The sequence below is a fragment of the Equus quagga genome, chromosome 5 (genome assembly GCF_021613505.1).
Source record: "Equus quagga isolate Etosha38 chromosome 5, UCLA_HA_Equagga_1.0, whole genome shotgun sequence".
Classification (NCBI taxonomy): domain Eukaryota; kingdom Metazoa; phylum Chordata; class Mammalia; order Perissodactyla; family Equidae; genus Equus; species Equus quagga.
The window spans coordinates 19,756,520-19,825,691 of NC_060271.1; the positions used below are offsets into that span (position 1 = coordinate 19,756,520).

General features: G+C 50.2%; 4 protein-coding genes across 6 annotated transcripts in view; 3 read left to right on the top strand and 1 right to left on the bottom strand.

Moving 5' to 3' along the window:
- Positions 1–8,480: 8,480 nt before the first annotated feature.
- UTP11 (UTP11 small subunit processome component) lies at positions 8,481–17,880 on the bottom strand. The gene is made up of 8 exons (XM_046659978.1): positions 17,729–17,880; positions 14,459–14,520; positions 13,159–13,261; positions 12,659–12,772; positions 12,069–12,162; positions 11,838–11,968; positions 9,447–9,557; positions 8,481–8,736 (listed from the first exon to the last, which is right to left on the bottom strand). Exons 1-8 carry the CDS (start codon positions 17,789–17,791, stop codon positions 8,653–8,655), a joined length of 762 nt encoding a protein of 253 aa, XP_046515934.1. The 5' UTR covers positions 17,792–17,880; the 3' UTR covers positions 8,481–8,652.
- Positions 17,881–19,824: 1,944 nt separating this feature from the next.
- Positions 19,825–30,433, top strand: FHL3 (four and a half LIM domains 3). Of its 3 annotated transcripts, none has more exons than XM_046663308.1 (6): positions 19,825–19,844; positions 27,637–27,810; positions 27,898–28,072; positions 29,042–29,211; positions 29,334–29,520; positions 29,645–30,433. In XM_046663308.1, exons 2-6 carry the CDS (start codon positions 27,655–27,657, stop codon positions 29,797–29,799), a joined length of 843 nt encoding a protein of 280 aa, XP_046519264.1. In that variant the 5' UTR covers positions 19,825–19,844; positions 27,637–27,654; the 3' UTR covers positions 29,800–30,433. The 3 variants fall into 3 exon arrangements, with proteins under 3 accessions (XP_046519264.1, XP_046519262.1, XP_046519263.1); XM_046663306.1 differs by lacking the exon at positions 19,825–19,844 and adding an exon at positions 21,959–22,251; XM_046663307.1 differs by lacking the exon at positions 19,825–19,844 and adding an exon at positions 22,879–23,056.
- A 3,644-nt stretch (positions 30,434–34,077) lies between these two features.
- On the top strand, positions 34,078–54,989 carry SF3A3 (splicing factor 3a subunit 3). Its single transcript, XM_046662841.1, has 17 exons — positions 34,078–34,271; positions 34,545–34,592; positions 35,890–35,942; positions 36,048–36,153; positions 38,383–38,455; positions 38,809–38,900; positions 40,051–40,133; positions 41,278–41,416; positions 41,903–41,971; positions 42,403–42,470; positions 42,629–42,736; positions 43,800–43,869; positions 45,722–45,886; positions 45,973–46,083; positions 47,515–47,605; positions 53,457–53,512; positions 54,680–54,989. The coding sequence occupies exons 1-17, from the start codon at positions 34,176–34,178 to the stop codon at positions 54,755–54,757; spliced, it is 1,506 nt and encodes a 501-aa protein (XP_046518797.1). The 5' UTR covers positions 34,078–34,175; the 3' UTR covers positions 54,758–54,989.
- Positions 54,990–63,579: 8,590 nt separating this feature from the next.
- The window catches only part of INPP5B (inositol polyphosphate-5-phosphatase B), a 48,714-nt gene continuing 43,121 nt past the window's right edge, over positions 63,580–69,172 (top strand). Inside the window, 6 exon segments of the mRNA XM_046662343.1 lie at positions 63,580–63,628; positions 64,334–64,416; positions 64,794–64,888; positions 65,791–65,888; positions 66,035–66,064; positions 67,535–67,645. Of these exon segments, the coding sequence (XP_046518299.1) occupies positions 64,360–64,416; positions 64,794–64,888; positions 65,791–65,888; positions 66,035–66,064; positions 67,535–67,645 (391 nt within the window). The 5' untranslated portion in view covers positions 63,580–63,628; positions 64,334–64,359.

The window sequence follows — 69,172 nt, forward strand, 5'->3', positions numbered from 1 at the left end:
CTCCTCCCAGGCTCTGCCCCTCCACCCCATGCCTGCCAGCCTCTGTCCTCTCTGCTTCAGTGCTAAGGACCATTCCCACACTTTATCCCCCAGCATACTATGGGATTAATAGGACTAAATTGGGGGGGGAGAGGGGACACACAAAGAAGGGAATGGAGGGAGGGAGGGAGGAGCGTCCAGAAATACTCCTTGGCCAAACCGTTCAAAGCTGTGTATTTGAGAGAGGCCCGGAGAATAAGTGAGGGGCATGCTGTCCCCTTCACACCCACAGCCCTCCCTATGCCAGCATCTGAGACCCCACTCCCATCTAATGCCAGGTCTGGGAATTTAACTTCCCTCCACATACGCCCAGGGCCACCAAGGGGGTGGTGGGGTGGACTAGCCCTAGAGAAAAAAATTGGATGGGCCTCCCAACGAAGGAGGACCCTTTAAAAAATCTTCCCGTAATATCTGCAATGTTCTGTGACAGAGTCAGGCCACAGGTTCCCTTTTAAACAGCTGTGTCAAGTCATTTGTACTGGCATGCCCCATCTCAGAGGCCCTGGCCCACAACCCCCTTTGGGAAACTTTAGGGAAAGATTCTCTTGAGATAAGCCCCTTTGCTCCATCCACCGTAGCATCTTGGTGAGGAAGAGGAGGCAGGCCAGATAACCACCTTCAAGAACCACAGGTGTGCCCAAGAGTGTACCCCATCTCTCTGTATCTTGGCTTGCCCTCTGTGTACACTTGTCTGTGTGTAACTTTCATTGCGTGTGTGTGTGTGTGTGTGTGTGCACGTACATGCCTTGCCTCTTCACTGAATGGTAGGTTTTAGTTAATTCAATTGATTACAATAATTAACACAACCCTCAAAAAAGTCCTTTTTCCCTTTGAAAGTGACACTTTGGCCCTGTACCAGAGAGGGGCGGGGTGGCTCCAGTCTGAGCTGGAAGAAGCTGACATAGAAGTCACCCCTCGCACGAGAGGAGGGCATAGGTCATAGGACAAGGCAGAGTAGGAGGCATTGACCTCTACAAGCACACACGTGTCCACCCATGCCCGTGAAACACACACATGTAGACATACATGCACGTACATTTTGGCCTTAGCCTGGTGTTGTCCCCACAATGGAAGAAACTGGCTTCATCCTTGATTGGAAAGAACCCATAAAGGGGGCTTCTTCTCTCACTGTCCCTCCTCTGAGAGCCTCCTTGCTCACACTCACACAGACATACACTCTCACACACAATATACACACACTCACACATGGTGGAGCGAAGAGAAAGGGAAGAGAAAGGCTAAAAGAAGGTAGGTGAAGACAGAGGGTGTGTGCCCAGAGGATGGTTCCTGGGGGGGCTGGGGGGGTGGCAGGGTGCCCAGGGCATTGAGTGGGCAGGAGAGCTTCATGGTTTCCTCTCTTCCCTAGCCAGCAACCAAAGGTCAGCCCAGGCGGCTCAGCCACGTGCAGTCCATCCACCCCCATCAGGTCATGTGAGACCAAGACCAAAGCTTCATCAACACGCCATTGTCCTACAGAACGCAGCCTTGGGTTGAACGGGACAAGCCCCCTCCAGCCCAAGACTAGTCAGTGCCCACCCAGAACCTGTGGTCCCCTCCTGAGAGGACCCTCTGAGGGGGTCTCTCAGCCCCTGCCTTGAGGACAAACTAGGTGATGCTCAGCCCGATCCTATCCCTCTTTGGGACTTCCCATTTCCTTCTGAGAAATGGGAAGGAGCCAACTTTCCACTGACACCAAGAGTACTTGAGTGGGAACGGCGAAGAGGGAGAGGAAGGGCCCTCTTTCTCGTGTTCCCTCTCAGGGGTACATACACCATCCCATGCCACCCCCCTGCGTTCCCATTCCCCGAATGCTCTGGAGGGGAAAGAGAGTGAAGCAGAGAGGGCCAAAGAGTTGCCCTGAAGGTCATCTTGCACGTCAGCACTGGGATGGGACCCAGAGCCCCTTGCACCCTGGCTTTCAGCCTGGACCACAACACAGGCTCCATTGACTCCTGGGCACCCTCTTTTCCAAGATGCACGCAAAACTGTGGGCTCGTGGTTCCTGCCCACGGGCCCCTGAGCCCACAAGGCTCCACTGGGCCTAGCCCCACAGGACCCACCCAGGGAAAGAGGCCAGACAAAGCTGGCTGGCTGGACTGCTGTGGGTGGACGCAGCTCCCAAGTGGCTGGCAGAAGGGAGGAAGAAGGAAGAGACGGCCACTCTTGCACCTACACAAGAATCTCCTGGATCTGGGCTAGAGGTCCTCATGGCCAACCTCTAGACCTCTGTCCTACCCAGCCTGGGATGGAGCCAAAGACCCTGGGGACTCGAATAGGACAGATTCTCTGCCAGTGCCACCTCTACCCACACCTACTCCCTACGTACTCCTTGCAAAAACAAGGACCCCCACCACCGCCACTGGGACTAAACCTGGGGCAAGGCCATGTGGCCCACCCTCTGTCTCCTACAAGGGAAGTCAGGTCGGGGAAGATGCTTATGTCTGGGGGAGGGGGACAGGAGGCAAGCCGGGATTCCAGCAAGGGGAGGGCTGCCCCAGCAGGATGACAGAGAGATGATTAAACCCACAGAGAAGATTGATAAGGGAACTAAACAGCTGCAGCTCTGCAAGGTGGGCTGGGGACAAATCTCATCTTGTCCTGGCGGCACTCAGAGCACTGGGGGGCTGGGCCAGCCCAGCTGAGCTCATGACCTACACAAGCTCTGAGCAGGGACAGGGACGGGGGTCCCGGGGAGGGCTGCTCCCACCTTCTCCCCCGCAGGCCTCTGACCGTGGCTTCCAGAGCCTCCCTTCCTGCCAGCCCAGAGCTCCCTCCCTGCTCGACACCCCTCTGCACCTGGGCAGTGTGCTCCTTCTCACCGGTGCCCCCTTCACCCACAGCATCTCTGCCACAGCTCTCACTCTCGTTATTATTAGACGTGATTTACAGCGGAAACGCTGAGTCAGACAAACCAAGACTCCCCAGACAGAGGCAGTGGGAGAGGAGAGGAGAGTCCAGGGGAGGTGGCCTGGGACTTCATCTCTCCTGTTTCTCCTGGCTGCTCCAGGCCCAGGATCCTCACCTGGGTCTCTTGGGCTTTCAGATCCCTTTTCTGACCCCCGCTCAGCCTCTCAGCGAATCCTGTCTGCCTCGGATCTTCCTTGGCAAGTTTAAGAGAACAGCCCAGGGATCCGGAAGTCTTGAGAGCGAAGCGGTTCTGCTGAACCATTTCCTCAGACCGGGGCTCATGGTTCAGCAGGCAGCCCCTGATTCCCAGCAATAGAGAGAGGCAGGAAAAGTGCATTGCTGGGGTCCCAGCCCCTACGCTGCAGGCAGAAAACACGAGCATTGTGCGTTCGTGTGGGCGTCCAAAGGCACAAGGACTCGTGGGGAGCACACCGTCCTGCTTCCACCTTTCGCAGAAGAGCCGGGTGGGCAGGTCCGTCCCTGCTCCCTGGGTCTCTGACTCTCTGGCAGGGAGGAACTGGGCATTGTTGCCAAAAATAAACGCTCCCTCTCCCGCTCCCTGGCTCCCGGCTCCCGCTCATTAGGATGCGTGGCGTTTGGCTGCGGTCCCACACCTTGCAGCTCATTATAAATATGCAGTCGCTGCTGGCGCTACCCCAATCATCTCTGCAATCAGAGCTTTTAATTAGGTTAATTAAATTGTATCAAATCTCGCAGGGACGCAGTTCACTGATGCTGATGAGGCAGCCAAAACAGACCCCAGCTCCTCCGCTAATGAAGGCCGCTGCCTGCCTGCGCAGTGAGGGAGCCCGAGCGCATAATAAACTGGCGCATCCTCTGGGAGGAGCTGCTGCCCAAGTCACAGCTCCGGGGACCTGGCAGGGGGTCTGCATCAAGCCCACCAGGCTCCAGCTGCAGCAGAGACTCCCACCCCAGGGACCATCCCTTCACTGGAGAACTAACTGGGCAGCTTCGCGAGCCACGGCAGGTGAGCAGTGTCAGGGCCCTGAGCAAGTGCCCCCCTACATGGCAAACTTAGGTGTACCCCGAAGATCCACTGACTCCATCTGGGGGTCCTTCTTTACTTCTCCCACAGAATGGCCCAACAAGGCCAGGACTCCATCTCCACACACACAGACACACACACTCACACTCACAGCCCTGTTACTGCCCCTCTGGATTGTCTTATTAGCCAGGGAGGCCAGGCTGAGACTAGAAAGCTCACCCAGCTACTGCTGGCCTAGTCTCCATCTGCCACGGAGGCCATCTGCCCCTGTCGGGGGGTGGCTTATAATGCTACCAGCCAGGAGCAGGAGCGAGTGGCACCCCCAGTCCCCAAGTGCCAGATGGACAGTGCATCTTCCCACCTACCACTCCACCTTTAAAGAGCCCTCTCTGCGGGAGGGACGTTTGCCCCCAACCTCCTGGGATCAAATTAGCTAGAGATGCGAGATGGGGGCTTCCTTCCCTGGCCCCTGCCCATCCGGAGCTGACTGTCCCAGTACCCTGGCCATCCACTGCTGGCCACTGGAGACCACAGGCTCCAGAGCTCGAGGGCCCTGCCAAGTCCTCCCCTGCCTTGAAGCAGGAAGGCAAGCGCTGCCACCTCCAAAGGGGCTGCCCCAACACTACTCGACTGGCTCCAACCCCGCCCCTTCACCCCTCCGTCCCTGGGCTCTGCTGCCGAGCAGCTGAGGAGAGAGGATGGGGAAATTTTCAGTGCTCTCGGGACAAGTTGTTTCTGCTGTAGAAGCTGGTTTTTTGGTTTGGAAAGGTTTTTTTTTTCCACCCAGTAATGTGAAAACATGAAACCTGAAACCAACTCCCCACATGTGTCACCTCAGAGAGAAGCCTTTGGGGTAACTTGGAGAAAGCTGTAAATGAGTCATTCTGATTCGGGGCGGCAGGGGGGTGCAGCCCAGCTGCCTCCAGGACACCACAATTTCATTAACACTTATGATCTGAGCAAGGATGTCAGGTGACAGACAACAGGAGGAAAGGGCTTCCATCCCCCCCTCAACCCAAAACACAGCAGTCCCCAGATAAACTCCTGCCTAGAAATAGCTAGGTCCTTGTCTCTGTTCTGGACCAGCCTCCACTACCACCCCATGAAGCCGAGGGCTCAGGACTGCACCACTGCCCAGCACCAAGCAATCTGCTTCCCTCACGTGAGAGAGGAGACAGCCGTTGCCATTACGAGGGCCATCAAGTGAAGCAGACAAGACTGGACAGGGAGAACCAGGTATAAACTTTGGTTAGGAGAGAGAGAGATGAGGCAGCACTTTCTCACGTGATGATGACAGATCCAGGAATAAGGAACAAGGAGACTCCGTACAGGCAGTCTGAAGAAGCAGGAGAGATGTTTTTCCTCCGACCAGAGCAGTTTAGGAAAGGAGAACAAGCAGAAGCACGACCTGGGCATCCACTTGAGCCTCCTACCTCTAAGAGGTAGACTTGGGGCAGGCACCCCTGCGCCTGCTGGTAGTTGTGTAGCTTCTCTCTGACCCTTCCCTGGACTTCCTGCTGAGACAGACCCATGCAGCTTGGGGGGAGCCCTGCCAGCAGGGAGGCCCCGTGACCTGGCTGGCGAGAGAGTGCACCCTCTTGACCCTAGCAGGCAGCTGCACAAGCCCAAGAAACCCGAAGTCGGTATTTCAGGTCTGCCCCCAATTCCTCCACGCACCTGGGGCTCTGCGCCATGACTCCCACCCAAGCTTTGGCCCGCCCTTCCCCAACACCCTGTGCATGAGGCTCTGTGAACTGCCGTGCCGGGAGACCTGGAGGCAGGAAGGCCAGCACCATACACCCACTTGCCTCACTCCTTCAAGTCCCAACAGGCCCTGCCCTCACCGGCCTCCACAGGTAGGCAGAGCGAGTCTGCGTCTGCTGGCTGCCTTCCCTGGAGGGTGCGCAGCTCTAATTGCTCACTGTCCCACAGCCAGCAGCACGGGGAGAGACAGCAGGCTGTAAACACTCACAACTGCATGTGGGGAGCCTCGGCCATCTCCACCTTCTGCACATCCTGTGACTCCAAGACATGCTTCCTCCGTGGTTCTCACTAGAAACGTGAGGGGAAAGCCCTTTCGTGCAGTCCTTGTCTTGGGGCCACACTAATCTCAAGCTGGGGGAGTGGGGATGAGGAAAATCTTTTTTCACAAGAGCTGTCCCCTATGCTTTAAATCCAATGAACAAATACCTACTAAGTGCCTACGGAGTACAGGATGCTGAGGACAGGATGCTTTCGGCAGAAGCAAAGCGTGCTAAGTGGGTGGACACCAGCACAGCACCCTGAGAACTAAGCCCAGCGAAGGGGCAGCAGCTCCACCTACTGGGCCCTTTCCCACCCTGTTGCTGGGAGTCAGTTCCCTTTCGAGTCAAAAGATCTTATTCAAGAATAAAGCTAGGGCTTGACACTCTCCCGCTTTGGTCAGAAGGGCCCCAAGATGTGGCAAAGAACTCAGACTGAGCCAGGCTGGTCAGTTCTCTGCGGGGGAGACTGGGGGGTCCACGTCATCCACGTAGGCGCTGCTTTAGAGTCCTGGTCTGTACAAGAGGCCTGAACCACACGGGCTCTGACTCAGGGAAACGCTCCACCTCCGTAGGCTGCCCACATTCCCCTCGGCACCGCCAAAGCAGACTGCCCCCGAGAGCCCAAAACACCTGCTGGGACTGGAAGCGGGGTCCTGAGGAAGCAGGTCTGTTCCCCTCCCAAGCGGAGCCAGGAGCCTGAGGCCCCACTGAGCACCACAGCTTCAAAGCCCTGGCCTGTTTTCCGGATCCATGAGGCCTGTCTTGGGTTAATCACAAGGGGCAGCCAATCTCTTCCCTTAGAATCCTTAAGCCTCAGAGACAATCCTAAGTTTAACAGCAACTCAAGACACCTAGTTGCATCCCCATATAGCTCTCTGATTACCTCTAGCCTGGAGCTTACGGCACTCCAAGAGGATGGGCCTTCCTGCTCCATGTGGCCTGGGCACAAGCCTCTGTAAGCATCACTGGGATGTATATATCGTGTAAGGACTTGTGCGGGTATCATCTGTGTATGTGAAACCCTGGTGGTGTGTTCGTGTACCAGAGGGTACGTGGATGTGCACGCACCTGGTTTGTGAGGCCTGAGTGGTACATATGAGTGTGCATCTATTGATGCCAGAGCCTGTAACAGGTGTGTACCTTTGTGTGGGCATGTGCTTCAGGAGAAGGCATTTAGGTATACTCCCTGTCCTCCTCCCACCCTTCCCACCCAGCAGGGGCGGGGGAGAGAGTCAGAGCAGCAGCCTCAGCTGTTGTCCCAGGAACAGACTGCTGCTTGATCTGTTCCCTCCCCTGTCCAACACCCTGTGAGGAGTCCCTTCCCCAGCTCGGGACTCAAGTCCCCAGATGCCTCCGTCATAAGACTATCAACGTTTACTCAGCTCAGCCCCTCCTCAGAAGGGAATCCACGCAGAGACTGGGAAGCACCTCCTTCCTGAAGGCAAAGCTGCTGGCTTCTCTTCCTCTGGCTTCTCTTCCTCTGGCCTTTCCTCCTACTTTTCGGGGCCCCAGAGCTGAATCCCGCCGGGGAGACCCTGAGAAAACAGGCTTTCACTTAGCCTTTGTACAGGAACCTAGCAGCCATGGGAACTTACTGAGTTTTAATGATGACTTTTTTCATCTTTATCATCCACGCACAGCTGCTCCCCTCCAGGGGGAGAGGCGTCAGCAAGCCTCCCAGAAACCTGCTCCTCCCACAGGTGCTCTAGGCATGCTCAGTCCCATCCTGACTGGCCTCGGCCTACCATCCCTATATGGGCAGGGAAGGGAGGGGTGAGACTCTGGGAAGAGAACGAAGCTGCCACACACACCCTGAGGTCCGTATCTGCAGGGTGAAGGTCTGTAGCAAGCCATTTAGAGCCTTGGAATCAGGAGGTGACCAGGAGCGCAGAGGGCAGGAACACAGAGCCAGGTCTGTTCTGATTTGAGCTAGATCAGTAAAGAATTGGTGCCCCTGTGCATTCCTACCTCCAAAGGTTTCTATCTGCAGCTCTGAAGTGTAAAAGAAAAAAATTCCTCCTTGGCTAATTTAAGAAAGCCACCTGAATATCCAATAATGAATGAATGAGGGTAAAACCAGTCTATCCACTGGATAAAACACTATGCAAACATTAAAAATATTTAATTTTTACTATGAGCATATATTACTTTAAAAAAATTTAATGATGTAACAAAATGGAAGAGAGCTAATGATTTAATACTTAAGTGAAAAAAGCAGGATATAAAATTGTTTACTACAGTTACAACTACCAAACACAAAAACCAGTGCATACCTTTACGAAACGGAGCAAACCAACCAGAACGCTCACGGTAGTTGTTCACCTCCAGTGCCCTAGTTCCTAGCAGTGTAAGTAGGTGATAATTATTTGTTGTTCTTGAATAAGTACTGGGATTAGGGATGAACTCATTTATTTTCCAAATTTGCTGTAATGAGATTATTTAACTTTCGTAACGAAAAAAACGGAAGAATATAAAAGTAAGACTGATTTCACAACCCACAAACATTAAGACAGGGAAAGGGGCTTTAATGTGGTTCGTATCAAATGTCAGACCTACAATAAATTATGGTTACAAACAGGAAAACCAAGTCATCTAGACTAATGGAATTTGAATTTACTGGAAAAAAAAAACCAGAATTCTTTTCCATGCGAAATGACAAGGCTTATGCATAACCCTTCAACGTTTTCGACGACTCTGAAATTTGTAAATTGCTGGGGAGTTCACTGTTTCTTTCTTCACCTTTACTTTCCGAGTTTTATCCTATAAAAGAGTAAAAAGGTTACCAGTAAAGAGTAGGAGGGGGTTTTGTGAAATAGGAAGGTTCATCAAGCACCTTTCTGAAAGCCCCAAACTCAGCCCTTCCCCAAGGTCACAAGGGGCAAAGCCCTCCGGCCTCCCCAGGCGACAAAGCAACGTCTCCCCCGGGCATCTAGAATGGTACTCGCTGTCTAGAAGTTCTCGGGAAAACTGAGAAGCATTCAAATCATTTTTTGTAGGGTTTATTCTCTCACGGAACCCCAGCTGAGAAAGGCAGACCTAGATGGTCTGCAAAGCTGAAGAACCTGACATTTAGAGGAATGATAATAATATGAAAGGGGCATCTTATATTCCTTAGCTCTGCTATTTAACTACACGATGTTGTCTATTTTTAAACACCAATGAGTGACACGCAGTGTTTTGTTAACCTGTTTAAATGTTACAGATAGCTGCTCATAAGCTATAAAGTTCATGTGCTACCCGATCCTACCCTTTGCTGTTCCAAAGCTCTGACTAATAAGCCCCTTATTACCTTCTTAATCAAGGAGCATTTCAACACTGTCAGAGTAACAGACACTGGCTCAAACCACTGCCCCCAAGGAGCAGACATTTTCACGTGGGTTGATTTACACACAGCTGAAATCCAGGCTCAGTAAAGACCTTTACAAGGAGGGGGAAAAAAACCACGCAGGCCTACGGCTCTCTCTCCTCACCAGAAGATCTTTGCGTGTTTGAATTTTCTGTGCGATAACGAACAATTTCTTCTCGCGCTCGATCCTCTGGGTCAGGCAGTCATACTGCTTCTGCCTCTCTTTAGCTATCCGCTGCAGAAGAGAAACACGCATTTTCAATAAAACAGGATAAAAATGAGGAGGAAACGGTATCTTAGATCCACTTAAGCCCAGATACATAAATGGTTTCATCAATTCCCTCCTCACTCCAGAATCAATGTAACGAGATACCATAAAGCTGTCCATTTTAGGAACATCACATCCTAGAGCTGAACGGAACCTTGGAGACTTGCCCAGGGCCACGTGGTTCACCTGGAGCAGAGTCAGGACGGCCCGAGAGGCGCAAAGATCCCGGGAAACTTTCCACCACTACACTAAGCTGCCTCAAGCTTTGTGTGAGCGTCCCGGTTCCCTAAGGTGACGCAGGAATAAACCAGTACTGGAAACCCTACATGACGTGAGTACAGAATAGAAGGGGCACCACGTGATGCACTGGTGTCTGAGAACCACAGACTCCAAAGAGCAGGACAGGAGGCTGGCCCGGTGGCGCAGTGGTTAAGAGCGCACATTCCACTTCGGCAGCCTGGGGTTTGCTGGTTCGGATCCCAGGTGCGGACATGGCACCGCTTGGCAAGCCATGCTGTGGCAGGCGTCCCACATATAAAGTAGAGGAAGATGGGCACGCATGTTAGCTCAGGGCCAGTCTTCCTCAGCAAAAAGAGGATTGGCAGCAGTTAGCTCAGGGCTGATCTTCCTCAAAAAAAAAAAAAGAGCAGGACATTCTCAGCAGAAGCTCATGTGAGAATTCTCCCTGCTGATGACTCCTCAAAGACCAGTGGTCCTTAAACTTTGGGGACTCACAAACCTCTGAGACATTGATAAAAGCTTTGATTTCTTGCTTGAAATAAATGTACATGTGTTTGTACTAACCTGTACACACATATATACCCATTTGCAGAAAACTTCCGTGTGGGAAGAGAGTGTTCAGACTTCGTAAAGCCCATTCACGGATTGTCACCCCCTCCAAGTTACCGACTAAAAGTTCCCTTGCAACTCCACACCAGCAGTCTCTTAATAAAGATAATTGTGCTTTAAATGAAACAACCAAAAGAAACAACACTACTAGATACAAAGGGCAAGATCCCAACCTTGCCAAACTCTCAAAAGCTGTGCTAGCGAACTAGTCTACACAGGCGTTTGGAACACCAATCTCTTCAGGGACTACTGCAACACTTGAGAAGTGTCGGTGATACAGCTAATTGAAAATACAACTAATTGACAAACAGGGTTATCACGAGAACACTAGTCAGCCGGCTCCTCAGCTGGAAGTGTTATCTACATAGAGGGGAATATTACTGGGCCTCAGACGGAAACAATTCACCAATTCTAGCAGAGTCTCACAGCAGTGGCTTCAGACAGCTTTTGTTTTCACTTTATTGCACAGACTGTCAAATTTATGGGATTACCCAATATAGTCAAACTAATTAGGGGTATTTATATTACTAAAGCAAGTTTAGCTGCCTCTGAGCTAGAGAAACTGCTGTGAAATTAAACATTGGAAGTGAAGCTGATGCGGTGTAAATGATTCAAATCAAAACAGAACAGCTGTCTGCTTGAAACACATTGACAGCATTTTTTTAAATGAATCACTCAGAAGTGAGAGTTCAACTCCAGAAGGCTTTGAGGAAAAGCGTGTCTCCTGCACAAACCCAGTTACGGTCATGGAAAGCACCGTAAGGAAAGGTCAATGCAAAATTTTCAATATGTGTATTCACTACTAAAGGTTCAATATCAAAGCATACCACATCCCTTCATCTTCAGCATCCCCTCCTTTCTCTACATTTCAAAACCACCGGCATCCCTTACAAGCACTGAAAGCCTGAAGCCCAGGGTCAGAGCTGGCATTCAAAGGCAGATCGAAAGGCCAGAACCTCAGCTCCTGACCACTGTGCCACATGGCCTCCAGTCTTAGAAACCAAGGAACCCTCCTCCACTTCCATCCCCATCAGCAAAGCCTCCTTCCACCCTGCTAAGAGAAGTTCAAGAGTTTTCCACAAAGAACTGCATTAGGAACAGTGGCCAGGGGCTGGCCCAGTGGCGCAGTGGTTAAGTGCGCACGTTCTGCTTCGGCGGCCCAGGGTTTGCCAGTTCGGATCCTGGGTGCAGACATGGCACCACTTGGCAAGCCACGCTGTGGCAGGCATTCCATATATAAAGCAGAGGAAGATGGACACAGATGTTAGCTCAGGGCCAGTCTTCCTCAGCAAAAAGAGGAGGATTGGCAGCAGATATTAGCTCAAGGCTAATCTTCCCAAAAAAAAAAGGAAGCTTCATTCCCCTAAGCTCAGACCTGAAGAAAAGCAGGAAAATTACCTTAAGGCGAGTCTGATAGGTAACTCCTTTCACTTTCTCCTTCTGCAAGGTCTCTATCGTGGGTCTATTAAAGACTCTGTCGACGAGTTCCGGGGCTGTTCGCAGGTGAGTTGCAACATCAAACTGTTCAACTAAAAGTCAAGAGAATCCTTAAGGCACTGTCTGTCTCTAACACCAACCAACACAGACCAATATGACAGACTGGCCCAGAAAGCCTCAAACATTTCATACCTTCCTTTTTGGTGTCAAAAAAGAACACATGCTTATTCTGTTGCTTCCCCTGGAAATCCAGCAGATGGAGCTCTGATTTTAGTCTTTCAATTTTCTAGAACACAGAATATGGTCTCATTTTATATTGGGTTGTTCTAGGCTAGCCGAAATAAATTCGCAGAAGTGTAAACCATTTCACATCATCAGCAGCAGCCAGCAAAGAATCTGCTTCACTCTTTTAAAGGAAAGGACCCCTAAAATTTATCAAGCACCAACCACGCCTCAGGGGCTGGGCTAGGCATTCCACGAAACTCAATCCTTACAACAATCCCGCGGCACAGAAATGAGGAAACAGCCTCAGGGAGGTTAACTTGTCCACAATCAGGGGGCTAATAAAGGGCAGAGCCAGAATTCAAACCTAAGTCTGTCTCATTCCCAAACTTGAACTCTTTCCACTCCACCATGCCGACTATACGTCTAAATCATTATCACAATTAAGCACATTTTAAGACTGTACATGCCAGAAGAAAGCAACTTATAACTTGAGATGGGGGATTTATACTTCTCTTAACTGACACAAATACATCAGAACAAAGAGTTTCAGTTGTTACCTTAGCTTCTGCCACCCTTTTCATTTCTATATATTTGACATCCTGAGTTCTCATCAGTTTCAGCTGTTCGGGAGTCACCTCTTCCTTAGTCTCCTTAATAACATGAACTCCATCCTGAAATCCAAATTTAAAAGATACATTTCCTATTAGAGGAAAATTATTAGTAAGCTGATGGCATAGTTTGTGGTTGGAACAAAGACAACCAAGTGCTTTATGCAACAGCAGTCCAAAACACTAGGCCCCAAGGTGCATGCTCAATTTAGCACCTCCAGTCACGCGCCCTCAGAGCAGCTCCAGGCATAAGACAACTCAGATTCGGGGGCAGAAATGCATGCTGCTCATGAGGGGGCAGTTTTCCCCTGGATACTGACCAGGAGCACCTGGACCCAGTGGAGAAATGCTCAATAAAGGCCAAGGATCCACTCTCTCCATCTTGTCCCCCACCTATTTTCCTTACTGAGCTGGAGCTCAAAACACCAGCTGATACATTAGGCACCCACCTGGAGTTTAACTCGAGTCATTTTATAGTAGAATTCATCTGGATTCTTTTCAAGAGCCTTCTTCCGGAGAGTTCTGAGGTATTCTTGCTTTTTTCGGTAGTCACTGAAAAGCAGGTGAAACAAGGTGCACAGCAAAAAAGAAAAAAACTCTCACAACGGGCCAACCGTACAAGCATCTAGAGCTCACACGAAATGAAAACTCAAAAAAGCCAAAGCAACGATTAGATTTGCTCCAGACTCCACTGTTACTGATGCTGAGCTCGGGTCTCTGCAGGTCCTCTCCTATCCCAGCCCCACCAGAAAGGAGCTGTCCCCATCTCACATGTTTAGTGCCATTTATATCATTACAGGAAGAGCCCAAACAAAGCACAAATTAAAACTTCTTAGACAGGGCTCTGATGCAAGCCTGGGCATCAAGTGACCACATGAGATTCAGAAACGACACAGCGCACTACAGCAGAGTGACTAGAATCGTAGACTCGGGAGCCAGACTGTCTGGGTTCAAACCTTGACTCCGCCACTTCTGGCTAAGTAACCTTGCCTAAGTTAGTTAACCACTCTGTACCCCAATTTAATCTGTAAAATGGGTATGATGATAATGGTATCCCAGAAGCTTGTTGGGAGGAATAAATGAACATAAAAATGGTAAATCTAGAACACTGCCTGGCCCAATAACAGCACTCAGTTATTACTAGCCTTAAAAACTCTAGGACCCAGAGGAAATCACTTAATCCATCCCCCTCTGTTCCAGGAGCATAAAAAGGACCTCAGCTGACATGCACGGCTAACAAATAATTATAAAGTATTTAGCAAAGAAAGTGCTAAAGAAGAAGAAGAATGGGGATAACTGTTTTATGAGTTTTCAGAGTTCATTATCACCCACGCTCAGTTTCATGAATCCATCTTTCACATCTCCTCATTCCGCACCACACACGCAGTGATGTAAGACTCAACAACAGGAATCTTAGATTCTATCGTGCACTTCAAGAAAAGGGAGAGAGAAAGGACCCAGCTTTTGGCTCAAACACCAAGGCCGGGGCAAATCAAAGCCACTGTGAGAAGATGATCTGGAGCGACACCATAAAAAAATTCACAATGCAACTACAGTTACATAAATAACACTCTGCCTAAACAAAGACAGAAGCTTGGGGTCACAGCAAAGTGTATGACAGGCTGCCAGAGCTTTGGCCTCTTATCAATGGCAGGAAATTATCCCCTGTCGGACACTCGGGCAATTCAGCCGCAGAGCAAGGAGGCCGTAAGCTTTCTTGGCAGCACCTCCAGCAGAGACACAACTCACTCTGCACGAAGTTTGTAATCTTTCTTTTTCTCCAACAGGCCCAGATGTTTTCGAAAGCCGGGCTAGAAGACAAAAGAAAAAAAAAGTGTTCAGTTTCCTCAGCGAATGCACACCCACATCGACACGACACCTGACTCGGGAACCAGAGCCTCTGGAGCGCTCAGCAAAGCCTTGTCCTTGGAGCCAACTCGCTACTCTGTTCCCTCCCCTCCCCCAACTGGGCTCTGCCCAAGGACCAGAGGGACCATGTGGCTGCCACAGAGGTCACAAGCACTGCCATAGTAGGTTTCTTGGCCTATTAAGGACAGAGAGAGGCAACAATGACTCGGCACTAAGCAGGCAGTTGCCAGTTGTACTAAAATTACTACAGACTTAATCCAAGGGTTTATAAAATACTACGAAGGGAAAACATAGTAACAGGGAGGCAACTGTGGTAAGGCAACTAAATTTAGAGTCTAGAGAACTGGGTTCAAATCCAAGCTTTACCTCTTCACAATCTGTGACCTTGGGCAAGTCACTTAACTTCTCTGAGCCACTGTTTCCTAACTGTAAAATGAGAATAAGGTAAGTACCTCACATGGTTTTGTGAGGGTCAAATGAGCATCTATAAGAGGTGGTGCCTGCACACGGCTTGGCCCAAAGCAAGCCGCCAGCACATGTTTACTGTTATTATTGTACTTTTGGCACAAGGTCTGAGAGAAAACCAAGTACGACAGAAAATACCTTCTCGAACACAGAACTTGGATGGCATGGAAGGTACAAGGATTAAATCTTGGTATTATCTTTCTACAGCCTAGCATTTGTTGTGCACTTAATATACGTCAGGGTCAGTGCTAGATGCTTTTGCCTACATCATCCTATTAGGCCACATTTAGCAAGCACTTATCCCATTACAAAGCAATCTGCTATGCTCATTACACACAATCTCATTTAATCCCCACAACAATCACGGAAAGTAGGTAAGGCAGACACTACTGTTATCCCAATTTTCCAGAAGGGGAATGGGGTTTAGAGAATGACGTGCCCAAGAACACAGAACTAGTAAGTGGCAAAGCTAGAACCAGAACCCATTCTATCTGGAGCCAGTCTGTGCTGTTCTCCAGCCCACTAGACTGCATCCTCTTCTCCTCTGAACAATCTCCCCGCGTGAGGAAGCACATACATTTCTCTACTGTTTGCCTAATAATTTCGGTGGGATTTTCAACAGTCACCTTTCTCATCTTTTATCCTGCGACAAAATAACGTGATACAACAAATAACTCCATATTTCAAATAACATCCAAGCCTCTCCTGCTAATTTATAATTATAGCAAACAAAGGGAGGTTGACAGAGTGGAGAAGGAAAACTCAAGGGTCCAAAGACCAACAATATGACACAGAAATCTTGAAATAGCGTTATGTCCGTTTGAATGTACATCTGCAGTAGAGAAGGAATCCTGGCATTGCATCTGAAATAGTTCACATAATTACACACACCCCCTCTGCACAAAATAGGCCAGGAGTTCCCCCACTGCCTCAGTGAAGGACCGAGAGGATACAGTGCAAACTTTCCCCTAAGAGGGAGTGCTCTTGGCAATGTGTTTAGCCACCTTTCCAGCACGCCTCACCTCTCCCACAGATTCCTACTCAGACAGGGCCATGTCCTGCTCACTACGAGCCTCGAAAGCCCTCTCTCTTCTCTGCTAATCGAAATCAACTACTTACAACTGTGACCTGGGACACAGTATTCAATCTCTTTAAGCATCGGATTCCTCGTTCGTAAAATGAGGATAGCATCCACCTCACAGGGAGGCTAGAGGATTATATGAGATGGGCCTTGTAAAGCACGCAGGGCTGTGCCTAGCGAGAGTAAGGGCTCAAACGGGACAGCTATTATCATTGACTTCTAAGTCCAGTCAGTTTCGCCCTAACATTCTTTCCCACCATCTCTACTCTTCCCACTCAAATTCCTCATTTGGCATTTTTTATGTGCCATTTCTTATAAAGCTGCCTCTTTATTCATCTTGTAGTAGTCTCTGGATTCAAAGCACTTGGTCTGATTTCTGCCTTTGGTGCCTGCCAGCTATAGTAGCTGGATGTCTTTGAGCAATTGACTTAGCCTCTCTGAGCCTTAGTTTCCCCATTTGCAAATGTGAGAAAATAATAGCACCTACTTCCACACATACTGTTTAGAGTTAAATGAGATACTGAGAGGAAAGCATCTTGCACTGTCTGGCTCTGGCAAACAGTAAGCAGTTCGAGCTATTATTACTTTCAGACAGGTCCAAACATAGTCCCCGACACCAGGTGGCAAATTACACCATTGCTCCCAGCACACCACTGAGCACGCAGCAAGTGCATAATAAATGTCTGATAAATGCTAAGAAGCAGGAAGACTGAATCGTGGTTAAGAGGCCTTGGTTCTATCCCACCACAGTGGGATAGACTGTCAGTGATAGTTGTGTCAGTGACACAACTTTAGACACATCCTTCTCCCTCTCTTGCCCAGCTGTAAAATGAAGTTGGACCAGAGAGCTCTAAGGGCCTTTCCAGACTGGATATTATGTGATTCCTGAGAGCAGTGGAATGGATAAAGGGATTCTGCATATATTAAACGAATTTCTACTCAACCTTCCCACCAGACACACCTTCCACAGAAGTCCTACAACTGTTTATTCTGCCTGCATTTGTTGTTTTTGACTGGGCAAGTCACTTTTGCTCTCTGGACCTCAGTTTACTCATCTGTCTAATGTGAATAGAAAATACCAACGTTACAGGGTGGGCCATAAACCAGAAGCGTATGGGGGAGATCTTCACGGACTACAAAGCCCACACGTAGTGATGATACCACGTTCGTTAACGCCAATCTCTTCGCTCACGGCCCCATAGGCAGCAGGCAGAGCTGAGCATCATTAGATGCGGGTTCCAATTCCAGCCGGGGCATTTACTGGCTATGCGAGCCTTGACCTTGTCAACTTCCTTAGAGAAAATCAAGCACTCTCCACACAATCTCTCATGTAATTACATCTCTGAAACCGTGCAAGATAGCATGGATTATCCGCAAGGAATGGGGAGGAGCCGGTTCTCTTCCTAGAGAGGGAAAACCCCCCTCCTCCTCGAGCCGCGAAGCTCCGCCCCCAACGACGCCGGCGTCATTAGCATGTATTTGCATCTATTTACATAGAGCGTCTACGTTCGGAACAGACTAGGATCCAAAGGTGGCCAAGGGAGTAAGGCGAGAGCGATACGCGGGGCCAGGGGCTAGCGCTCGTGGGGCCGGTCCAGTCCTACCTGGCTTCGCTCTCGATGTTCCCGCTGCCGGGACTTGGCCGCCTTCCGAAAAGCCGCCGCCATGTCTGCTCACGCCTGGACAAGCTCAGTACACAAAGCCGGTTCCGCACAGCCTCAGCCGCCGCGTCCACTGATCCTACCGGAAACAAGCCAAGCGGCCGGAGGCTTAGAACCGCCCACTCCCTCTCCACAGCCTATCCGGCGCCGGCCTCTCCGGAAATACGTTCTCTAGCAAAGGCGGGCACCACCGGCTGCTTCTGGAAAGTGTAGTTTCCTATGGCCTAATCTCGTGACTCTACAACAGTCGGGTTTTATTCGCCAGAGCTTGTCCACGTGTATCGAGATCTCGCCTTCGCCTTCGGCTCCGCGTTGGCACCTGGGAACACGTGGCTGGCGCGGCGCTCGGGCTGAGCTGGGATTGGCGTGTGCGCATGCGCAGTCACCTACAGCACCGCTCCGCTTGCGTTTGCGCGGTGCGTTTAAACCTAAGACGTATGTGAATTGTCCAGTATACCAGAAAGAGCACGCTATAGAGAGGCAAGAGACCTTGAAACCATATCTGGCTCTGCCTCTTACTGGTTGTGTGACTTTTGACAGGTCGCTTGACTTTAATGAGCATCGTTTTTCTCATCCATTAAAAGAGGATAATAATAGCATGCACTGATTGCCTCACAGGGCCATCAAGGGGCCCCACAGTTGAATCAAGGAGTCATATCATGACTTAATCTGTGAAGTTATAAACTTCTGATTCCCTCATACCCTCAAGGGAATGGCTGGCTGGCAGGATGAGTGTCAGAGACAGTACGGTGGAATGATTAGGACCATGAAACATGGAGGCATGCAACCATCCTCACTGCCCCCAGCTAAGGCAATGAGCTTCGCTGAGCCTCGCCGTCCCTATCTGTAAAACGGAGGTAATAATAATACTATACCCAAAGGATTGTTGTGAGGATTAATGAAATTATATATTTGAAGTGCCTAATGCTGTGTTCACCCCTTAGCAAGTTCACAATCAATTGGAGCTATTATTTTTATTATTACTAAAACCACCTCTAAAGATAGAGGGGACGTTGGGCACAACAGAGCATTCCAGAGGCATTTGGTTTCTTTTCCACCATGTGAAACTAACCTTCAGCAAGTTCTGCAGTTGCACCCATTTCTCCTAATAGGAGTCACCCGTCCAGCTAATGAGCTCTGGGGAAATTGTCTCCTCATTCCCTGGAGGTGCCAGTCCAGTAAACCAGTAGACATGAAAGTGGCTGAGATCTGCCACATGCAAAGTTTTTCCTGCTTCTGAGTCTGAGCCCTGCCCAAGTAGCGCCACAAGCATTAACAAAATTCCATCTCATTTGTCACTTAACCAGTGAAAGATAAGGCCCTTCATGATGTGGCCCAGGCCCACCTTTCCAGCCTCATCTGGATTAAGAAGCGCAGCCATCAGACAGTGTGACCAGGTGACAGCCCCAGTCACTCTGCCACTTTCCCTGAAGAAAGCATTGAATGAGGGCATACCTAGAAGAACGCAGCCCAGCACATGGAGGGCGGGCCCCTGGAATCAGCTCTGGATTTGAATTGCACATCCAGCACCTATCAGCTTTGGGGCCACATTGTCCAACTCTCTGAGCCTTGTGTCCTACTCTGTAAAATGGTGATAATAATAACCACCACCTCACATGGCTTTTGTGAGGACTGAGGAGGGAATGACTAGCACTTAGCACGGTGCCCTGCATTTGGTCGGCTTTTAACCACGTTAATTCTCCTTCTACCCTCCCCACTGATGCTCTGTAGAAGTCACTCATTTCATCCTCTGCACCCACAGACCCATGGCCAGACTTGGGATCACAAGGAAAGTGTTTCTGGGCAATCTGAAAGAGGGTATCTGCTAAACCCTGAGGCCTGCAGGGGCTCTAGGCAACCCAACGGGTAAATAAGCAATACACCCAGAGAAGGAAGGAAGTTTTTGCACTGGGGGAAGGAGGGCTTGTGGTTACAAGCATCAGAGGGTGATTCAGCACCCAGAGGAAACCATGAGAGGCCTGCCAGTCATCACTCAGGGTCTCCTTTTGAAAACCCTTTCAGCGTGAGAGAACAGCTGGAAGCCCCCTTCCACCAAAAGGTAAGGAAGGGTATATGGGGACCTCCTGGGTGGGTAAAGGCACAACCAGATCCCACTCACCCCAGGCCAGGCGTCCAGCACTCAGGCTTTCTTCCAGCCCCAGCTCAGACACACCTGTTCCTGGAGAGGGGGGAGGACTGACGGGGAACAGGAACAGGGAGTCCATGTGGCTGATCCCTAGACCTCCCTGGGGCACGTCCTCTTGGGTCAACGGAAATAGAGTGAGGAGGGAAATGTGAGCCCCCTGGGGAGCTAGAAATGGGGAGGGGAAAAGACACAGGCCCTGCCCTGCACCAGCCTCCTTCCCGCAGGCTGAGCCAAGTCAGAACTCTCCCAGCTTTCTCTGGCCTTCAGACTCCAAGTCCAATAGCAGAAGCTTAACACTTGACCATGAAAGGGGGGCAGGTGGGGAGAGAGAGTCCCAAATTTTGAATACCTACTGTGTGCTCTCATCAATCCTCACAAGAATGCTCTGAGACAAGGAGTCAACCACTTTTTTAAAAAATTATAATTATCCTCACTTCTGTTCACTTTCTTTTCTTCTTTTTTTTTTTAATTTTTTTTTTTGAGGAAGATTAGCCCTGAGCTAACTACTGCCAACCTCCTCTTTTTGCTGAGGAAGATGGGCCCTGAGCTAACATCAATGCCCATCTTCCTCTACTTTATACATGGGACATCTACCATAGCATGGCATGCCAAGCGGTGCCATGTCTGCACCCAGGATCCAAACCGGCGAACCACGGGCCACCAAAGCGGAACATGCGAACTTAACTGCTGCGCCACTGGCCAGCCCCCTTCTTTTTTTTTTTTTTTTTTTGCTGAGGAAGATTCACCCTGAGCTAACATCTGTTGCCAATCTTTCTCTTTTTGTATGTGGGTCACTGCCACAGCATGGCCACTGACAGACCAGTGGTATAGGTCTGCACCTGGGAACCAAACCCTGGACGCAGAAGCGGAGTGTGCTGAGCCTAACCATGAGGCCACCAGGGCTGGCCCAAGGAGTCAACCGCTCTTAACAGATGAGAAAACTGAGGCTTAAAGAGGTGAAGTGACTACAAAGGCTGTAGAGCATAAGGGTTAAGCTCTTTTTTTGCCCTAAGGAGCTTTCACATTTGTTTGTCCAGATTTGAATCTAGACTTTGCCATTATTAGCTGTCACCTTTGGCAGGTTACTTACTCTCTGTGTGCCTCTATTTTCCCGTCCCTAAAATGAGAATAAAAATACGTATTTCATAAAGTTGTTGCATAACCAAGTGCATTAATGTATGTAAAGTGCTTAGACAGGGACTGGTGCAAAGTAAGAACTCAGGAAATACTTGGCTCTTACTGAGGCTGTTCAGAGATTCAAGCTGTGAGTAAAAACCAGAGACCCCCAGCTCCACACTCATCACCCCTCTCTTTCTGAAGGCTGCTCACCTTTGCCCTCCCTCCACCCCAGAGCAGACCCCTTCATGCCATCTACTCCAACCAGGCAGAGTCTTCACTGCACTTCCCAGAGCTAGGAGTCCCCTACACCTGCAAGACATGTCCTAGAGAAAGGGCCCACCCACAGGCTGGCTGCTCACTCTCTGGACTATAGATAGCAGGTGCCTGCGGGCCAAACTGGGGGGTTGGGGGCCCAAATTGAAGTAGGGTCTGTCATTCATTCATTCATCAGATATTAATTATGTACGAGAGTTTGGAGTAGGTACTGGGAATGTGGTGGTGAACAACAAGGACCCAGTCTTGCCCTCATGGCACGTACAGTTTAGGGAGCAGCCACAACAATGATAAACAAGCAATTAGTTAACTTTGAAAGGAAATTTGGCCTCCCGGGTGACTTGGGACCCAGGAAGGAAGCATGTGATTCAGAGACGGGAGGAGGGGACTCAGGAGTTCCAGCCTGGGATGGACTGAGCCTCTGTTCTGAGAGCTTGGCTAGACCCGGTCTGGGGGATGGGAGAGCCCCTGTGGGCACCTGAACCTCTACTCCAGACGCTGAGGTTATTTCGAGTTGGTTTGTTGTCTCTTGTTTTGCAAACAGCGCACTAGAGCCTCCTCCTCCCTCCCCCCCTCCTTCCAGATCGAGGCTATTTATTCCTAGTGACAAGCCTGAGGATCCCAAGGGGGGTGGCCTCAAGGACCTGGAGGGGCCTGTGTCCCTGGCAGGCGCCAGTCCTCCCTCCCGGGCACAGGGAGGAAGCCAGAGGGTTGGAAAATGTAGAGGTGGGGGAGGAGGGGTTCCCTCCACTTCCCTCCACCGTCCCTGCAGCACCCCATCCATACGTACTCCTCACAACCCTCCCTAAGAAGCCCAAAAATCACGGGGCCAAGGATTAGGGTGTCCCCTGGGTCTCAAAGGTCAAAACTATTCCTGGGCACGGTGGAAACCGAGGCAGGACTTCTCCGCACAAGGATGCAGCTGGAGGTGAGGAGGTGGTTACTTCTGTTTGCCACTCAGAATTGTGGAATAAAGCCCTTTGAAGGTCAAGGCCCTATGCGGCTGGGGGTGGGGGTGGGGGTTTCCACTCTTCGGTCTCTGTTTCCAGAGAACACCTTGGTCCCCATGACAGCAGAGTCGAATTCACCCCCCCCCCCCGCCTCCAGGCGGGATTAAGGCCTCATTTACAAACTCGGGCTGAGTGTGACCCCTGGGGGTAGAACTAAGTGGGGCGGGGTCACGAAGGGGGCTTGAGGACCCTTGGTTCTCAAATGGACCCTGGTCGGCTGGGTCCCGTACCCCTTGCCCGAGATGAATCGAGCAGTCTCCCGCTTGCAGCTGGGGGGGAAGGGGGAGAGCGGAGGGAAAAAGGAGGGCAAAAGCTCCAGGGAGGGAACAGGGGCGGGGTCCTGGCCGCCCTGGAAGGTTGGGAGCGCCAGGTTAGGCTGGACCGGAGGAGGGGGGCTGGGGCGAGCTCCAGTCTGGAAGGGAGGTGGGGGCGGGGTCTGGCCCCCGCCTCCGGGATGGGGGGCCGGGGGCGGGGTCCGCACCCCGCGGGCAGGGGCGGCCGGGGGCGGGGTCCGGGCGGGGCGGGCCCCCGCGCTCACTTCCTCGGGGAGGGGTTGGGGCCGCGCTCCCATCGCCCACACAGTCCGTGTGCCGCCGGCAGCCTCGCCGGCAGCTCGTCCGGCGCCCGCTCGGCCCGGCCCGCAGGTACTAGCCGCCCAGGGACGCGGCCCCGGGGTCCCCGCCCCGCCCACGCCCGCGCCCCGCTCCGGCCGCCCGCGTCGAGGTGAGCTCCCCGCCGAGCCCGGCTCCGAATAGCAGCTCCCGGCGCCCGCCCCCTGCCCCCCGCCCGGGGCCGGCCGCGGGCACGCCGAGCCCGGGAGGGCGCCCCCCGGACCGCATCGCTCCGGGCCGCCCGGCGGGGCGGGAGCTGCGGCGGGAGTGAGGCGGGGGAGGGGGCCAAGTTTGAAATGGAAAAGCCTGAGTCGAGAGAGAGGCCGGGTGGGTTCGAGAAACTGAGGCTCGCGGAAAGCCTGGAGAGGCGAGAGACCGAGACCGGGACGGGGACGGGGACAGGAGCGACGACAGGCTTAGAGTGGAAGCTGCAGAGATCACCGAAACGGGGACAGAAACTTGGCTGGAGACTGACCGAGAGACAGACCCGAGGCATAGGGACGGATCCAGGTTTTGTGGAGCATGTTAAGAAAAAGCATACAGTGACCCCAGTGAACACGTCGTAGGATGCTTCGCAGGGCCTTGGGGATTCCTGGGCAAGTGAGGGGCCCTGAAACCCAAGCTTCCGTAGCCTGGTGGTGAATCAGCCTCTGTTAGGCCTGTAAAGACAGTAGGGGATACAGAGATGCTAAGGGGTAGAAAGGAGAGTGGGGTGAGGACCAAGACATTCTGCGCCATAGAGACACTGAGAGGCCAGACTTGGGCATTCAGAGGTAGAAATCCACAGAGGCCAGCTGTTGGGAGATAGCCAGTCAGAGATACAGAGACGCTCACAAGGTAGAGACAGCTGCTGAAGTGTGCAGGACACAGAGACTGAGATTAATGGAGGCGCTCTGACGGCTTCCAAGACAGACCCTGAGACTCAGGCCTGGAGGACTGGGAAGCAAGGATGTGGGGAAACTCTGGGCCAACTGAGTCCCCATGAGGAGAGGACCTGAGACAATAAGACTGTGAGCAAGGAGGAGCCCCACGCGTGCACCAAGACAGCCCCAATTTATTTTTAAAGTCAAATCTTGGACCGTGGCGTCAGCCCTGGGGGACCCGGGGTGAATGAACTGTTCCTCTCCTGTCCCCAGAGCAGCTGCTGGATCCTGCTTCCCACCCCCCCTTCCCCTAAACTGCTCCAACTCCCAGGCCCCATGGGGGGAGGGGAGGGGAGAAGAGAGTGGAGACTTTGGGGTTGGTGCCTGGTAGCAGGGGGTGGGGGTGGGGGGAGTTCGATTTCTCCCCTTAAGTCTCCTGTCAACTCCTAGGAGCTGGGGGAGGGGTCTGTTCTGATCTTGACTCACAGCTGTGGGTCCTGGCCAGGGTCCTCCTGGACAGTGGGGAGTAGAGGGGGGCAAAAGGGTTGAGTGGTTGGCATGGGTAATTGGAAAGGCTTCTGGGTGTCTTCCAATCGCAGGGCTGGCAGCTGAGGAGAAGAGCCAGGCTCCTGTGCCAGTGATGTCACCCAGCATCTCCTTTCCCCCTGCTCTTAAATGCTGACCACCCCCTCTGCCACCACAGCAGCATTCATAGGGAAAGAGAGACAGGAAAGGGCTCCAGGCTGGAAAGCAGGGGACCTGGGCTCTCTAATACCTGCGTGACCTTGGGCATGCCCCAGCCCTGTCCCTAGCCTCTGTGTTCAGCTGTACAATGGAGATGCTATACTGTCCTGCCTGCCTTTTGTGAGATCTGAGGAGCTGGTGGGTGGGAATGCACCTTGTGAGAGGCAGAGCAGCATGCAGGTAGGTGTGTACACCTGTGTACCTGTGTACCTGTGCAAGGGGTCTCGGAGTTATGCTCACTGAAGTCAGTCTGGCCCCACAGATCTCAGCGAGCCTCATGGCCTGGGCCTCTTCAGTCCCCCCAGCAGAACTAGGGGGTTCCCTCTTTGTTCTCTCCCTGGGCCTGCACTGAGAATGTCCATGTCAAATCCCCCGCCAGCTCCCTGACCGGGGCCTGGCGGAGAAACTCTCGTCTGACCCCAGTATGAGTGAGGGGCTGATAGTAAAAAACGCTAATAGCTACTATTTACTGACAACTTACCGTCTGCCAGGTGCTTTCCAAGGATCGTCACGTTTAAGCCTGACAATGACCCTAGGAGGTACACAGTAATATTAGATGGGAAAATAGGCTCAGAGAGCTTCAGTGACTTGCCCAAGATCACCCAGCTTTATATTTCACAGCTTAAGCCTCTACACATCACATGCCCACAGCCATTTATCCCACTCTTCTGAGCTCTGGGAGGTTCGCTGGGAGGTGCCAAATGTGTGTGTCTAGGTCAGGTGTGGGAATGTGTGTATGTGTGTGTGTGTGTTGGTGGGGGCAGGGGCTGGGAGCCATCTGGCAGACTGAGCAGTCTCCTCTCATCCCACCACCAGCCATGAGGGAATACAGACTGGTTCCCTACAGTCCCCCAGCCCTGCCAGGGAAAGGGGGGGGGGGGCGGGGGATGGGCAGAGACAGGTGGGCCTTGATAGTGCCCTTCATGCTGTCCTCACTAGAGCCCAGCTGGGCAGACTAGGGGACGAGGGGATTCTGGGAAGGAAGCAAGCCACGCCCACACCCTATTTGGGGTGCCCCTGTCTCAGAGTGGTGAGTGCCTCCCAGGGGGCGGACTCTGGGCTAGCCTGGGCCTGGGAAGGTGGCGGCTGCTTTGGGCCAAGCCAGGAAGGAAGGAAAAGGCCCAGGGCACTCCCGGATGGACACATGGCCACACTCCACCTGTGTGGCCCCCTGCTGCCCAGTGGCTGACAGCCCAGGCAATCCTCAGATCTTGGGCCAGAGGAAACTCGGGCCTGAGTGGCGGGGAGCAGACTGAGAAGGGGGGGTACCCTCCACCCTACAGCATAGCCACCACTCCAGAAGTCCCCACACTGAAGACCCCAGCTCCTGGGGCCTCCTGTTCTGGCCTGGGGTATGAACTGAGTGTCCTCCCATTGTACAGAAGGGCAGCTGCGAGCCCAGGAGCCATCCCTTCAGAAGAGCCAGGCCCTCCGGGCTTGGGGCGTCTGCTGGCGCCTGGAGTCTGAACTCCAAGCCAGAGCAACGCTTGTTGGCGAGAATTTCCCACTGGGGGTGGCTGAAACATGGAGAGCTGTTCCTTCAACTTGAGCCAGGGCAGGCTCTGGGGACTGCCATTACTGGGATCTGACGCAGGGGGAGCGGGTTGGCAAGCTCCCTTGTGCTCCCTAGGCTCATCTGCAGCTGGGAGGTCATCCCCTTCCTATGGGTCCTGATGGGTCCTCTCCACCCACCCCAGGATCCCAGTCCTTAGAGAGCAGGCTTCATGATGGAGGAGGCCGGGGGTGGGGAGCTCTGAATTTGAGGCTAGAGACTAGAATTAGGGACAGCAGAAGGGACTGGGAACCCCACTTCCCTACCCCCCCACTCCCCACGCTCCTGTTCCAGAGGCAGCTGTGTGGATGACCTCATCCCGCAAACATGCTTTGTTCCTGAGAAAATGGAAAGTGTCTGAGGTTTGGTGGGGGGCTGGGTGTCTGCAGCAGCAGCTCTCAGGGCTCCCTCTTGCCTGACTTCCCCCCCAAGAGGGGGTCTGACTGGGGAGATGGTGTCTTCAGTGGCTCCCACTCTCTCACCTTTCCCTCCCCCTGCCCCAAACCCTTAGAAATCCGGAAAAGCTGGGGAGAAGCTGTCTCTTCCAGAGGCAGGGGGAGGGAAATAGTGACCCAGGGGATGGAAAGATCCCGGGGCTTTGCCAGTTGCTGCCAGGAGTGATGCCAGGAGTGATGCTCAGCAGGAGATGGCAGGGGGCACACTGCATGATCTCCACTTCCCCTCTCCCTCTCCAAGCATCTCATTTCCTTTTTTTTCCCCCTGTTGCTGGCAAAACTTGACATCTGGCCATCTGTGCTGCCACAGCTGCTGCAGATGTTGTAAGCCAAGGCTGCCCAGGCTGGTGTGACCAGCGACCCAGCGGGGGGTAGAGGGGGATGAGGGCAGAGGGTCCAGCTGGGGAAGCTTGGCTGTGTCCAGCTTGCAGGATTTCCTTCCTGCTTAAACCTAGGCTGAGTCTCTGAAGTCCTTGTTGCTGGGCCGATTGTCCAGGGAGGGGAGGCCCGAGTCTCCCATCAGGCCTCCTCCACCTCTACCATTCATGGGCCCAGCATCCCTCTAACATTCCACCATTTCCTGGATCAGGATGGGGGCAGGACAGCCCATTCCCATCCCTAAGCTGCCCACTCCAGAGCTCTGGGTATATCCCGAGGGTCCCTTCCTGGGAGTCAGGAGAGTGGGAGTGCTGTTCATATGAGATGGCGGGGGTGGCTCCCTGCCCCTGCTCTTCCCCTTTGGGGACAGTAAGGGACAGTGGAGGCTAAACTCAGACTGGGGCAGGAAATGAGTCACTGACCCAGGAAAAGCCCCCTCCCCCCAGATCTGCCAGGGCCCAGATAAGAAAACAACTTCTGCTTCCTGATTTTTTCCTGACCCCCTCCCACCCCCACTGTTAAATACAGAAATAAACGTGCGGGACTCCTGGGTTCCAGAAGCACGCCTTCCCCATCACCACCTGCTCTGACCTGGCATTTCCTATGCCTCGTCTCGCTTTTTTTAATGCAAAGGGCTATGCCACAGCCCCTCTGGGTGACCCACCCCCACCCCTTGTGCCCCACCTTGTGCCCCTAATAGGGCTCCCTCAGAGCCACCATGAGCGAGGCCTTCGACTGTGCAAAATGCAGCGAGTCCCTGTACGGCCGCAAATACATCCAGACAGACAACGGCCCCTACTGTGTGCCCTGCTATGACAACACCTTCGCCAACACCTGCGCTGAGTGTCAGCAGCTTATTGGGCATGACTCAAGGGTAAGGACCAGACAAGACAAGTCAGGGAGGGGTGGAGGCTGGTGGGAGGGGCCAAAGGTGCCAGTGGCCCTTCCATCCTCCCCGCAGGAGCTGTTCTATGAAGACCGCCACTTCCACGAGGGCTGCTTCCGCTGCTGCCGCTGCCAGCGCTCCCTAGCCGATGAGCCCTTCACCTGCCAGGACAGCGAGCTGCTCTGCAATGACTGTTACTGCAGTGCCTTCTCCTCCCAGTGCTCCGCCTGTGGGGAAACCGTCATGCCCGGTACATGCCCAGGGGCTCCTTGTGTGCACGACTGGCATGCCTGGCATCTGTATAGGGTTCTTGCATGTGCAAGGGACTGGCATGTCTGTCTGATACATACATGGAGGCTGGGTCTAGTAAAGACCTACACACGCAGTGTGTTCCTAGAAATTTGGTGTCTGTAGGATCTGTTGTACCTGAATGCTCTTGGGAGCTTAGCATGTGCAGGAACTGACAAGCTTGGTACATTCCTGAGGGTTTAGTGTGTGCTGGACCAGTAAGCCTGGTTTATATCTGTGGGCTTCCCATTTACAGGCAGACTGACACGCTTGATATACACCAAGGGGCTTAGCATGTATGAAGACCTGCATGTTTGGTACATGTAGGAGCTAAGAGCCTGCTGAGACTGTCATGCTTGGTGCATGGAGGCTTGTTGTGTGCATACAGATAAACAGAGGGCTTAACGTGTGGCAACCTGTATGCCTAATAGACAGGTGAAGGTGTAGACCTGTGGAGAAGGGCGTGATTAGGGTACGTGAGGGCTTAGCAGCTGCTGAATCCATCATGTCCAGGCCATTAGAACTTTGTGTGGGCAGAGACTTGCTTGCCTGGTATATGTGGGGTCTTGATATGTGTGCTGAAACCATTATGTCTGGTGTATAAAGGCTTTGCAAATAGAGACATCATGACTGTGACACGGAGGCCTGGTGTGTGCTGAGATAGTCCTTTCTGGTACACAGGGGGACTTCCCATATGCCAAACCCTCATGTCTGGTTTGTGGCGGCCTAGCACATGCTCAGCCAGCATGTCCAGTGTTTGGCGGAGGTTAGGACATGCAGTATACATGCTGAGGGTCCTGCTGCATGTGCATGGACACCACCCTGCTCAGGCTATGGGAGCAGCGGGGACTCTCCTTGGAGGGTAGCAGAGGGTGGTGGCACTTGGCAGCTTGGGCCACAGGCCTCTGAGTTGGACCCCTGTTCCCCACAGGGTCCCGGAAGCTGGAGTATGGAGGCCAGACGTGGCATGAGCACTGCTTCCTGTGCAGTGGCTGTGAGCAGCCACTGGGCTCCCGGTCCTTTGTGCCCGACAAGGGTGCTCACTACTGCGTGCCCTGCTATGAGAACAAGTTCGCTCCTCGCTGCGCCCGCTGCAGCAAGGTGGGGGCCCGGCCAGCGGGGTGGGGGTGCTCATCTCCACTGCACTCAGGGATGGAGGCGAGCAAGGCTGTCGTGGGGTGGGAACCCCCACTCCCCCCTACTGACAGATGCTGCCCCCACAGACACTGACACAGGGTGGCGTGACATACCGTGACCAGCCCTGGCATCGAGAATGCCTGGTCTGCACCGGGTGCCAGACACCCCTGGCAGGGCAGCAGTTCACCTCCCGGGATGATGACCCCTACTGTGTGGCCTGTTTTGGAGAACTCTTTGCACCCAAGTGCAGCAGTTGCAAGCGCCCCATCACAGGTGGGACAGGGGTCGAAGGACTGAGTGGGTGGGGTGCAGGCAAGGGAGTGGTGTCTGGTATTGGGAGGCTGAGGGGCAGGACGGCCCTCTAGATCTGCAGTGCTAACCTCCAGCTTCCCTCCAGGACTCGGGGGAGGCAAGTACGTGTCCTTTGAAGACCGCCACTGGCACCACAGCTGCTTCTCCTGCACCCGCTGCTCCACCTCCCTGGTTGGCCAAGGCTTCGTGCCAGACGGAGACCAAGTGCTGTGCCAGGGCTGCAGCCAGGCAGGGCCCTGAGCCTGGGCCCCAGGCCCTCCCAAACCAGGGCTCTAGGACTAAGGCTCCTTTTCCAAACCATCTCTGGGACCCAGCCCTTCCCCAAATTGGGGCTCCCCCTGGGCTCCAGGATTCAGCCTCCCTACTCCAACATCCCTGGAACTGGTACTCCCTGACCCAGGGCCCCCAAACCTGGGCTCTTATGAGCCTCCATGATTCAAATCCCCTCCCCAAGCTTGGACTCCAGAACTCTCCTCTATAGTCTGTGTTCCCAGACCAAGCCCCTTCCCCAAATAAGGGCTCTAGACCCCCAGCCCTCCAAACCTGGACTCTGGGACCCAGGCCCCCTTCAATCTAGACTTCTCTCCAAAGACTAGGCCTCCTGTGGGTGCCTGAGCAGCCCTCCAAGGTGGACTATACTCAGGCTTGACCCTCCCCACCCCATCCCACCTCTACCCACAGGGCTGGGGCTGTCTGGACAGCAGAACAGGGGTTCACTGGTTAGGGGGTCCTAGGGTACAGGGTTTTGCCCAGCCCATGTCCGATGAGTATTTTCTCATTTCATTTCAGCTTCGTTTTGCCCAGAGATGGGCAGAGGGGTGGGATTGGCTCACCCCCTTCCAGATTCTGCAATAAAGCAGTGTGAGGAAGTGAAGGCCTCTGTGTGTTTGTCTGGGGATGCCGGGGGAAGGAATTCGCAGACCGAGGGGATCTGAGGCTCTTCCAAACCTTCTCCGTGCAGGGCAGAGGGGGAAGCTGCCGGACCATGGAGCGGGAAATCTCTCCCCAGAGAGGGGATCCCCACCGCTGCTACCGTCCTTCTCAGGCTTAGCCTGCCTCCCCCCTGCTGGCGAAGAGCTTTTTCTTCCATGTGGGGAAGGGAGGGGTTTGAGGGAAGTTCTGGACAAGAGCGGGGGTGGCAGTGGGTTCCCCCATCTGGTACAAATCGCCCCCCTCCTCTAACAGCCCTTCCCAAATCCCGCAGAGCACCCGGTGCGGATCCCCAGCCTGGGCCCAGACCCTCGGCCCCCTTCCCCCTCTTCCCGAGGATTAACGGAGGCGGCCCGGGATCCGCTCGCGGCCGCACGTTTTTTGCCAAAAAAGGCAAGGATGCAGCTGCACGCGCCGCGGGAACATCTGGATCCGATTCCCGGCATGAATGGGTCATGGCCCCGCCCCCCCGTGATTCAAGAGCGGGGGCGGGAAGGAGCGAGGGGGGCTGTCCCCCAAAGTGGGGAGATGGGGCGGAGCGCTGCTCCCCTCACCCGGCGTCCGACGCCCCCTGCCCCTGCCCCCTCCGCGGCCTGCGGTCTGGGCTCCGCGGGCGGACTGTCGGAGCCCGCTTGTGCGCACACTCGGTACGCGCGGGCTCCGGGGGTGGGCGCGCGCCGCGGGCTGGGCGGACCTTCGTGCCCTGCGGGGGAGGGGCCCTGGGATCCGGTGGAACCGCGTGGTTGTATGTATCTCATATTAAATCCTCCGAGAAATCCGATGGGGCGGGCATTTTTCCATGTCACGGAGGTGGAGACGCTGTTTGTCACTTTCCCAAAGTCACATAGGTAGTCCCTGGTAGATCTGGGGTTCTAATGCGCTTCACACTGCCTCCCCGTGTCTAATTCGAATTGTAAACTTTCTGAGGCCTTGGTTGACATTTCCAACAAGCCTTTACGAATACCTGCCATGTGTGTTCATAATTAATAATTATATGTTTATATTTTTGTCTTTCTCCCACCAGCCACGTGGAGGATTAGAACTGCGTCTGCCTCGCTCAGCCCTCCAGCCTCAGCTCCCGGCACTTATTACGTGTTCAATAAATACTTGTTGAGGAGTAGTCGTCCAAGCATAGAAAACAGCTGGTGCAAAGGCCTGGGGGCCTGAAAAACCATATGGTGCTTTGGGGAAGCAGCAAGTAATTTCATTTGGAGGAAGTGCCAAGAGACTAACATGGCAGGCAGAGGCCAGGTCAGGAAAAGCTGAATGCCAAGTTAAACAGACCTCACCCTCTGGGTAAAGCAGCCGGTGAAAATGTTTAAGCAGTGGTGAGGCGATCACTCTGGCTGCAACATGAATAATGGATTGGAGGTAAGATGAGCAGGCTGATTAGACTAGCGCAGTGGTCCAGGTGAGATATAATGGCAGCAGAAGTGGAAAAGACAGGACTTGGTGACTGGGTTGATAGAGCCGGGAAGGAAGGCATCAACTGAATGGTGTTGCTTAGGTGGTCCACCCACCTGAGAGGAGGAGATTTACAGGTACAAAACCATGTCTTGATTTCAAGATAATCGTTTTTCAGAGTTAACATCTCCGAAACCCAGATGCATTGTATAATCATATAATTGTATAAGAATTGTATAAGCAACATCGTTTAATTGACAATTTTTTTTTCTTTCTTAGTGGAACGTGGTGGGGTTAAACATTTGGTGTCTTGTATTTGATGAAACAGGGTAGATCCCAAACCTAACCAAAAAAAAAAAAAGGTACACACACTCTCCATCTCTCTGATCCTGAATGGAGATTTCTCACTTTTTTTCCTTGGGGTGCCAGAAAAGCCTCTGGTGAGGAATTGTGCCTGGAATTCTCTCCCTGAGGTTGAGGTCTTGCTTAAATTTTTATACATAAACTACCCTCACAATTACCCCATGAGCAGGCAAGACAAGAGTCATTATCCCTATGTTATTTTTTTTTTAAAGATTTTTTTTTTATTTTTTCCTTTTTCTCCCCAAAGCCCCCCGGTACATAGTTGTATATTCTTTGTTGTGGGTCCTTCTAGTTGTGGCATGTGAGACGCTGCCTCAGCGTGGTCTGATGAGCAGTGCCATGTCCGCGCCCAGGATTCGAACCAACAAAACACTGGGCCGCCTGCAGCGGAGCGCGCGAACTTAACCACTCGGCCACGGGGCCAGCCCCATCCCTATGTTATTTTTAACATTAAAAAACAAAAAGCAATGTATACTTATTGTAGAAAACTTGGAGAATTCCAAAAAGAGAACAAAAGATAAATTACTAACAACTCCTTGATATATTATAGCGTCCTAGTTCTTTTGTAAGTATGCATGTGCATACGTGTATTTTCAAAGAAAAATTTCCCTCCCATAGCAGATCTTCCAGGCTATCTCCTCATAAACAATAACTGTTTATTGTTACTTGGCTATCTTTACAGAAATCTCTTAGTGCATCTATTTTTATACACACTTGTGCATCTAGCTTTTTTCACTTTGGCCATCTTGCCATATGACTTCATCCAGATTTTAACAGCTTTATTGAGGTATAAGTTACATACCATAAAATTCACCCATTTTGGGTGTACAATTCAATTAATTTTAGCAAATTGAATACAGTTGTGCAACTATTGTCACAATCCAATTTTAGAACATTTCTATCACCCACAAAAAGAGTTCTCATGCACATTTTCAGTTACTTCCATTCTTACCTCCAACCACGGGCAACCACTGATCTACTTTCTGTCTCCGTTTATTTTCCTTTCTGCACACTTCATCTGGACCTAGAGAAGATCATCTTTTGTGTATGGCTTCTTTCACTTAGCATGATGTTTTCATGGCTCATCCCTATCATAGCATTAATTTACTGCTGAGTAATATTCCATTGCTGAGTAAATTCCATTGTATGGATATACCATATTTTGCTTATCTATCCAGTGGATTTGGGGGTTGCGTCCTGTTTTTGTTGATTATGAATAACGGTGCTATGAACGTCTGAATATACGGACGTGTGTTTTCATTTCTCCATCTAGAAGTGGAAATATAGACTTGCTTCATTCTTTTTGTTTGTTTGTTTTACAGCTGTGACATTTCACTGCTTCAATGTTCCTTATTTTATTTAACCAGTCCCCTGCTGATAGACAATTAGGTTGTTTCTGCATGTGAATTTCTTAAAAAAAAAAAAAGAAACAAACAACAAAACCCGCTATCAGCCCCATCTTACTGACAAGGATGCCGAGATTCAGAGAAGGGAAAAACGTTGTCAGAGTTCACAATGAAAGTTAGGGGCTCAAGGTCCCGTCTCCCAACTCCTATCCGTGCGAATCTACTACTCCTTAGTCCCCAGTGTCCCTGCTGCTCGGCCAGCAAGCCCCAGCCAGGAAGCCGGCACTTCACCCCAGGTTCCTGGATTTCTGTACGCCCCCTAGAGGCACCTGCAAAGCGCTCGGCGTCGCCCCACCACACCCCCGGCCAGCAGGAGGCGCTGCTGCCAACTCGATAGCACAGACTGGCTCTCCTTTCGGTGCTCACTTTTCCTCGAGTCCCCGCAGCACTTCCGGTATCCGCGGAACTTTGGGGCCGCCAGACCCGCAGCGTGGGGACGCGGGCGCGCAAGGCGGCAGGAGTTGTTTCCGGCCGTGTCGGTGGTCTGAATTGAGGTTCGGCGGCGGAGGGAAGATGGAGACAATTTTGGAGCAGCAGCGGCGATATCACGAAGAGAAGGAACGGCTCATGGACGTTATGGCCAAAGAGATGCTCACTAAGAAGTCCACGGTGAGTGGGGCCTGGGAAGGGCGGCCTCCGAAGCTGGGCCCCATCCCCGGTTCGCACCCCCGGGAGCTGTCTTGGGCCCGCACACCCTCCCCGCGCCCCGCCCCCGGATCCCTCCCCCAGCTCCCGCCCTGGTCCCCTCCTCCCGGGACCCAGCACCCGGAGGCCTCTCGGCTTCGGCCGCTAGCTCTGAGCGGGCAGGCTCCGCCGTCGGGCGGCCTTTCCAACTCCAGAACTCCGGCTAACGGCGCCGTGTCACCGTTTGCCTCCCTTCAGCTCCGGGACCAGATCAATTCGGACCACCGCACACGGGCCATGCAGGATGTGAGTGCCCCGCTGCCCGCGTCTCTCTGCGTCGGGATGGGCTGGAAGAGAGGGGAGGCGTGGTGCGGGGTCTCCACGAGAGCCCCACGGTTCCAGAGGGAACCGGATTGGCCAGTCGCGGGTTGTCTGCCTGGAGATGTCCGCGCCGCTGCCAATCCTAAGGGTGCTTAACTGCCCTTCCTCGATTCTCTGAACGGGGAACTCTTACTCGTTCTTCGTTACTCGGACAGACGCCCCTGCATCCCATGGATGTGCCCAGAATGGTTATGAGAAGTCAGTGATCGAAGTACAGAAAGTACTATCCCTTCTCCCCGAAAGAGAATGCTGTATATTAGTGTTTTCTCCCAGAACGCTCATTTGAAGTGTTTCTCCCTTCCAAACTGCTTTTGCCTGGTGATGGTTCAATTTGTTACTTTTAGAAAACTAATCAAAATCAAAGTATTGATACTGCTGAAAGTTGAGTGATCAGTAAGTGGAGGTTCGTTTATGATGCTCTCTACTTGTACATGTTTGAGATCTGTTTAGAAAAGAATAAAAGACCTAATCAGTGTTTCTGATTTGCGGGAGATGATTAGTATTACAAGCCCCTAGTCCTTTATCTAAATTCCCAGATCCAAAATACTCTGAAGACAGAGATTTCTTTTGGTAATTACTTGGTGGCAAAAAAGTGAACATGAGAGGCTTTTGTGGTCTTTATGCTACTTAGTAAATAACGTGTAAGTTTCACTGCAGAACTATAAATATGTTTCACATTCCACTAGGGATATTATATAATATATAGTACCTTCATGAAATTAAAAATTCTGAAGTCTGAAATCTGGTTCCAGAAGTTTTGGAGAAGGGCCTATGTACCTATACTATCCTGAGTTTGAATCCAAAGGAAGCTGTGTGGTGTTTTATTTAGTCTCTGCACTCTGCAATCAAGCTTTTTGAAGTAGTGAAAATCATCTTGGACCACCCTTTTACCTTTGAAGGTCTCAGATGGGAACTACTGTTTGGCAAAGTTATGCCTCTTTTTTATGACTCTTCTAGAGAAAGTTAAGCATCAGTAACATGTAAACGTAGGCACTCACTGCTACCCCTCAAATCACATCACTTAGGTAATCTTCAAATTGACGTATTTTAGAAACTAAGCAGGAACCAGTGCTGTCTATTAAAGGTACTAGAAAGCACAGGAACTCTTCACACCACATTTCTCGAGGTTCCCCTGGGCTTTGAGTAGAGAGCCCTTGTCTGTTGCTTAGCTCTATGGTTGTACAGATTGCATCATTCTCATGGGTTTGTGTTTGCCTTTCAGAGGTATATGGAAGTCAGTGGGAACCTGAGGGATTTGTATGACGATAAGGATGGGTAAGTGACAGTCACAGCCAGTCCAGGAGTGAGTGCTTCTGAGGAGCCATGGTTAAAGGACTAACTTAGTGCTCTCTGTTCTTCGGATTTTTCTTGAAATCACAGGCTACGAAAGGAGGAGCTCAATGCCATTTCAGGACCCAATGAGTTTGCTGAATTCTATAATAGACTCAAGCAAATAAAGGAATTCCACCGGAAGCACCCAAATGAGGTATGGCCTCAGAAAGTATTTTCTCCAAACCTGCTCAAAGAGCATACTAAAGGACAGGTGTGAGGAAAATGGAGACATGCCACTGAGATGTCCCTTCAGAAAACAACCTGCCTGTTAGCTGCAGGGAGCATAGTTAGCTGACATCCTACAACTCCATTGCTTTCGGGATCCCCTCAGCTTTAAGCCAAAGCCATTCTCTTCCGGGGCCACCCCCAGCCAGTGACTGAGCGTGGTGCGGGTACTGTGGCCTGGCTACTTCTGCCCGATGTGAGGTTCTTCTACTGAGTAGTCCTTGCTCCAGAGCTCCCCATTGGATTGGTCGGGATTTTGTCCAGTCTGCATCATGATCCATGCTTGCTCTCCCTGCCCACTTGTGCTCTCTTCTTTTTACCTCTCACGGATATTACCCTCCAATAAACTGCTTGTGCTCCTGACTCTGTCCTAAAATCTGCTACCTGGAGGAGCCAACTAATGCAGAGAGGCTTTACTCACTTCCAGGGATCATTACACACCTTCAAGACTCAGCCCAGAGGCCAATTTTTTCATGAAATATCTTTCTTAGTCTACCCCCCACCACTTAATCTTTCCTTTCCTTATGATCTTATATTTTATGACAAGGAATGTTTGCACCACTGTATTATATTATAAAGAGCGGGGATTATGTCTCAATTATCTAGAACTCATTAAGCATCTTGCACAGCTGACCAAAGGAATTCTGTCTAGGGGCAGGGGGAGAATTAGGGAGGTTCTGTGATTACTCTGAGCTGTCATGACTGTGTAACTGGAAAGTTGTTTGTTCCCTTGATAGAATAAGGAAGGAAGAGGTGACCCATTTGCAGTGGGAAATGAATTTTTATATATGTAGATTTTCAGGTGATGTCCTATCTAGCTGGAAGTGTCCCACGAGCAGTGGAAGTTAGGTGATTGGGGCTCAGGCAAGAAGTAGAGACTTGTGATTTAGATTTGAGAATTGTCACGTGGACTTGGTGGTTGAAGCTATGAATCACAGTGTTCTGGGAGAGACACAGTGTGAAGGGAGACTGTCAGCTTCTCTGTGTGCCTTAGGCACGCTCACAATGAGGGACTTAACTGAAAAGGAGCCTGGGAAGCCTTCTACTATGGAAGTCAGAGGACAGCTCCAGGAAATGTCGTCTTACTGGGACTAAGCAAAAGGGACTTTCAGAAAGGACGTCCCTGCTATCACTGCTGATTGGTACCTGCCAGGCCTGCTGCTTCGTTGAAGTAGTGGGAATGGATATCTGGTCCCAGGTGAAAGTGGGTAATGGAAACAGTAACATGGAGTGTGGAGCGTGCATTTGAAAGACTGACAGAAAAAAGAAGAGACACAGGAGAATTGTAAGGAAGATAAGGAAGACGTACATACGTAAGGAGCAGATAGAGGAAGAGACTGAAAATGCCAGAAAGAGAGGCTATTTCTTGAAGTTAAGTAGGGGTAGATGAAGGTACTCGCGCACACCTACATGCCCCCTCGTTGGAGGGTAGAATATGAAGTCTTTTGTTAACCAAGAGAGAAGACCTGAGTACCATTCTGGTGTGTTAACCTTATTCCAGCCATGGTAGAAAGGTGATGAGGAATAAATGATTGAATAAATGACTGGAAAGACACCCAGGATATACTAAGTGAAAAAAAAGTCGGATGTGAGGAAAAATAATAATAACCTTGTACCCACTTGTATGTTCTTCTACAAATACATGTATTTAAGTACATAGAGCAGTGTTTTCCAAATTTTGCTGCACATTTGAATCACCTGGGGATCTTTGGAAACTATTAACTGCCCCTTTCTGATTTGATTGGTATCAGGTGCATCAGGATTTTTTTTTTTAACTCTCCCAGGTGATTCTAATGTGCAGCCAAGTTTGGGAATGGCTGGCGTAAGAAAAAGGTCTGTTAACAGTGGTTACCTCTTCACAAGAGAATTAATAAAATTTTTATTACTTTGATTTTGATTTTTATGACTTTGATTTTTCATTTTGTATTTTTGTGTTAGTAAAGTCTTTGCGCACATGTTTTACTTTAGCAGTTTTTAGTCAAACAATGCAAAAAAGGACAAAAAAAAAAGCAAGGTAATTGTCAAACAGCTGTAGGCTCCTAATAAAAAATCAAGGCCAAAGCAAGCATCAGAAGTCCAGCTTTGCGTAGAGCCCATTTCTGTGGTGCTACAACTTTTATGTTGAAAAATCCCCCTGAGCTTTTCTCTTTTCCGTCAGATCTGTGTGCCAATGTCAGTGGAATTTGAGGAGCTGCTCAAGGCTCGGGAGAATCCAAGTGAAGAGGCACAAAGTAAGTAGGGTTAACATTTCCATCCAGCATTAGCCCTCCCGATTTGCCCTCCGAGCCCTGGAAAACAGGCTCCAGAGAAATGTATAGCCAGGTTCTCTCACTGGGTTTCTGTTTGCTGGTTTCTGGGCTGGATTGGTCTCCTCAGTTGGCCTTGGACAAAATGTTTATTCTGTTCTAGCCTAGCTCAGATTCACTGACCTGGAAAACTGAGGTCTTTTCCCTTTGTGAGCATAGGGAGGACATTGGGGTGAAGGGCTGCGTCACGCAACAAGGAACTAGCAGGTCATTTGAAAAGCCAAGTCCAAGAAAGTGACCTTTAGTGTCTGAATCACTGATATCTCTGATTGCTTCAGATTTGGTGGAGTTTACAGATGAAGAGGGCTATGGTCGTTACCTCGATCTCCACGACTGTTACCTCAAATATATTAACCTGAAGGCCTCTGAGGTAAGGCTCAGGGGAGGGGAGAGTGGTTCTGTGCTAGTCCTGAGTCAGGACGCTGCATTGGGGCTACTAGACAGGAAGCAGTTAGAGTGTCTTCCCTGTGTTTTCTAACTTATATAAATATTAGAGAGGTGATTTGCTTTCTTGGAATGAAACTATTCAAAATGAACGGTTTCTACAGTGAGTACAATAAGCATATGATTTTATTAATAAACTTTATTAATACAATAAGCATTTTTTTCTTTTGTGAAAATAAAACCAAAAAAACCCTCACAAATACGTATCGAGCTCCTGTGTTAGGCACATATAGTACTAGGTACATGGAAGATACAAAAACATAATCTTTGGGGCCAGCCCGATGGTGTAGTGGTTAAGTTTGTGTGATCTGCTTTGATGGCCCAGAGTTCACAGGTTCAGATCCTGGGCATGAACCCACACACCAACTCATCAAGCCATGCTGTAGCAGCATCCCACATACAAAATAGAGGAAGATTGGCACAGATGTTAGCTCAGGGACAATCTTCCTCACCAAAAAAAACCCCATAATCTCTGCCAGCAAAGGGCTATCTTGTGTGTGTTTTAAAAGACATTAAAAAATAACTTAATCACAAGAGATGAGATCTAACATGACAGTCTCAGAAAGGTCGCAAGGAAGTATATGATTAAGGTCCCCTTAGAGTTGTGAGCAAATGTCCCTAAAGTTCAGTGACTACACTTTGCGCTCCGTAAGGGCAGATCCTGTTATCTGTCTTGTTCTCATCTGTCTCCATTTTCTTAGTCCAGAGATGCTCAATAATGACTGAATGAGTGAACAAAATAGCAGCTTCCGGAACCTTAATTTAGGATGTGGTGGGTGTCAGAGTCTTTAACCAAGTGTCTGGCATGTAGTAAGTGTTTGACAAATGTTTCTTTTAGTTTACGATTTATTAACTTGATCTTTATTTTGCAGTTAATTATGTCTAGTATTCTACTCAGTCCAGTGGAATTAACACCACAGTTAGTATAGGAATTGAGTGATGGAAAAGAAAAGAATAAGCTGGGCCTCATTATTTCATTAGGCGACACTCAATTTTGATCTCATTTATTGGGGATTATATTGTAACTTTGTGCAAACACCTAACTGAATCTCTTGTCATTTCTTTTCTCTTTGCAGAAGCTGGATTATATCACATACCTGTCCATCTTTGACCAGTTATTTGACATTCCTAAAGAAAGGAAGAATGCAGAGTACAAGAGGTAGGCATTACTAGCTTCTAGCCCTCTACTGGATTTAAGTAGAAGATTATTTAATGTGAAGGTTTGAGGGCAGAAATCTGAATTTTGTAGCCTGTAAGTCATACATGAATAACTTCCAGGATTATTGGAGGACAGGGGTTTTAAAACCTTTGTAATACTCTGGCTCTGAAACTGTGTGTGTCTGTGGGCCCATCTTTGGTCGTAAGCCCCTATTATTCTTTTTTTTTTGAGGAAGATTAGCCCTGAGCTAACTACTGCCAGTCCTCCTCTTTTTGCTGAGGAAGCCTGGCCCTGAGCTAACATCCGTGCCCATCTTCCTCTACTTTATATGTGGGACGCCTACCACAGCATGGCGTGCTAAGCGGTGCCATGTCCGCACCCGAGATCCCAACCAGCGAACCCCGGGCTGCCGAGAAGCAGAACCTGCGAACTTAACCGCTGTGCCACCGGGCCGGCCCCACCCCTATTATTCTTGATTTTGTCCCCTTGTAGAAGAAAATCTCCCATCCAGGGACCTCAGTGTCTTTGGAGTTTAATGGGAAGAAATTCGACTTTCTCAGATTGTGACTGAAGTGAGGCGCCTGGGTCTGATGGATAGAAGTTTTGTTTGTATTATTATGCCCCTGGTTAGTGATCTACACTCCCAGCTGCTGCTTTTTCTCAATTTTCTTTTTACCTGAAATCTTTTATGTATGAGTTAAAACTTTAGTATTTGGAATTGTATCATGAGGATGAAAGAAGATAGAAAAGGTCAGAATCAAGATGACATGTTAGGAAAAAAGTCAATTTAAGCTCATTTTAAAGAGTAGTATTACTACTTGTAAAAACTAATATCACGGGGCTGGCCCCGTGGCCAAGTGGTTAAGTTTGCGCACCCTGTTTCAGTGGCCCAGGGTTTCGCCAGTTTGGATCCTGGACGCGGACATGGCACCGCTCATTAGGCCATGCTGAGGCAGCGTCCCACATGCCGCAACTAGAAGGACCCACAACTAAAAAATACACAACTATGTCCTGGGGGGATCTGGGGAGAAAAGGCAGGAAAAAAGCCAAACTAATGTCACTAGAATTATATTTTATAGGGCATAACAATGTATGAAAAATAGAAATCCTCTTTGCTTTCTCTGTATTACTTGTTCCTCTGTAGATACCTGGAGATGCTGCTTGAGTACCTTCAGGATTACACAGATAGAGTGAAGCCCCTCCAAGATCAGAATGAACTTTTTGGGAAGATTCAGAATGAGTTTGAGAAGAAGTGGGAGAATGGTACCTTTCCTGGATGGCCGGTGAGCTTCAGTGGGGTGTGGGTGGAGGACGTGCCGGGGAGTTGAACTGACTGTTTTACTTTCATCATAACCTCTCTTTAGAGCATTAGATGCTGATCTCTTGGGACCAGTTGTGGCCATGAGGTTTTCTCTGCCAAGTATGCTAGGTTTTCTCTGTGTACTTTGGAGTGAGATTTGTCAAGGCCCACTTGCCGTTGGCGGGGCCCAGGATTTTCAGCAACCGTGTCATTACTGCTGTGTGGTCTGATAAAATTATGTGCTAGAAATCTCTAATATATACTTTCACTCCTGGGGATAAACTTGAGTTTTTCTGAACTCTCAGGGAGAGAATGGACCATCTGTGTTTTCACTCTACTCTTAGAATTTGATTCTTATTCATACATGTGTATAAGAAAGGGGCCAGCCAGCAGCTGGTAATTTAGATGGCTCCCTCGCCTTCATTCTGAGCCTAGATCTTAGTAAACATCATGTTGTTGTTCTTGCCAGAAAGAGACAAGCAGTGCCCTGACCCATGCTGGAGCCCATCTTGACCTCTCTGCATTCTCCTCCTGGGAGGTATGTTTCCTTTAACCGCTATACTGGTCTCACCTCTTGACACCTCAGAGGGACCACTCAAGCTTCTCTTTTTAATGCCATGGACTTAGGATAAGACGCCAATTCCTGCGACCAGGCATCTACAAAGAATGTGGAAAGATGAAAAAAAAAAACATCCAACTACTTTGAAAGCTGTGAAATAGTAGTTCTAACTATATTAAGCTATAGTGGAAGTAATGGAAACACTACCAGTATGGTTACGTATAAACTTGATCACAGAGACAATTTTTGGAGAGTTTGAGCTTACTGCTGGGAGGTTGGCTCTGGAATGTGTGGTCTTGCCACAGCTTCAGGGAACACTTACGCGCCAGCCTGCAAACACCTAAGTCTGAGGCTTGTTGATTCTCAGAACCTATTTATATAAAGTTGTAACTTGTCTCTCTTTTATATAGGAGTTGGCCTCCCTTGGTCTAGACAGATTGAAATCTGCTCTCCTGGCTTTAGGCCTGAAGTGTGGTGGGTAAGAGACTGGTTTTTCTACCAGAACCGTCCTGTTTGCTGTGTGTTTGCACCATCTTCTGATTGGCTCTGATTCCATTCTTGCTGTCATCCCACACTGTAGAAAGAAGCAAGCCTGTATGGTAATCTTGAAATCCTTTGCCCCTCTTGTCTCCTTAGGACCCTAGAAGAGCGAGCCCAGAGGCTATTTAGCACCAAAGGAAAGTCGCTGGAGTCACTTGACACCTCCTTGTTTGCCAAAAATCCCAAGTCAAAGGGCACCAAGCGGTGAGTGGTTGGGGTGGCACCTCTGCGTACAGTTTTGAAATTTTATTCCCGGGCAGGGTTTCACCGTGACAGATTTTAAAGCCTGTTTTGTCACCATTATTGATCCATAGAGATCCGTCTGCTCTTTTTCTCTGCTAATGGCAGAGCGTGCTCTCATTGTTGCTGTGAACCAAGGACAGTCTGTACTTGGGTGATTTAGAGTGGGCGCAGTCTCGAGTGTTGAAACTGCTTTTGTAGGTACCTTTTGTTACCTCAACAGGTTAGGGAGGCTAAGCAGGTTGAAAAAAATATTTTTCCAGGTTCGTTTTTGCTAATGACAGTTGAATCCATTCTTTTTTTGTATGTGTATGTGAGGAAGATTGGCACCAACCAACATCTGTTGCCAGTCTTCCTCTTGTCTGTCTGGTTTTCCTCCCAAAGCCCCAGCGCGCAGTTGTGTGTCCTAGTAGTGAGTCCTTGTAGCTCTTCTACGTGGGACGCCGCCACAGCACGGCTCAGTGAGCAGTGTGTGAGTCCACACCCAGGATCCGAACTGCTGAAGCCCGGGCCGCCAGAGCAGAGCATGCAGACTTAGCCACTAGACCACTGGGCCGGCCCCACTTGAATGGATTCTTGAGCTATTTGTTTGTACGGGGTACTTTTAATGTTTTCTCCTAATGCGCCTAACAACCCTGAAAAGTGGTTGTTATCCTGATTTTTTGTAGTTAAGGACTCAGAAAAGTTATGGGCTGTATTCATTATCTCACAGTTATTAAATAGCAGGGTCAGGATTTGGGCCCAAGCCTGCCTGTTCTGGAGCTCGTCTATACCACATTTCTCTTGTAGATTGTAACGATGGAAATTGAAGTATGTCTATATGCTTCCACGCATTACAAGAAATAACCTTGGTACTTCTGTCAGCAGGTCCTGAGCTGAGCAGAGCATGTACTTTCACAGGGTGATATTTCTCATGTGCTTGTGATTTTTAGTGCCCTCGTGGAGTAAATGTTCCCAGAAATAGGGAACATGGCATTGGGTAAAAGACCCCTTGAGTGATAAAAGACCCCTTGTTTCTTGTTCTCAGAGACACTGAGAGGAACAAAGACATTGCCTTCCTCGAAGCCCAGATCTATGAATATGTAGAGATTCTTGGGGTGAGTAACTGACTCTGCTCTGGCTGTAAATGCTACAAGGTGTGGGAGTCGGAGAAATATGATCTTAGAGGATTTTTTTTTTAGAATCAAAAGAGGAAGGGTAGGTGTTAAATGAGTTCAGCTTTTCAGGCTACTTGGCCCTTCAGTGAGGTCCTGCTCTGTTCTTAGGTGTCTGTTGTCAGGTGATATTCCCAAGGTTGCCCAACCCTAAGAGGCCAGGCAGAGAGAATAGACTCCCCTCTCAATACAGTATTCAGAATGGTGCAGGTTCTTTGCCTAGCTCTGGAATATACCCAGGAGGTGACCTGAGAAGTGGACACTCAAAGGGCAAGTAAGGGAAAGGCTACTCACAGTGGCTTTTCAGGATAACTTATTATGGAAAGGCGTTGCTCACATGTTCACAAAGTTGTGAGAACTTATTAGGGCTGGAATGTTAGTAGTACAAAGCTGGCTGTGCGCTGCTCCTTGAATATACTTTCAAGAAGGAGCTGAAGGATGGGTTGGGAGTGGCAAAAGGCCGAACCAGACCCAGATGCTTATCTCGGAGAAAGTAGGGGGAGGAGTAGGAGGAAAATAGTTCTCTTTCAGGGAAGAGAAGGTGGAAGAAAGGGCAGCGCTCACCTAAAGATGGTCCCTGTCCCTGGGAGTCCTACCATAGACCAGCCTTCCTAATCGTGTCTGCTTTGTGCAGTATGGATGTAATAGCTATAAAATTAAGAGTCACCTGTTGGCTCCTTCTATTACAACTGCTTTCAGTAAAAGGCTAGCCACATACTGGACGCTGGGGATGCTGGTATTCTTCACGGTGGGCTTGGGCTCTGCTGGTGTGGGCAGCAGTCTGAGTTGCCAGTCTTCCTAAGCTAACTGGAGGCTAATTTGTGCCCTAGACATACAGTGTACCTGGTTACTTTCTCCCTCCTTTGAGAGCATTTGGCTTTCCCTCCAGGAGGTGGCACCATTCTCCTTGGAATTCCAGCCAAAGTAGTTTCCAGAAGTTGCTCTCATTATTTGCTGATAGGATTTTTACCGTTATTTCACCATTTATTGGAATCTTTGGATGTTGTGGTGAATATGGCACAGCCTCTTGCCCTTGAAAAACCTACTTTGTGGTTGGAAGAGACAAATAGCTGTGGAATAATGTGATCTATGCCATAATACATTGAGATGGAGTTTCATAAGTAGAAAGAGGGAGAACGAATGTTCCAGGTAAAGGAAATGGCAAGCACAAAGGTAAAATATTATGAAAGGAAATGAGAAATTCAGTGTGTGTGGAATGTGCCTTGTGAGGGAGGGAGTTGAGTCAGAGAAAAATTGGGAGAGTTATGTTGGAATTTGGGATTTCGGCCTTTAAATAGTAAAAGCCAATAAAAGTCTTTTAAGCAGAGTGTACCATTAGATTGATTTTTTTAAGCAGATAAATCCAGGAACAAAATGGAAGCTGGCCTGGAATGAGGAGATACTCAGGGCGAGTGAGAAAGTTGTCATCTTGGTGAGGGCAATGACTGGGGGAAGGAGGAGAAAGCACTGTTTCAGAGACGACTGAGGCTGTCTCTGTTTTAGAGACAGAGGAGAGAAGACTTGGTTTTCTCTTGTTCTGTGATAGAGTGTGGCCTCAGATGAGTAATTTAGGCAAGTGACATAAAACCTGTGACTTTTTCCTTCAGCATCAGGGAGGGCCGGCTGATAAGGAACTCTAATATGAAGGCAGGAATTCCCTTTTGTTCTACAAGAAAGCAAGCCTTATCCTTGGAAGTGAGGGGTCAGCAAGGGTTATGGGAAAATGGGAAATTTCTCTTCTTGTTCTGCACTGCTTCTCTCTGACTTCCCTTTTTCATTTATGGACCTGACTTAGGAACAGCGACATCTCACTCACGAAAATGTGCAGCGCAAGCAGGCAAGGACAGGAGAAGAGCGAGAAGAGGAGGAGGAAGAGCAGATCAGTGAGAGTGAGAGTGAAGATGAAGAGAACGAGATCATCTACAACCCCAAGAACCTGCCGCTCGGCTGGGATGGCAAGGTCAGGCCCAGCGCGGCTGTCTTTCTCCCCATTCCCTGTTGCAAGCAGCTGCAGACGCTAGTCTAATGTTATCTGATTTCTTTTAGCCCATTCCCTACTGGTTGTATAAGCTTCATGGCCTGAATATCAACTACAACTGTGAGATTTGTGGAAACTACACCTACCGCGGTCCCAAGGCCTTCCAGCGGCACTTTGCTGTAAGGAGTTCAGAATCGTTTCTCCTGGAAACTGAAGTGTGAAACATGAGTCTTCTAGAAAAGAGGATGGGAGCAGCTTGAGAGGACTGGTAGTGTCCAGAGCTTAAGAGAATCAGAGAAGGAGTGGGTCTCAAGTCAAGCATATGGCATTGGGCTTTGGCACTAGCCTTGAGGCACACCGGAGACCGTGTCTGGAGGCATCCCGCCACGCTGCTGTTTGAGCCTCGTTTCCATTTTCTTCTTGCTTGTTCTTGTACTTCTCTCTTTTTGTCTTTCTGCCAGCATCTTAGACCAGTCCCTGGCTCCTTGGTCATTTCTTACCCCATTGCTAGTACACAGGACCAAAGAAGGGGCTGCCCACCTCATAAATGGCCTTTACCTCTTTGGAAAAAAGGAACTAAGGGGATAACATTCAGCAAGCTGTTCCTCGAGTCTAGGCATTATCTGGGTGGTGCTCCAGTAAGCAGATTTAGCCTTGTTTTATTTCTGCCTTTAATTCCTGGTACTTGGAAGGAAATTTTTTTTTAAAGATTGGCACCTGAGCTAACGGCTGTTGCCAATCTTTTTTTTTTTTCCTGCTTTTTCTCCCCAAATCCCCCCAGTACATAGTTGTATATTTCAGTCGTGGGTCCTACTAGTTGTGGCATGTGGGACGCTGCTTCAGCATGGCCTGATGAGCAGTGCCATGTCTGCGCCCAGGATCCGCACCAGTGAAACCCTGGGCCACCGAATCAGAGCGTGCAAACTTAACCGCTCGGCCACCGGGCCGGCCCCCTTGGAAAGAAATTTTACAGAATGGAAAAGACTTGTTAGCCCAAGGATGGAGAATTTATGTGAACTCCTCTCTCCTTCCCTCAGACATACATATTACTATCTGGTCCTGGCTCTTTTCTGCTGAGCCCCTGAGCGGTCTCTGAACCTTTCTCAACACCACCTCCAGTGAATTAGACTTGGCATCCAGGATAAAGCTCACGCCATTTGCCGTCCCTGAGCCAGAACTGTCATTGTGTCAGCATCTCTCTCTCACATCCTTGCCTATACCTGATGAACAGTGTTCTCCGTTACTTACAGAGATGACCGTGGCCTGCCATGAGTAACACTCAAGCTGGGGGTGGGTGGGGGTGTGTGGGAGGTGACTGGTTGGTTAGAGCTGTGGTGCTTTTCTGTGGTCCTGACAGAGGTTTTGTCTGGAGGACTCCTGATTAGAATCTGGGTTTTATAAACCAGCCCAGCGAGGCGAACAGCGCAGTGCTGCTTTAAAGTAACTGCCTCTTGTGGGTCACAGCCAGCTGTTTACAAACAGAAACCACAAAGGATTGCTGCCTTTCCGTGGAGTCTTTTGCAAAGGGTCAGATTAGGGTTGATGAGCAGAGTGGAGTTAGTGTTCTGTGTTCAGTTGCTCACATTGTCCTCCTGCTTCTCTCCTCCCAGGAATGGCGTCACGCTCATGGCATGAGGTGTTTGGGCATCCCAAACACGGCCCACTTTGCTAATGTGACACAGATTGAAGATGCTGTTTCCTGTAAGTAACCTTGCTTTATTCCCTTGGCCAGACCAAGTGACCACCCCTACAGCTCCCTGTCCCAGCACCCTGCTGCATCCAGGCCTAGAGCAGCGTTTGTGGAGATGTAAAAACTAGTACAGTCATATGGTCACTGTATTATTTAGGGGCGTGAGTCAGCAGTACTGATTGTTTCCCTCTTGAGAAGAGCCATGTGCTGAGTCAAACAGGGCTTTTCAGCGGGGTCTGTGAACTCCCCTGTGTGCAAGATTTTGAGTGAGTGGGTGTATGTGTATTTTCCCAAATTGATTTTAGTGTGTTGAGAACTGCACATATGAAGGAAAAATAGAAATGGTCTCAGTCAGCGTATTTCTGAGGTGCCAGGGCGGATACACAGAAACACGGCTGCAGAATATCTCTTGGGGAGAGAGCGCAGTGGGTGCCTGCCGGGAGTGTGCTGACAGCGCCAGGGGCCTCAGTCAGGCTTCCTCTGTGCCTGGCGCCGGTCGCTTTTTCTGCCTTGAGCATCTTCCTTGAAGGCTTTCTATTTCCTTTCTGGTTTATCTCTTCTCTGTCATGTTTTCACTTTGAACCGGTTAGACTGAGAGGAAAGGAATTTTACTGCTTCATTTGAAATTTCAGGCACTCCATCTCAGGTGTGCCCGTCACACCACTCAGCTGCTGGATCAGCTGACTCCTTTGGCTCCCAACTCTAAAGAGCTCCCTGACCCTGACTTAGCCCGGGGCTTCTGGGACTCTTTCAGTGAGGGTTTTGTGTGCCATCAGCTTTGGCGACTCCTTCTTGCTTTCTTGTCTTTTTTTATTCATTTATAAGTCAGGATCATACAATTTTTGCAATCAGAACTCTGTCATAATCAGATTATCCAACTAGCTTCTTTACCTTTCATTTTTGCCCTTTACTTTGTTTGGAGGAAATTAAAATAGTAACAAAATTTCATAGAATCATACTGCTGCATTTTGAATGCAGTCTCATCTTTAGATGTGTTTTCTAGCTGTATACCACTACTAAATAGATCACAGTTCGTTTTTTGTGTATTTTTTTGTGTATTTTCTTATGTCCTGCAGTTTGTCTGAGTTGATTTATTACTACCTTGAGATTGATCTATTTACATCATTTTTAGGCTTAGAATCATGCCAACTGCAAAAACAAAGGTAGTGTTTTTATTAATTTTGTTCCATGTGCTTGCTTTTCTTCGTGGACAGTTATCCTAGGTGTTACCCCCAAGTCTTACGTTAAATAGAAGCAGGTGCTAGATCATCCTCGCCTGGATGCTGCTTCTAAAAGGAACGATGCTTGTGCATCTACACTCATTTTAAGATTGGCTAGTGATTTCATTATCACGTTCCAAAAAAGAAAGATGACAACGTTCTTAGCAGTTTTTCTTTTATTAGGCATTGGCTAAAACAGTGTTCCTGGATTATTTTGCGCTGGGTGGCAGATATTCTTTTAATGCAATTATTTATCCTGTTAGGATTTTGTTTAGAAGTTGTGTATATATGTTCATAAAGATGTGCTGCTTGTTTTCCTTTGAGACACTTGTCAAATTTAGGGATCAAAACCATATTTATGACATAAAATGCATGGGATTACATGCTACATTCTCTTTTGTCATTTGAAACTGTTTATATTTCAATAGAGATTACTTCTTCATGTAAAGGGACCACTCTGAGAAGATTCTTTAGTTGATAACCCATATAATTCCCTGATGTATTATGACAAAATAGGAAACTAAGTGCTTTATTTCTATTCTGTTTTATTATTTCCTTTTTCCTATTAATATTTTCTGTGATCTTGTTTCTTTATTCCTTAAGTCTTTTAGTCAAGAACTTTCTTCTCTTTATCCTTTCTAATACAGGCATTTAGAACTAGATGTGATTCTGTTAGGAACCATTGGGAAGATCCGTTGCTGACATGTTATATTTAAAGCTTTATTTATTAAAGCTGTTATCTCTGAATTTTTAAAAATAATTCAGAAATTATTTAAAAGAGTACTTTTAATTCTAATTGATTGAACATCTTTTAACTCCATTTTATTTATTCCTATTTTTCTTGGCCCATGCAACAGGATGCAGAATTTCTTCCTTTAGAACATTTCTGTCTTTGTGTCCAAGTGTATAGTCAGCGATTTGTTAAAGATTTCTGCACACCTGAAAAGAAGTGCTTGTCTCCACCTGGAGGCTGTTCAATCTTAGAGTGTTCAGGTCCTTAATTTCATACTTAGATCTATTCATTTTGAATTCTAATAGGGACATGTTGACATTTCCAGTTATAATTAAATTTTGTCTCTTGCATTTCTGTCAGTTTTGTATGTATTTCGTGTTGTTTAAACCACATAAAGTCAATATTTTCGTGTAACCTTATTGATCACTCCCATTTTCCTTTTGAAATTCCTTATATAACTTATTTGTTCTATTGTGATAGACTTGACTATTTCCTCAATTATCAGAATTTTGGAGGGCTGGCCGAGTGGTGTAGCAGTTAAGTTTGTATGCTCTGCTTTAGCAGCCCAGGGTTTGCAGGTTCAAATCCTGGATGCAGACCTACACACTGCTCAGCAAGCCATGCTGTGGCAGCATCCCACATACAAAAGAGAGGAAGATTGGCATAGATCTTAGCTCAACAGCAGTCTTCCTCAAGCAAACGAGAAAGATTGGCAAGAGAGGTTAGCTCCGGGCCAATCTTCCTCACCCGAAAAAAAAAAAAAAGGGCAGCAATTGTGGGCTTTTACCCCAGTCGTCAATACTCATCATTGTATATGGGTATTAAGCCTTTTACACTCAGTGTATTAACAGATCTATTTGTATTTAACTTCTTTGCTAGAAAGGTTATCTTGTTTTTTGTTAGATTCTCATTTACATGGATTATATAGTAGACTTGAATCTCTTCCTTTTATTTGGGTATTTTTGTAATATTTCTAACTTTAACATTTCAACTAATAGTTTATTTCTTCTAAGTTCTATTATTATTAATATATATTATTGGGTTGAATTATTTACAGGAGATAAATATTGATGGTCTGAAACACTGTAAACTTGATACTTGTTTCCTACTCTCATAATATGAGTAGCCATACAGAGACTTTTAGATAATTTTTATTTTTTTCTAGAATATTGTTGGCAGGTTCATGATTCTATTATCCTTATTATTTTCAGAATTTATCTCCTTACTCAGATGTCTAGTTTAATCAGTTTCTTTCATATGCCTGTTTTTATTATCGTACTTGTTTGATTTATTGTATCATTTCCATCCATCACGACTTCCCTTGATATTTTTAGGTTCTCTACATAACATTTATAGTTTTACTTCCATCTCAATATCACTTTCTTTTTTCATTTTTTTTCTCCACCCTCAATAGACCATTCGTAGGTTTACTACAAATTTATCATCACATCCCCCGCCCCTTGTTTTTTCCAGGCATTATTCCTCCTTTTAAGTATCTTAGATTAACTCTGGCTTCCGTTCAGACTTTCAGGAACAGGTAGATATTCATAGTGACTCCTATAGGATGCTGACAGCTTTGTCTGATGTATCTCCGTGATTACAGTAAACATCGATTAATTGTTGAATTGAAGTTAATTATACTGTTCTGTACAGTTTCTGCAGTTTTTCTTCATTTCCTGTTGGTATAATTCCTTTTTATTAAACCTATATTGTGCTTCTTTTTTTTTTTTTTTAAAACATCCAAAGTAGACACCCTGGGGGATTTTTATTTATAAGAAGGGAGACTATTAAAACTAGCTCCATGCTCTCCATCCTCTTTGCAAGAACATGCGTACCCAGCCTTTCTTCTTTCTGTACATGTGCCTTCTCCACTTCCTTGCGTCTTCTCTCTTAACCTTAGCTCACCACCAAGGCAGCTGTAGCCCTTGCTCTGTAAACCCTGTTCGGTTTTCAGAGCCTGCCGCCATCCAGCTCATTCAGTCTCTCCATGTCCCAGTTTCTAATCCCTGGGACAGACAGTAGGTAGGCGCGGCTGGGTCAGGCCCCACCTGCGGTCCAGTCAGCTGTCTCTCCAGTAGCTGGTGGCAAATGTACTTACTTGTTAGATCACACTGCTCCCTCCAGAACTCATGGGGAAGACATGTTCCCTAATAAGGGAGGGGTAGGGAAGTGACCGTGGGCACAGCCGGTGCGCTGGGTTCACTGAGCTTGGTTTGAGTCATTCTGCTGAAGTTTTTCTTCAGTCCTGTCATTTAAGTTACAGTAGAATTTTTTTTTTTTAATGAAGGCTCTCACTTTTCAATTTATTATGTTAATTATTCCATTGTTCCAGACTTAAGATTTTTTTTTAAAAAAGTTGAACAAAAGACAGCTAAGAAAGAGCCCTGTGGAATTGCCACCAGAGATCTCCATTTAGATGGTTGGTCACAATTGACTAATAGTAGGTATAAATCTGCCTAACTGGTGAAGTTCAGATATCACCATCTGGTTTATAATAATAGCATAAGAGATTTAAATGTTTTAATAAACTCTAGGGACATTGCCTATGAAAACAGTTGCTTTGCTAAAATTCTGATGTCCTGTGTCTCTGGCTTTTTCTCGGGTCAGCTATCCCATGAAAAACAGAAAATTCAGTTAGTTTGCTTCACGTATTCTTAGTGAACTCACACTGGCACCCAGAGGTGATCCCATGCTTTTCTAACTGTCTTCAGATCCCTCTGAACAGTGACTCCTCCCTTACTGCTCCACAATCTCCTACATCCGTTTTTGTCTTTAAGAAAATCATAACAGCATTTCAGATCTCCAGTATTTTAGTACCACTGTGGGTTGGGTTCCTGAATGGCTCGGACAAAGAATATGACAAGGCCCTGCCCTGGCATATAGTAGTACAGGATAAAGTCTCCATTCCTTCGTGATGTGCATATAATCTGGGCCTGAAGGCTTCAGTTAATTTCAAACAATCAGCAAGGAGGAAAAGATGATTAGTTGAGCATCTTTACGCCAGGCACAGAGCTAAGCACTTTTTGATATATTGTCTCATTCACTATTTCCTCCCCATCTTAGGTTTCAACTTTCTTTATAGGATACTTCTTCTAGTCTTGTCAAGTTTGGAGATTGTTCTGCTTGATAGGAAACATGGACACATATAGGAATCAAGTGGTTCTGCCTTCTCACCGTCTATTAATATTTTGTCATCTCTCTCTCAGCAGACCTGTCTTGTCTGCGCCATGTCACACTTTGTTCTGAGAGTGTACCTTCCTGACACCATTCTTAGAGATTTAAATCATGCTTTCCCTGATTCTATATCTGTCCTGTCTTGTGTACGTGTCTGATCACTCCCTCTGAAGATGTGGTATCTGTAAATGTCTTCCCCTATTCATCTTCATTGGGATAATTTGTTACTGCACTGTCAGGATTCTTGTTTTAATGTCTCCAGTGTTTGTTGAGCCATCTTACCTTTAGACTCTTTGGCCGTGATATTTCATCCTTTTTTTTTTTTCTCTGAAGTTTTTGAAATATGTGCACTAGACTTTAAATAAATATATTTTATAACGTCTAGTGTTTTCTTTCTCTTCTATAATGAACTTTAAGGTAATAAGGTCACTGTCTCCCATAATTCCCATAGGTCATACCACATTAATTTCTTTTTTGAAGAGTGTCAGTTCTTTCTTCTAAGAGTTCTTTGATTATATTTGATCCAACTTTTATAGCAATGCAAAGATTATGATAAATTTTGCAGTGGAAGGGGTTTTGTCTACAGGTGGTCCAGAACTAAAATTCCAGTTTGGGGCAGGCACAAGTCTCAAGGGCAGGGTCATCCGGGGGATCCTAATGAGGGCTGTGATGTAACACCGTGTACCCAGTAGATACTCGGGCAGTCCTGATTCCTGCTCATTTCTCCTCCCGCAGTGTGGGCTAAGCTGAAACTGCAGAAGGCTTCAGAACGATGGCAACCTGACACTGAGGTGGGTGCTGGCGTAGCGTCGGGAATAGTGCCAGTGACAGAGCTCCCTCACCGTGTAGAAGGGACATGAAAGATGGTTCCTGGTTCACTGTACAGTCATGCACCACATAGTGACATTTCAGTCAACAATGGACCACATGTGTGACGGTGGTCCCATAAGATTAGTACACACGGGCTAGGTGTGTAGTAAGCTATACCATCTAGGTTTCTTTGGGTACACTCTGTGATGTTCACATAACGGCAGAGTTGCCTAATGACATATTTCTCAGAATGTATCCCCGTCGTTAAGTGATGCGTGACTATAGCAGCGAGTATAATGTGACAATATCTATAAAGTGGCTCTTGACTGGCTCTTGATGTAAGCCTAACTTATTTATGATATTAAATGTGTTAGAGGTTGAATCTGTGTCTTAAGACAGGTTGTATTCTTCCATTGAAATTTTTAAGTGGTAAACAGGAGTACCCAGTGTCTCGTCCTGCCGTGAGGACTCATAAGCTAGGAAGTTGAGAGTCCGTATTGTATGTTAGATCTCCTTTGAGAAGAGCATCTAAGGAGAGATGATCCTCTCGTGGAATGGGGAGGCATCCTTGTTGGTCTTGAGATAGTCATCCCAAATAGCAGATTTCAGGGATGAGGAATGACATGTATGTGAAGTTTATAGTAGCAACTCCCAGTCCTTTGGGTCAGTGGTTGTCAGTATTTCTTTTTTAGCAGCAAGGTCCTTTTCAACCTGTATTGTGGAACTCTAATATATAAAACAAAATAAAGCAGAATTGCTCTGGAAAAGGGGAAGCTCAGCCCTTTTGGCCTCCCTTTCAACCCTACAGTGGCCTCTTGGGCAGAAACCTAGGATTCTTGGGAACCGTTTGAAAACTGTTGTCTTAGGTCAGCCTTTCTCAACCAGGGTTCCTCATCTTAAACACAGAGCGTGATTTGACTGAACTGTTTTCTCAGATATCCCAAGCATGGGTCATAAGCTACCATTCTAGATGCCTAGCAGAGAAGTGAGTTGACTACACACAGCAGATGCCTTAGGGCAATAGGGCTTCATGCTCTTGCAGAACCCCAGTTGAGAAAGGTTGTCTTAGACGAATGCCATGGAATCAAGCCAGAGTTCCAGACTTCCTCCCAGGAGGCATAGCTAACAGTGTGCCCCTTCCCTTTTAGGAAGAATATGAAGACTCCAGTGGGAATGTTGTGAATAAGAAGACGTACGAGGATCTGAAAAGACAAGGACTGCTGTAGTGGTCAGGGATGTAGCTCAGCTTTCGGGCTTGCCCAGCCTTCCCTAAGATCTGCTTTTTCTATTTCTCCCAACCAAATGCTCCTAAAGACTCTTTGCTACTTAGTCTTCTGGTCTAGCATGCATCTTGTAGAGACAAGGCATGCTGGCAGATTGCAGGGTCGACATGTGTTTTATCTTTGTTTTATATTAAAAAAGATTCTGTCGGAAAATAAAACCAGCCCTTGTTCTGAATGTCTTGTTCTGAAGCCCAGGATTATGGACTCACTCAATCCTTTAGTTCTTAACATCTCCCTACCTCTTTCTCGTCAACCTCAGTAGCAACTAAGGTTCAATGAGCACCTGTTATGTTACACATATTATGTTAGGTAAATCTGACCGAACACCTTTCCCCACCCCCATTTGCTGCCATTTCCTCAAATGAGCATCACCCCAGGATAAGCCCTGCCCTTAGTTGAGTCAGCCACTCACACACATACTAGGGAACGAGGGGTAGGGTGAGCTGGGACCTCTGCTAAGGACAAAGTTGTGGCACCAAGGTTTGCCTTTTTTGTTTGCATAGAGAAGAGAGTTGAGCTTGTTTGGAATGGGCCTGCCACCCTACCCCTTCCCCAAGCCTCAGCAGCCTGGCACACAATATAACTAGGACCAGCAGTGACTTCAGCCGCTTGCTAGTTCAGAACAAGAGTCTTTGGTGATCCTGTCTGCCTGTTTCTTCTACAAGATCCCCGCTTAACTGAGAAGTGCCTAATACTCTTGTGTTTTCCAAGCCCAGATAGCCAAGATTTGGGTGGAGTTAAGCAGCTGCCTCAGGATCTGAATCTGGTATCCCAAATGGAGGAAGCTAAGAGAGCCAAGGAGGCACTGATCTGCCCACAGACACAGTCAGCTGAAAGCCAGGGCCTGTTCCAGAATAGAATTTCTCCAGAGGCCTCCTTTGCCCCTCAGCACTCAGACCTTCAGTTTGTTTGTTTGTAATGTATCAACTTGTAAAGATCCCAACTCAGGACCTGGCCCTCCCCGTCACGCTTATCTGTTGCCCTAGTCATCTCCATGGCAGTAAGGTTTCACCACCCCTCTCCCCGTGGCACTTCCCTCTGGGTTGGTATTTTCCTTCCTGGTTCAACCTACCCCTGGGGCAACACCTCACATGTCTGTGTGTGCTTTGGCTCCTCCACTAACTTAAAACCCTAATTGGACAACCTCTCCAGGGCCTGAGCTTCTGAGGCAGTGAGTGGATAATTAAACCTAATTGAGCCAACTAGAAACACTGATTACCAAAAGCCAGCCCAAAGTGCAAGGAGACATTGCCATTTGGGAAAAGTTAAAGCCTCAGAAGTGGGAGATGGGGGAGACATCCCTCCAGCCTGCCTGTGGGAGCAGCAGCAGCATCCAGGTGCCCAAGGAATGCACCTGCTGCTTTCCGGCCGTCACATTGCCCCCTCTCTAGAAGTAGGTACCTGGCTGCAGGGTTAATGTAGTATCCCAAGAAGCTGTTTCCGGTTTTTACAGTGTAGAGGGGAGGTGGGAGCAGGTTCTGAGGAGTCCTGCCATCCCCCTTGGCCAGATAACCAGTCATCCTGTGAACTGTGCACCAGCATGGCCTTGGCGGAAACGCGGGGCCTTTTCAGTGCATTTCATGTGCTAGGCACAGCTAACTTTGCAAACCTTGAGAATCAGGTGAAGGTGAGATGGTGGGAGCAGAACCAGAGGTAAGGAGGACCGGTAACAACCTCCCCAGCAGGCAGGAAGAGCCGTGTGGCCAGCTCCACCCAGCCCTGAGGGGCACGGAGCTGTTAGTGAGGTGCCAGCAAGCTCGCATCAGAAGTGGTTCTCCCTAGAGGTGACTCCTTCAATCCTGGACTTCAGGGCGTCTGCTCCAGGGAAAACAGGATGGCAGCTGAGCCCCTTGACCAGGCTGGGCAAGGAGAGGGTTGCTCTTTCTTGGCTTAGATCAGTCATTCTTTTTAGGATGATCTTTTTAGGATCATAGGTTCCTTTGGAAATATAAAGATAACTGTAGACTATCTCCCCAGGAAGATATACATGCACAGACATTCTGCACACGATTTTAGGAGTTCATGAGTCCCCAGAAGTCTGTCCTTGGTTCCCGAATCTTAAAATCTTTCAAATCTCTCCTTTAGACAGGGAGTCAGAACCTCTGCCAGGGCGCTTCCTGCCGAGGACAGGGAGGAAAGCCGCCCCATCAGAGAAGCTGGAAGCGTCCTGGGAGTCGTTCCTGGAATTGACACCAGATCGGTGCTGCCGAACCCAGAGGGTGATCCTGGGCTGAACCTCCCAGGAGCAGGAGTCTCCTCACTCTGCACCTCTGAGCAAGAGTGGATACATCTATGTCCAGCCTCAACTAGTCATCCCTTCCCTTTGGTCTCCCTCTGTCCCCTCCCCAGGGTCAGCTTGTGCCAGAAGGCTCTATGAGAGAGCACCCTGAAGGTACCAACGGCTGGGAAAGCAAGGGGCAGAGTTCTGAGTTGTTCTCCCTCCGCGTTATTTTTTTATCCTTGAGATGATAGCTACCGCTCCCGTCGTCTTTCAGGTCCTGTCATCAGCTTCACCTCAAAGTTCTCATCGTGGGAGTGGGCCTGCAACCTCTCCCCGCACGCTACCCTTTCTGCTGTCAGCCAGCGTCCTCCCACTCCAGAAGGGTTCTGGAGGACACTGGCCTCCCCTCCCTCTCATCTCTTCTGAGAGCCCTTGCCACCTGGCAGGTTTCTGATCTACACAAATAAGGCACAACCCAGTGGGACATTGGGATGGGGGTCCTTCGATCTGCCCAAGCTGCCAATTGGCTTTCTTTTCTTTCTGTGGCTACAGTACGGACATCCACTGTACTTCCTTCTTTTGCCTGTAGCCCCTTTGCGTCCCCAGTGGCAGCAACATCAGAGGGAAGTCCCAGGGCTGACCAATGATTGCAGAGGAGGAGGGGCAGCCGCCAGCTTCCAGGGGCTGCACCTGTAGCCTTCCTGACTTGCTTGCTGCCCTCCGCACCTTCAGGTGTGCCGGTAGGTCTACAGCTGGGAGGGGTGGGGCACAGGGAATATTGGGAATATTCTCCTGAGTCATGGAGGGGTGCACAGACTAAAGTGGATGGGCAAGGAGCCAGAGCCAATACCAACCAGGAGGTAACCCTCCAGGCTTTGCCAGCTTTCTGATTCTGCTGAGTGTCTTGCCCCCTCACACTCCTGAGCTGTCACACCAGCCTCATGTACCCAAACCAGGGAGGAAGGAGAGGGGCTTGTGCGGGAGGCCTGGCCCCTTCCTTTCACAAGGACACGGGGACCTGGGTAGAACCTTGGGGCCCTTCTGTTGACCCACGCACCTTTAAAGACTGAGGTCACCTTGGAGAAGTGCTGACTGGATGAGAACTGCTTCTTGAATGTAGTGTTGTGGGGGAACGATGGGGGGCTGAGGCTCCTGGTGGTAAGGAGGGGAGAAGGTGGAGAGAGAAGTGGCCCTTACTGCCAAGGGGTCCTATCCTGCCTCGCCTCAGCACCCTGGATCCTGAGCACCGCCCCATCCATGCATTAAAGACCACCCCAGAAGGGGCCCAGGAGAGAGGGGGTCCCAGCTCCAGTCTGTCCCTGGCAGCTGTCACTTGAGAGACAGATCCAAAGCTGACGGCAGACTATAGCCACGAGGACAGGGAAACAGGCCCTTAGCCCCGGGATCCTTGGGGCTGGGTTGTGCTCCATCTCCCAGGGTTGGGCAGGAAGACGAGAATAATGCCCCACTCTCTCATCTCCAGCAGTTTTCCGCCTGGCTTGGGAAAACCTGAACCCGGGCTTGAGCAGACCCTTACAGGTCTGATCCCTCAGTCCTGGGGGAGGCAGAGCCTGGGTCTGAGAGCTACCTCCTGCCCTTGGCTCAGCTCTGATTTAGGAACAGGGTGGGGTCTGAACCCTGAATTGCCTGGACAAGGTAAGCCGTGACTTCTGGCCTTCCCTGTGACCCGCAGTTTCCCTGCCCTGGGCTCTGAGGAAGCCCATCACCCCCACCCCCCAGCCCCGGCACCTTCTGATGTGGGAGGCAAATGAGGCCAGATCAGAGGCACCGGATGTCTATTTCCTGTCACTGCACCTGCTCCAGCTCTGTCTCCCCTTGGGCCTGGGATGCTGCTGTTGCCATGCCAACAGCAACATTCACTCTCAGAGGGGCTGTTACCAGGCTGCAGGCTCCTTTGTGGCTGCCTCAATTTCATTCTGACAGTATGATTTGTGGGAAGCAAAAGTCCGGCCCCAGGATCCCGTATTTCCTACAGATTGACCTTGCCTTTCCCCAGCCTCAGTTGATTCATCGGTGTAGTACAATAATGGGGATCTCTGTTCACAGCCCTCCCCTGGCCTGCCCAGACTGGTCCTTCTCACTCTCTGGCTCCTGCAGCACCTCCACAGAAGATGTGTGTGGCCAATGGTAGCCATAGGGCTGCTTTGCCCCGAGGTAGCTGTCCTCAGCCCAGGAATCCCAGCCTTTCCTGGACTCCGTGACCAACTCTAACCCATGACTATTGCTGGACCCTGGGACTTCCCCTTTTCCCTGACCTCATGACCTCTACCACTTAACCACTGCGTGACCTTTCCTTGACCTATGACCCTTGAGCTGCTTACTCCCTGCAGTGGTTCCCTCTCTCCTTTTCCTCCTACCAGTCCTCCTGCTGGTCTTACTGGTAGCCCAGAACCTGGTGAGAAGTCAGCTGACCCCTGCTCCTGTCCAGGTGAGCAGCATATGAAGGAGGAGAGAGCCTGCCCCCAGGGGAATGAGGCCACAGTGTTCCAACCCTCTCCTCAGATATCCATAGCTCCCGCTGCTTTGGAGAAGTGTGCTGCCAGGAGGCAAAGTTCTCCAACCAACGACAGTGTGCAGGCCCGGGGAGCACCACGGCGAGGTGCGGGGAAGGGCTGCCATGGGGCCCAGGCGGGGTGCTACCATGAGGGGCTGCCCCAGGGGTGGGGAGCAGTGCCACTGGAGGGCTGCTGATGAGAGAGACTGAAGCAGGAGGGAGAGGAATCAGTGTTCAGGATGCCAGGGGAAGTTGAGATCTGGCTGTCCCGCCATCCTCTGGGCTCCTCCGCATTCTCTCTCTCTTTTTCTTTTTTTTTTTTTGAGGAAGATTAGCCCTGAGCTAACATCTGCTGCCAATCCTCCTCTTTTTGCTGAGGAAGACTGGCCCTGAGCTACTATCTTCCTCTACTTTAAATGTGGGACGCCTACCACAGCATGGCTTGCCAAGCGGTGCCATGTCTGCACCTGGGATCCAAACCGGTGAACCCCAGGCCACCGAAGTGGAACGTGTGCACTTAACCGATGCGCCACCAGGGCGGCCCCCACATTCTCTTTATTCTGCTGATTCAACTCCATGCTTCCCACTGCACTGCCTGGTGCAGCCTCAGTTGTGACCGGGGAAATGAAACCAGTCCCAGCCCTTGCCTGCTGCCCAACAACGCAGACCCCAGCCAAGGCCCCTGCTCTCTGCAGGCCTGCAGTGCCTGGCGCTCAGCGGTCAGCCTCAGGTGAGACAGCCGCACAAGTCTGAACCCCTCTTCCATTGCCCCCTACTCTGACTCCTGCTCCCATTGGCCCCATAACCTTTGAGCCCCACCCCACCTCTCCCCAGCCCTGAGCCTTGCCCACACAGTAACCCCCAACTCTGAACCCCACCCTTTTAGAGGCCCTCACATCTGAGCTCAGTTTTCACCAAACCCCCAACCTCTGTCAACACCCTGACCTTTAAACCTTGTCAGGCTGACCCTTACCTTTGAGGTCTCCCCTCCTCATCGACTCCCCAAATCTGAGCTTTCTACCTTCAGTGCCTTCCACACTCCCCCTCCCAAGCCCCTCCACATCCCCAGCGCAGCTTAGCCAGTGCTTCCCGCCAGGCTCCGAGGGAGCCCGGGCAAGCTCCCGTGCTTGTCCACAGCGGCGGCAGAGGAGTTTCTGGCTGTGATAGCACACAAGATGCCCTCCCTTGGGGCCGGGGCTGGGACTTTGCAGAGGAATCATCCCCAAGCAGAGGTGTCACAGCACTTCCCCAGGCAGCCCTGCTCTGCTCCCAGGCCTGGGCCACCTGACCATCCCAGAGGACAAGCTGCTTTCCACTGCCCCCCCTGGTGACCACCACCCTGCCAGCCCCTAAGAGAAATGTGTCTCATTCACACCTGCCTGCTCTGGGAGGTGGAGGCAGGAATGACAACGTGTGGTGGCTGGGGCCAGCGGGACAGACAGGATGGGGCTCCAGCCTCACCTCTGTCCGGCATTCACTCCCTCTTGGTCTAGACAGAGCTCTCCACTTTCTCTTCCAGGGGACAGTCTGTGCCACCTTCTCCCGCCAAGGCAGTGACTGCTTCAAAGGACAGAAAACTGTGACCGTGTGTCCTGAGGGCTTGGCCTTTTGTGAGGTGCGCCCCTGGAGTGCTCCAAGGTTGAGGTGGTGTCCTCCCTCAGCACTGCAGGCCTTTCTCCGCCTGCCTGGACAGAGTGGGTCAGCCCCGAATCTGGCTGGCGCTAGACCTGCTGGGAGCCAGGCTGCCTGGGGTGTGGCCTGTGTGACCCTCCCAGCCCTGCATGAGGCCAGATCCCAGGTGGCAGCTGGAATTTTCTGAGTCTCCATGATGTGCCCCCTTGTTCTGATGGCCCTGTATGATCTCTGGGGACTAGCTGGCTGACCTCGTGGGGAGGGAGCGAGGAGTCCAGGAAGGTTCAGCTCAGCCCGTGGCCCACTTAACACTTTCTGCCCCCGCGAGTCGGGGAGAGAGGTAAGGGCAGGATGAATGCGCACATCTCTGGTCTGCAGTTGAAATGGTCCAGCCCAGGTTACACTGCAGGCTGCAGCCAGGCCTGCATGGCAGGGACCCCCAGGTGTCACGGGCCTAAGGCTCAGCCCTGCTACCAGGTGTGCTGCCAAGCCTCGGCCTCAGGCAGCTGCCTCCAGCTGGACGGGAATCTCCCCTTGAACCGGGCAGCCCCAGGGGCCACCAGCAGCTCCATGTCCTGGGCCCTGACAGGGCTGTGCTGCTGCTCCTCCACTCTGCCCTCCTTCCCTTCCTGCTCCCCCACCTGAGCCCAGGAGAATCAGGGAACTGCAGCCAGGAAGACCCCGTAGGCCTGGCAAGCCCCAGGCCTGCCCCCAGCTCTGATTCCTGTAGCTCTGTCTTTAGTGAAAAGGATTTATCAAGGCCTCGGCTCTTGGCCGAGGCCTGACATGGTGTCCTCCAGGGGGCAGGGCCCTAGCTCCAATTCAAAGAGAGGCTAAGGTTTGTCTGAAAAAACAGAACCACCTCCTGTCTGAGCCCCATCAACTGGGAGGAGCCCCCAGAGTCCTGCGGGGCCAGTTTCTTCGCCTGTAAGAATTGCCCAGCGCTATGCATCTTCCCAGAACTTCCTCCCCAACGTTTGACATTAAGAGCGGGCTGGAGTTAGGGTTCCTCTGCTTTTCTGCAGTGACCCCCACCCCTTTATCTCCAAAGATCTGAATGAATCCCCTCTCCCCTCATCCCCTACATGACTCTGAGACCAAATTCAAATAAACTTGAGCTCCATGTGTGCCGTGGCTATTTCCAGGAAAAGGAGATTGGGAAGAAGGTGAGCTCTGTTTCTGAAAGAGGTTCACACATACAGAGCTGGACTGGCCATCAGGGCGGCAGCTCCCAGCTCAGGCAAAGGGAGGGGGCACTGGTGAGAAGTCACAGCGGTCACTCCTTCCCCAGCACTGACCCTTCAGTTTGCGTCAAAGCTTGAGAGAAGGTGTATTCATTCAGATCATTCATTCATTCAGTGATTCAATAAACAAGGTCTGAGGGCCACCTGTGTGCCAGAACCTGTGCTGAAGTGATGAGAGGAAGACACAGCCCTGTCCTCTGTCCTCTGGGGGCTTACAGCTTTGTGAAATGGCCGACAGTGTGAGAGAGCCCCGTCCTGGACTCCCTTATCCGAGCTGGCCCTTTTTGCCCATCCAGAGCAACTTCCTTATCCTAGATGGGGAAATTGAGGCCCAAAAGGAGGAAGGCCTTCCCAAGGGCACGTGACCAGGGGAATCAGGGGAAAGGGCTGGAGAACAATAAAGTGCACCCTCAGGCTATCGTGAGAGCTGAGGGGCCCCCTCCCATGTCCACTCCGCTCCCCTAGGAGGAGGAGAGAGGACTGGGTCTCAGCACAGGAACAGCATCACGCCCGTTACAAAGTGCCTTCCCATGAGGCGGGCAGGACCGGATGCTCCCCATCGTTCACACGTCATTCACACACACGTGAGGCTGAGGGAGGAAACATGGCAGTGTGAGGCAGTGTCCACGGCACACAAGTTGGAGGCACACTTCCAGCTGAGGCCCAGTTTTGCCGCTTGGTGTCTGCAGAGCCTTGATCGACTTGTTTAACCTGAGCCTCAGTTTCTCCACCCGGAAAATGGGAATGATGGTTCTTCATAGTGTCGTTCTCCTTTAAGCTAGGACAGGATAGTTATCTGAGGAGGAGGAATTCCAGCAGAGGCCAGAGTTGGCCTGTCTGGAGTGAGAGGAGTGGAGGATGGAATTGAGGAGAAAACAAAAATGCATTATTTTTCCCCCTTAAGGCAGACGTGACCATCTTCCTTCCGGGGCCCTGGGCGGGGAGCTCTGACCCCATGACTTAGAGGGCCGGGGGTGGAAGTTAAGGCATTCGTTAGGAAAGCCTTTCTGGAATAAGGAGCCCGGAACACCCCAGGACCTAAGGAGTTAATGGGGGCGGGGAGACCCCCCATGATTGGCGCAGGCATGCCGGGACTTGCAGGCTGGCTGACCATCATGCGGCGCAGGGGCTGCTGGGAAATGTAGTCACTGGCCGGGCCAGGGCCGAAGTGTCCCGTGCACCCAGCGGTGACAGCTCAGGAGGTAGGAGGCAACGGCAGGGGGCTGGGAGTAGGTGCAGAGCTGGGAACCAGGGCAGGGCTGGGCAAGAGTGGGTGGGCAAGCTGAGGGCTGGGCCCCCTAGCCTGTGGCTGTCAGAACCGGACACCCCCTGGCCTGTGGCTGATGCAATTGGGCCTGCTGGGCGGGGGTGAGAGCCAAGGAGCAATGGGACGCTTTTCACATCTCCGGGGAAAGAGGAACAGGACTGGGGTCCTCATCCAGGATGAGACCCTCCCTTCCTGGGAGTAACAGGATGTTCCCCCCAACCCCACGCAGACACACACAACTGACACCTCTCAGAGAGACGCCAGCAGGACTAACGTGGCTCCCCAAAAAGGGAGACAGAGCCCCATCCCAGGAGCAATGGGACCATGACCCTCTCTACAGTTATGGGACCAGGCACCCCACTTCCAACAAGCAGACTGGACCCCACTCAGGAACGACTGGTTCCCTTCCAGACAAAGGGCGGCACAACAAACCACATCCCACCAGGGGCAAAGGGTCGGCCCCTCTCCCTAGAAACTAGAAGGCCCCTTCTAGGGAGGAGGAGGGGGAGGAGGAGGGGGATCAGGCGTCCCGCACTTTTCCCTGCACAGAGGCCCTCCTCCCTGCCCCCGCCCCCTGAGGCAGCTCCATCACCTCTGGGGTGACGTTAACCAAAGGGGGCTCCCATCTGCCCTCCTGCAGGGTGTGTCCGCCCAGCAGGGGCCAGCATGGACCAGTCCGTGGCCATCCAGGAGACCCTGGCGGATGGGGAGTACTGTATCATCATATCCTTCCCCATGCTGAGCTCCCAGGGCCAGCGCCTGGCCTGGGCTTGGGAAGTGGAATGGGAGGTGTCTGTAAGTCTATCTGCTCTCCTCCCTCTCTCTGTGCCATCAGGGGGAGAAAGAAACCAGTATTTAGTAAGTACTTAGTATTGGACCCTCTGCCAGGTGCTGTAAATACTCAGTGATCCTCCCAACCCCTGGTGACGTTGGGGATTATTATCCCCATTACACAGATGAGGAAGGCTCAGAGAGGGGAAGCCACTTGCCCAAGGTCACACAGTAAATCTGTGTGGATGAGGACCGGGAAAGGGGCAGGCTAGGTTGGGAGAGGCCTGGCCTCTGGTTTTGTTTCGGTTTCCCTTGACCCTGAGCAGCAGGCAGTGCAAGGTATGCTGTGTGAGGGAGACAGCAGGCAGAGCCGGCTCCTGGGACTCGTCCGTTACCGCCTGGAACATGGTGGTCAGGAACACGCGTAAGTGAGGGGTTCGGTCTTTGCCTGGGCCATGGGGTTATTCTTCACTGTACCCTCCAGCTGGACTTCAAACATCTCTCCGGGGCAGAGTCTGAGTTTTCTAGAATAAATATAATATTGATGGTTAATATTTTTTGAAGACTATATTCTAAGCGCTTCATATGTATTCACTCCTATAACCCTCAAAATATGATGAGGGAGCTACTGGAGAAGAGGCAGTTTGACGCACTGGCCCAGAGCCTGAGCCTCGTGGCCCGCCTGCCCGGGTTCAGATCCAGGCTTTGTTACTTGCGAGCCACATGATCTTGAGCAAGTTGCTACACTCCTCTGTACCTGAATGTGTCCAGATTAAAGTGAGTTATTGCATGTAAAGTGTTTAGAACACCACGAAGCCCATAGAAAGTGCTCAATAAATGCTGCCTAGTAATGCCCACGTATTACCCCGGAGCAGAGAGAGAATAAATAATACTTGTCAAAGGTCTCATAGCCAGAAGGTGAACCCCGGGGTCCCAGAGCTGGGAGGGAGGCGCCTTAGACGTTTTCTAATCCACTGCCCTCACTTTATAGGTGGAGAAACTGGGGTTCAGGAAGGGGAAGGGGGTGGCTCAGGTTGCCCTGTTCCTGTCACACGCAGCGCTAGAGTGTGCAATGGACAGAGCATGTGTTTTCCTAACAAAGCAGGGGCTCCCCACAATGAGACAAGTTCAGCTTTGATGACCTATCCATAAAATTGCAGTCTCTGATGGGCACCATGAACAGAGAGGGAAAGAGGAGTGTGCACAGCTGGGCAACACCAGCACAGCCCTAGGGACCAAGGAGGGAGTGTGAGCACCCTGAGGCCTCTACGATGGGCCCTTGGGAGGCCAGCAGACCCTGTCCTCACCTGTGCTTCCTGCCCTCAGTCTCTTCCTATACACGCACCGGAGGATGGCCATTACTGGGGACGACGTCTCTTTGGACCAGATAGTGCCTGTCTCGCGGGATTTTACGCTGGAAGAAGGTGCCGCCGGGGGCTGGGTGGCATGAGTCCCTCTCCTCTGGCCTTCTAGGTCATTTCTGCCCTTTTGGGGGTGGGCATGGGAGCCAGGAAGGCGCTGGGGCTGGGGTGTTCACTTGCTAAGGGCCTTTTTCTTTCCGTCCCCACAGTGTCCCCAGATGGTGAACTCTACATTCTTGGTGAGTGGTCGTTTCAGTCTGGGTCCCAGCGGGGGCAGGGGGCACAGGTTCTGCAGAGAAAGGAATGGTGGGAAGTAAGAGCACCCTCCGATATCCCTACTGTGGTGAGGAAGACCCCGCAGGATCTGAGCCACCCCCTCTCCAGCCTCAGCTCCCTCTCTTCCTGCCACTCTGGGAATCCTCTGGATTGCTTCCATCGCCCCACACGTGACCCGTTCTCAGCACGGAGCCCCTGATGTGCTGCTCCCTCTTCCTGAATGCCTTCCCACCTCTTTCCACTTCGCCAGCTCATCCTTCAGGGCTTCAGTTCACATTTCATTTTTCCCAGAAGGCCATTGTGCAACTCCTGAAATTGTATCTCACTGATACACATTCCCTTTTCTCATCCTGGCCAGCTCTCTGTCACTCACAGGGATGTAAGGATCCTATAGGATCCTTACAGTGACCTATTTAATGTCTGTCTTCTTTGTTAGCCTGTAGTAGGAGTAGTAGTTGATAATAATAACAATAGGGGCTGGCCTGGTGCATAGTGGTTAAGTTCACGCACTCCACTTCAGTGGCCTGTGGTTCACTGGTTTGGATCCTGGGTGTGGACCCACACACCACTCATCAGCCATGCTATGGTGTTGTCCCACATATAAAATAGAGGAAGATTGGCACAGATGTTAGCTCATGGACAGTCTTCCTCACCAAAAAAATTTAAAAAAAATAGAAGTGGCTATTCAATCAATGATTATGTTGTGCCAGGCACTATGCTGAGACCTTTACACACATCATACGGTGCTTTCCTCACAACAACTCTATGACGTTATCCCTGTCTTCGTCCCCATTTTATGGACAAGGGAACTGAGGCCCAGAGAAATTAAGTACTTTAGTAAGTGGTGGAAACTGGATTCAAACTCAGCATCCAGACTCTAGAGCCCACACTCTTTATCACTCTGCTAGCTCACTCCTACCTCTTCATTAATTCAGCCCCTGTTTGCGCATGCTCACCATGTGCCTGTGGATGCTGGGGTTATGCTCTGAGCAAGACACTGTCCGCAGTCTAGCTCCCTGAAGACAGGCCTCGTCTGTTCTCCTCACCATGGTATTCCCAGGGCCTAGCACATGCCTGGCCCAGTCAGCTAGACTGACAGACGGACAGCCCCTCCCGTCCGCCTCTGTGTGCCTTTCATTCCACTTGGGGGGACAGACTACAGGTCAGAGACCTTGCTCTCTTCCAGCAGCATTGTGTTACCGACTTTTTAGGGCCTTGGTCCACCCCCCACTGTAGAGTGAGGATGACGTTAATTTGGAGCCGAGGGTACAGAGGGTTCCCTCATCGCCCCAGCAGCAGCTTTTAGTGAATTGATGAAGGGGCTTTGGGAGGATGGGCTGCTGACCCTCCATTCTGAGGACTCCAGCCTTAATATGCAGCTAAGTGCTTCGCTCCTGGAGGCCAAGGGCTTATTTCCTGCCTCCTCTCTGCAGGCTCAGATGTGACCGTCCAGCTGGACACGGCGGAGCTCAGCCTCATGTTCCAGCTACCCTTTGGTTCACACACCAGGATGTTCCTCCAGGAAGTCGCCAGGGCCTGTCCAGGTAGGTAAGACCCCAGGCTCCCTGGAGGGTGGTGGGGTTAGCAGGCACTAATCTACCCACCACCAGTTGACTTTCCACATTTTGGACTCACACCTCATAGTTTCTGTGCCCTCTCGAAGTCACTGGCACGCAGCCACAGTGCCCCCAGGCCGCCAGCCAAGCAGGGTGTTTGCTTTTCGATTTTCCTGGCTCTGGACCTGAGTTGTAACTCCGGCAGGACCCCTCTGCCCTCCTGGCCCTGTGCAGGGCTGCACAGGTGGGCTGCGATTCTGATGCAATGTCTCTTATCAGTCAGCAGGGTCTGCAGCTTTCCTCTCCTCTGCCAGCCACAGCTAGACCCAAGGAAAGTCTATCAGATGGGCTCTCCTGCCCTGTTCCCACTGCGGCTGAGAAAATGGTCCAGCTTTGGCCCAGCAGGGAGAGGTCAGTGGCCTCAAGGGCAGAATTTGTTTAGATCGGAAGATCAGCCAGTCAGGATAAGAAGAGTTTGTACAGAGCAGAGGATCAGCCGTAGGACATGCAAATTCAAGCCACCATGTGCTGGGGCTGAGCTGTACCCAACACTATTACTCGTTTCCTTCCATGCTAACCTCTCGTCTCTGCAGGAGTGGAGGCGGGCTTCCCTTTGGTCGTGGTCTCACCATGGAGCCTGAACATGGGGAAAGGAAGCAGAAACAAGATTATAGAGCCTTGAATGCCTGGTTAAGGGGTTCAAGGTTTATTCTACAAGTGGGGGGAAGTTTATCTCGAAATCTTAAACTAACAAGGAGAACTTATTTTATGATTATTAGTAGTATTTGTAGGAGAGGTAATAATAGTAACAACAGCAAAGAGCATGGACTTTGAAGCTACAGAGCCCCTTGTGTTTGAAAGTTATCTTTGCTGGACCCTAGCTGTGTGACTTTGGGTAAACCACCTCACCTCTCTGAACCTTGGTTTTGTAGACTTCTTCTTCATGTAAAAAATATCATCCTCATGGAGTTGCAAGAATTAAATAACACATGTAAAAGTGCCTAGCACATAGTAGGAACTCAGAAAATGTTAACTCCTTCTGTACAAGAGGGCCCATAACTTAGCTAGCATTCATGGTTGACTTATTGTGTATTAGACACTGTTCTTTTCACACATTGTCTCCTTTTCCTTACAAGCTTACAAGGCAGGCATTATCTATGTCTCCATTTTACAGATGAGGAAACTGAGGCTCAGAGAGGTTAAGTGCCTTGTTCGAGTACCTTGCTGGTAAACTACAGAGCCAGGACTGGACAGAATTAGATCGTCTCCTCCAGAGCCTGAGCTGTTGAGTTTTGCACTAGGGCTTCCTAAACTCAGGCCAACCCGTTACATATAAATGGCTCAGGGAAGGCTTCATGGAGGAGGTGATGTTTAAGCCGAGACTAGGATGACTAAGTTTTTTCCCAGGCGAGCAACAAGGGGAAAAGGGCAGTTGGAGGGAAGAGCAGATCATTTGGTGGCCTGAACTTGCTGTAGTAGGAGGGTGTGGAAAGAGCTGAGCTGGGAGAGGCCAGC

Coding starts and splice junctions, on each gene's coding strand:
- UTP11 (XM_046659978.1), bottom strand. CDS start 17,791: ATGGCGGCGGCTTTTCGGAAGGCGGCCAAGTCCCGGCAGCGGGAACAT. Junction 9,558..11,837: donor CCTATCAGACTCGCCTTAAG/GTAATTTTCCTG, acceptor TCTCTTCTGCAG/CGGATAGCTAAAGAGAGGCA. Junction 8,737..9,446: donor AAACACGCAAAGATCTTCTG/GTGAGGAGAGAG, acceptor ACTCTTTTATAG/GATAAAACTCGGAAAGTAAA.
- FHL3 (XM_046663306.1), top strand. Junction 27,811..27,897: donor TTATTGGGCATGACTCAAGG/GTAAGGACCAGA, acceptor TCCTCCCCGCAG/GAGCTGTTCTATGAAGACCG. Junction 28,073..29,041: donor TGGGGAAACCGTCATGCCCG/GTACATGCCCAG, acceptor TGTTCCCCACAG/GGTCCCGGAAGCTGGAGTAT.
- SF3A3 (XM_046662841.1), top strand. CDS start 34,176: ATGGAGACAATTTTGGAGCAGCAGCGGCGATATCACGAAGAGAAGGAA. Junction 35,943..36,047: donor TTGTATGACGATAAGGATGG/GTAAGTGACAGT, acceptor TTGAAATCACAG/GCTACGAAAGGAGGAGCTCA. Junction 53,513..54,679: donor GATGGCAACCTGACACTGAG/GTGGGTGCTGGC, acceptor CTTCCCTTTTAG/GAAGAATATGAAGACTCCAG.